We start from the raw sequence: 70,360 nt of genomic DNA on the forward strand, positions 1-70,360 counted from the left end.
CTTAAATCTTCATTTGCTTTGCTTAATCCCGAAGTATCTTGATCTCATCTTCGTGGGCTTGGTCCTTTAGGCTCTCTTGGAGGATGGATGTGCATGAATGGGCTTCGAATCAACATGGGCTTTGGTCCTTCCTTTGGGCTTTGGCCTTCGTCTTTCTTCGTGTTAGCGCTCGATCACGGGCCTCGTCATTTCATGCTCCAAAATAGGCCAAAAACCTGCAAAAACGAAGTTCCTCCAAAATATATGTGCAAATATGAAAATGACCAATAATTAGGCCGGGGTTAGGACGGTTAGTGATTTTGATATTAAATTCATGCCATTATCAAGGATAAACAAGGGATAAAATGGGTACTTAAGGAGCGCCAACAGAAACCTTAAGGTATACGAACTCTCCCGGGTTGAAGCTTATTTCTCGTATCTTCTTGTCTGCGTAGCTCTTCTGTCGAGACTGGGCGGCCTTCAGCTTTTCTCTAATCTCGGCCACTCTTTCTTCTGCTTCCTTTATGAGTGCGGGTTCGACTAGGGCACATTCTCCAACTTCTGACCACATCAGGGGAGTTCTGCATTTTCTTCCATAAAGTGCTTCGAATGGTGACATGCCCAAGCTTGCTTGATAACTATTGTTGTACGAAAATTTCGCATATGGCAAACTCTGCTCCCAATCCTTGCCATAGGTAAGGACACATGCTCTCAACATATCCTCCATAATATGATTTACCCTTTCTGTTTGGCCATCCGTTTGTGGGTGATAGGCGGAGCTGAAATTCAATTTGGTGTCCATTGCTTTATGCAAATTTTTCCAAAACCTAGAGGTGAATTGGGTCCCTCTATCTGAAACAATTCTGCTAGGCACACCATGTAACTTTATTATATTTTCTACATAAAGTTTTGCTAGCTTTTCTCCACCATAATTGGTCTGCACAGGCATGAAATGAACCACTTTAGTGAGTCGGTCCACTATTACCCATATGGAGTCATGTCCTTTCTGTGTTCTGGGCAAATCCACTACAAAGTCCATTCCTATCTCATCCCATTTCCAAATCGGGATGGGTAGGGGTTGCAGCAATCCTGTTGGCTTTTGATATTCGGCCCTAATCCTTTGACACGTATCGCAATGGGCGACAAACCGTGCAATATCCGCTTTCATTCCCTTCCACCAATATTTTTGTTTTAAATCCATATACATCTTGGTGGATCCTAGGTGGATGGAGTAGGCCGAGTTATGGGCTTCATCCATGATTATTTGCCGGAAGTCTCCTTCCTGGGGCACAAAATCCTGTTTTTATACCATAAGGTTCCCTCATTATCCACTCTAAAATCCAGTGCCTTATTTTCCCCAGGCTGCATTTGGATTTCCATCAATTCCATGTCCCAACTTTGGGCTTTTCTAATTTTGTCCTCCAGAGTGGGTTGAATGCTCATCTTGCGAATGGAACCTCGAGGGACAATGTGCACATTCAATCGTACTATTTCTTTCTGTAGATGGGCATCCTTGGGCTCATAAGATTTCCGGTTTAAAGCATCGGCTACCACATTAGCTTTGCCAGGGTGGTAATGAATTTCCACATTATAGTCCTTAACCAGTTCTAACCACCTTCTTTGCCTTAAGTTCAAAAAGAGAAGGATAGAGAGAAAGAGAGAGAAAGAGAGAGAGAGATTCGCGGCGGCGACCGCGGCCGGACGCGCACGCGCGCCGGTCGGGCGTGACGCGCGGGACGAGGGCGAATAGGGAGATGGGACAGCGATGGGTTCGGATGTCGGGACCGGTTTTTTGGGAGACCGGGGGATCGGGCGGGAAAGGTCTGAGCTCAACGATGAAAAATTTTGAGAATTATTTTTAGCACGTGCTTTATTTTGGTAGATTTTTCGGGATGTCACACATTCCAACTGAACGGCCCAGATGCGGCCCAGCCTCCAGGAAACGGCCCGAGACCCATTCGGAGTCTCCCGGAGGGGGGTCACACCCCGACCTCTCGCCCGACCCTCATTGGATAGATCCGCCTCGCCCGACCCCCACGGGAGAGGACCCATACCGCCATGTGGCGTCAACCAACCCCAAGGTAGGGGGGAGCGCTTCCGATCAAAAAGGGGCCCCAGCGTGCAGTCACATCAAGCAAGTGGAGGCCTGATCGCCCCACGCCTCGGTATGGGTCATGATGGATGTCAAGTTGACAAGTCCATCCGGGGGAGGACGCCGCTCAACCACTCCTCCAGAAAGTCAGCACCAAGGGATGTGCTGACCGTCATGACAAAGGACGCTACCGATCGCCCATCCCCAGCAAGAAATTACATCATCAACAGTGCGCCATCCCTATCCCTGTCCAGCACGATCGGCACAGGGCCAGGGATGGGAACTGTCACCCTCCATCGCCATCAGCGGGGCCAACACGACTCGCCAGGATCTGCAGACGGAAGAAAGCGGGCGGAGAGTGCCCGACCCCCTCGCTTTTCCCTTTTCACCTTTCCTCCCCCATGTATCCAGCCCTCTCTCCCTTGTACTATAAAAGGGAGGAGACGTGCCCCTGGGTGGGGGCGGAACTCTTTCGAACGACTTTCTACGCACTCACACCCACACAGCACAGAGACTTGGGAGCCCATTCCCTCTCTCACCTGTTTGTAACCCCTACGGCAAACCAGTGCAAGAACGCGAGAACACGAATTGGACATAGGGACATTCGGCACAAACCAGTATAAACCTTGTGTCTTTCCTTACATTACCATCCGGGCCCATGACACTCACACAAACTCACTCATCGGTGCTACGAAACACTGAAAGTTGGCATGCCAGGTAGGGGACTTTCGCGCGTCACACGACTTCACCAGGCTGCGGATGGCCAACCACGCCAGAGGATGGGCCCCGGGCGCGCTTGTGCTTCGGGAGCCTAGACTTCATCATCACCATCGATGGAGCACTAGAGCGGATCCAGGCTACGCCCCACCCCGATGGCCTTGATGCCATCAACAGGGCCCTACGGGGCCTGCAGCTGCACCTTCAGAAGGACGGCACCCTCTCGGATCCAAAGAATCGTGGCTTCAACAGCGTGCAGCTGGGATGCCAGCTACAGCTTCTCCTAGGTCCTCGATCGACCCAGGAGGATCTGTGCCGTGTCGTCTTCGTGTTCACCAACGTTGTGATGCAGCTCGCTGAAGGAGAGCCCCTCTCTCCGAACATCATGATGGAATGCACCTTGATGGCGTACCCGTTCGGCTTGAAGAACTCGGTAGTGCACGCTAGCCATCACGCGGCATCACGCTACGCCATGCACCCCACCAACGACGAGTTTGTGGGGATGGCAGATTACGTTTCTGAGTCAGTGTTCGACCTCATGGCGGAGAGGTCGACGCTGGGCTCCCGCTCATACTCCAGCGGCGAGAGCCATCACCTGTCACGGGAATGTTACATGGCTGACACCCTAGAGGGTCACATGGAAAACATTACGGATTCCCGCGGCTCCCCGCATAATCGCACGCCATCAGGCACCCCTGTGCCGAACCAGGGGGGACAAAACGTGCCAGCCGCATATTCAGATGGACCAGCTCCGCGCGTTGCAGAGGGAACTTGAGGAGATGCAGCTCCAGCTCGAGCAAGAGTGCACAGCTGCAGATGCAGATGGACCAGCTCCGCGTGTGCTAGAGGGAACTTGAGGAGATGCAGCTCCAGCTCGAGCAAGAGTGCGCGGAGCTCACCCGGGAGCTTGGGCGCCATGCCGATAGCAGCCCCGCTCGCGCTCGCGTGGGTGAGGTCAACCAGAAAATAGCCGAGGATGGGAAAGCCCCATCACTCTTTGTCCAGGCGAGCAAAAACGTAGCGGCGACAGCAGCCCTGCTTGATGGTCTCCCTGCGCCTGCGACACCTGTGGTCAACAAGCTCGCGAGAAGATGCGAAGACACCTCCAGCTCACGGCGGACTAGCAGGCGAAAAGCTCTGCCTTCCGGTGCCGTGCGCCCTAGGCAAACCAAGGGGCCAGTGGGATCCCCCTGATTCCATGCCAAGAGTGTGAAGATGAAGTTGTCGAATGGAAATCCCGAAAGAACCACTGGAAAATTTTCTTCAAATGTGTCAAGTATATTGAGTCTGTGAGTATATATTGCTCCATTGTTTACTGTCATTTACACTGAATTTTGATTCCATTGTTTACTGAATCATTGGTGAGTCTATTTGTAGCTGGGAGAGAAAAAATGTCCATTCTTTAGGTGGATGGAAGAGTACAAGCAAGGAGTGGCAAAGAATGTGAAAAAGGATTTGAAAGCTGCAGTTCGTGAGGCAAGCCATGGTGAAACTGAAGCTGTGGGAGAAATGAAGTGTCGCAACAAGATTTATGATGAAGACAAGGCAGTAATCAAGATGGACAAGTATGAACTCAAGATGGACAAGCTTATTGTTCTGGTGCAGCTGCTGGTGGTCCGCTGTTTAATCATGACTGTAATAGTTCTTTTAGGTGTGGTAGTGCTTATTTGCAAGTGATTGTACGTGTTGTAGAATTCTGGTGTAATGACAGTAGAAGCATGTGTAATGACATTGAATCCTATGGAATGAATATCTATTTTGTTCATTAAAAATGGTGAAGCATCATGTGTGATGATCACAATAGATGAATAACATTGCAGATAGCAAGGTTTGAACATAATTTCCACACAATGTGATGGTCACAAAAGGTGAATAACATTCCAGATAACATCCAAATAGGTTCAGATACAATAATATCCAAATAGGTCTAGGAAATAGGTGAATAACATAGCATCCAAACACTAGCATAAAGTCATTTAAGTTACAATAACTAATATGCAGATACATAAGTTCTTAATAGAATCAATTGAGTTTCATTTTCCTTGGCTTCAACTTTTTTGCTGGGATCCTCTTGTTGACTGTCTTCTCAGGGGAGGCACCAATGATAGAATCTTGACCTAACAAAGCTTTTACTTGGCTGCAGCAAAAAGCATCAATATATGTCATTTGAAGCACTTGGGTATAGCTGTAAAGAAAGAAAGAAAAATGTGTTGCTTATCCTCTTGTCACCCTGTTGGGGCTGTTTTGTATGATCTGCTCTTTTGTGAGCCTTGTGGGGCTTGAGAGTGCATTTGGGGCTGCTGAAATTTTTTAAAAATTGGAAGCATCTGGGACTGCTGGAATTTCTTGGTCATTGGAAGCATCTGGGGCTGCTGTAATTTCTTGGTCACTGGAAGCATTTGAATCAATTGGAGCAGTTGTAGGTGCAATTTCTTGGTCATTTGAAGCACTCAGAGCAGTTGCTCCCTTCTTTGCTCTCTTTGTTGGGATTTTTACATTTTTCACCATACGTGTGGTATTTTTTTTGGCTTCCTTTGTCTTTTCTTAGTCCCATTTAGATGGTATTTGTAGCTAGTCTGACCATGGCCCAATTCTCCACAACGCTGTCACCTCCTTTTACCTCTGATCATTGTTTTCTTTCCCTTTTGTGCTTCTATTTCAGCTTGTTTATCAGCTTCATTTGCTGCTTCCTTGGCTGCCTTCTTTCCTTTACTGTTACCACCTTCAAGGCAGCCTTTTATTCTGAGTTTTCTGTTGCTACCAGCTGTCCTCTTGGGAAGTGGTGCATGAACCCCAATAGGCAAATCAACATCTGGACATTAGCTCCTATCTGGCAATGGCTTTATAGTTCTCTTATATGATGCCTTGAACCTCTCAATAGAGCAACACATTAATCCTCCATGTGTACATTAGTGGATTGTACACTTGTTATCAAAGCCAAAGCATGCTGGCAAGGCTTACCAGTATGTTGCCACTCAAGACAGGTGCATTCATGCAAATCTAAGTTAACAACATGCCTGCTATGAGTATTTGTGGTGCCATAAACTTGAGTTGTGTTGTTATCAGAGTCTACAACAGATAGATGACCAAGACCTCTAGTTCTTGCCTTCAATTGTTGTATCACAGCTGGGAGGATCTTCCCCATCAACCTTTCTGAAATTTTTCTTCTTTTGGCCCACAACACCATAATCATCTCTCTGAGTTTGTCTGCAAGATCAACAACAGAAAGATCTTTCCAGTCTTTGATCCAATTGTTAAACACTTCAGCAAGGTTACTAGTGATATAATCACATTTAATGTCAGGATTGAAGGCACATCTCATCCATTTCTTGTAATGGTGGGCCTGCAGCCACACCAACACTTCAGGACTAGCTTCTATAACTGACTTGAAAAAATATTGGAAGACTGATTCTCCGTAAGCTCTAGCTACATGATACATCTTGGAGAATACATCACCACCAAACCTTTTAGCAAAGTTATTCATTAGGTGTCTAAAGTACTCCCTATGTTCAGCCAGTGGAAACACTACATTAATTGCATTTTCAAGACCTTTGCATGCATATGAGGAAATAGCTAAAACTGGAAGATCTCCTATGGCCTTATGCAACTGAGTCATAAACCAAGTCCAGTTGTCTGTTGTTTCACCATCTACGAATCCAAAAGCAACAAGATACATCCAGTTGTGACCATCTACAGCACAAGCTGCAGCTAAATGACCATTCCATCTACCATTAAGTGCAGTAGAGTCTACAGCAAGGTATGGCCTGCAATCCTCTAGAAAACCATCAATGCAAGGTTTCAGTGCACAAAAAAATCTATGAAAATAGAACTTGCCATCCACCTTCTGAAGGTCTATCTCAATGACACTACCTGGAGACCTTTTGAGGACCTCTGCCCCCCAATTGAATAGCATCTGAAAGCTCTCTTCCCAGTTGCCATACAACTCTGTCAAAGCAATTTTTCTACCCTTCCATACAGTGTCATAATGAATTTGACACTTGTGCTCATCTATAGTATCTCCCTCAGGTCCTTAGTGCCCATTGTTATATTCTTTCTAAGGTGATGTATTGCCTTTGAAGCAACCCAGGCACTGGTTGGTGTGGTAGTCTTCCTCCTAGCACTTGATGTACATGTGTGATTCCCAATAACCTTTGTCACCTGCAGGGAAAAAATATGCAATTAGTGAGGTACAAAATACATTGGTACCAATTGAATAAAGGGGCAACAAATAAAGGTTCACAACATCGAAGTTAGTACCATTACGGTGTGTCCACTAGGCTGTGTACGCCAAACAATATGCCAAGGACAACCTTCTGCTTTGAAATCGTAAATGCTCCTAGTTTTGTCAGTTTTCGCAGTGTGCAGTTCAAATTCCTCATTTATAGCAAAATTTCTCACAGCCAATCTAAACTCCTCCTGGTTAGGATACACGGTGCCAAGCCCCATACTAGGCCGATTTGGGTTATGAACCACAATTATCTCCCCTGGTAAGTAGTCATCAACAACAATGGCTGCCCCAGTTGTATCAACTTCCATACTATCAGGTGTCTGTTCACTGCTAGCTTTGATGGCTGCCTCCCTAGCCTTCTCAGCCACCTCATCCTCAGCCCTGAACCTGGGCAAATCATACATTACATCATCATCAATAATCTCTAATCTTCCCTCATCATCTCGATTGTCTTCAATCAGTAGCGTGTCCCAATCAATAGGTGCCTGCAGCTGTTGTGTAGGACATTCTACCACTTCTAAGCTAAGCGCAGTCTCTCCATCGAGCCTAGTACACAAAAAAATTATGGCACAGTTACATATCTACTAATCGTTCCTGATCTACGCCCAGATAAAGAATTTTTGCATCTGTAAATTAAGAACATCAAAATTCATACCCTTCCATGACATCTTCCTCCTCTCTCCATTCTCCTGCTGCTACTCCAAAGGCCGTGGGTACTGCAATATGAAAGGGATTAACCCTAGCAATAGCATGAGGTGGAGGAGCAGAGGAGGACGAGGAGGCGCACCTGCACCTGTCGGTCGACGGTCGTTGCGACGACGGAGAGCAGGCGGGTGCGTCGGGGGAAGCGCAGCCGAAGGAGGGCTTCAGGTGCGGCGCGTTAGGGGCAGCGCCGGGGCAGGTCGTCAGGAGAGGCGCGACCGGGGGAGGGAGGCAAGGCAGGGCGTCGGGGCCGGTGCGCCAGGGCGAGCGTCGTGGCTAGGGCTGCAGAGCCATCTCAGATGCAGAAGGAGAGGATGGGAAGGAGATGCTATGGGAGAGAGATGAGAATGGCCTGGATAAGGCTCATGAGGTTAGGGGCAAAATGGGGAAGAAAATATGGTCTGCAAAAAGACAAATCAAATTTGTATCCAAATATCTCCGGATGGCATTATAGCATGTTGGAATCGTTTGATAATGGCAGTCCAGCGAATCCCATTTGCGGGATGGCAAACGGGCGAAGTCCACTTTTGACGATGGCAAAATCCAAATTTTCTCGCCACCTGCGAACATCACCAAGTACGCCGAGAAAACGGACACCGGCCTTTGGCTCAACCACTATCGTCTGGCCTACCACACAGGCAGAGCGGAGGGCGACAGATTCATCATCAGGAACCTCCCGGTGTACCTGGCCGACTCGGCTCGTACTCGGCTTGAACACCTCCCGCCAAACAGGATCCACGATTGGGCGAATTTGAGGTAGATCTTCGTGTGGAACTTTTAGGGCACGTATGAACGCCCTGGGAACCCCTACAACCTAAAGAAGTGCCGGCAGAAGCCGGGAGAGTCCCTCCGCGAGTACATCCGGCGCTTCTCCAAGGAGTTCAATGTCGTTCCGAACATTGCGGACGCCGACGTCTTCGGAGCGTTCTTGTTCGGGATCACCTGCGAATCTTTGGTCCACAAGCTTGGCCGAAAGAGCCCTCGAACCACCAAGGAGCTCCTGCACATCGTCACTAACCATGCCTCGGATCGAGTTTTTTTTCAGAGGGGTTGGGTCGGGTTTATTGAGTCGGGTGGCCCGTGATCAGATCTAGCTGCATCCAAGGCTTCTACATCCTGGTACCTATAAGCACGGAATAGGGAGAGTAGACCTCCGAAATCGAGTTATCCTTGTGTTCACTTGCTCAGGTGAAGGGCGGCCATTAGATTTTTGGGAAGCGACTACGCAACTGCTCGATCATTTGACAACATCATCTTCTTCCTAACGATCCCGGCGGCAACAGATGAGATCAGCACTGGAACCTCTCTACACTATATCAAGCGGGACGACTACTTCAATAGACGCTACGTGCCTACATCGCCTTCTAGCGCAACCGGCATGTTGTATTACAACCCAATTTTCAGCAATTAAAATGATAATAATTAGTATCATCTTAGATCACATGTGCACAGTTTTGAGACTATAAACTTGTTTAGAATCTTTTCTTTGTTAAACTAATACTATTGCCTAAATTTCTAACAGCAAGCATGCTTCTCAAATAATGTTAAAAGCGTCTTCAAGAAACTCTCTATTTTTGAATTTTTATTTGACTCTATTTGCCTCTCCATAAAGATTCTACTCCATATTAAACATCTCACTCCAATAGATTTTTTATTTCCCACACTCCAAACCCTAACAGCTATATTCAACTCTCGCTCTGCATGTGGGGCCTATACTCGACCAGTCAATTTGGCTAGTCGGACTAGCTAGCCAAATTTAGCTACCAAGTGGACTAATTTGGAGAGTTGAATAGCTTGATGAATTAGATAGCGAGTCTATTGAAGAACTATTTTGATCTTAAGTAGTAAAAAATTTGGCTAGTCTGTTGAAGAACTATTTTGATTGATCTTAAGTAGTAAAAAATTTGGCTAGTCAAGAGATACTCAAAGAGTCGCGTTGGTGGAGCATTTTGCTATGAACTTTCGCTCCTGTAATATATAATGTCTCTCACTATTGTTATATATAGAATGAAATGGCTAGATATTACGAACGGAGAAAATTATAAAAACATAACAATGTACAAACTTTCAAAACGTTTATAACGTTTGCATAGCCATATAATCCACGGAAAAAATTCCAAATTAATTGACCATGTTCTGCTCTAGCACCAGCCAACAGTATTTTTCTCTCACACCACTCCAACAGCAGCCTCCAGGCACCAGCCAGCCAGCAGTGTTTTTTTCACACTACTCCAGCAGCAGCCTCCAGTTAGGGGTGGTAAAGAGTCCAACTTTTTAAACTAGAAAATCTAAGGACCGGGTTCTAAAAGGGCTGGGCTTTAATTTTATACAATTTTGAACTAAAAATTTTAAGAGTCTTATTAGGCTGTGAAGAAGCTATTAGAACCATGGCACATTATCACTCCTACCTTCAGCAGCAGCACAACGAACAGGGCCACATGAGAACCGTTATCTTCTCGAGAATCATGAACCTCTGGTTGGAGGAAAGAAAATTAGGAAGTTGAAGGGAAAATACACGTATAGGAGTATATGAAAAGACGATGCTATCCTCATCTTATCCACTAGCTTTTCTGCTGGAAACGAAACAAACCATCTTGTTTCCGTTATTCGTCTCTGCTCGCTCTTGTGCCATAAACATCAATGGATTGAAATTGTTGGGGGCATGAAATGGACTAGGGAGCAGCAAGCCGGAGCAGACTAGGCGACGACCGGGCGCCGCCCTTTGTCAGGTGTTCGTCGGGCCCTTCGCCGGCGACGGGCTTCCACAAGGTATGCCCGTCCCTCCCCTCCCCTTGCGTTCCTTCCGTGCGAAACAAAGCACCCCAAACCCTAGTGTTAACTATTTGTGTTCGGATCTGACCCAATTACATGTATATGCATGAAGTATACACATACTAACTTCGATTTTTTTTGTTTTTTTGCATAATTATCGGTTGTATATGCGTACCTATGTCCTATCTCCTTCCCTGTTTGCTTCTAAAAAAATTCAATCGGCTATGCCAGCAATTTTCTGACTGCTCGATTCATTTGGTTGTGCCCTCCCCTCGCCTCCTTCGCATTGCAGATAGAAGAATGCGCAGATAGTCTAAGCATCCGATCCAGACATCAAGGCAACAATGCTGCACCACCATAGTGCGCTTGTCTCTGCGCACCCAGCGATTCGTTCACCCACTAGGCTTGCTTGTTCTTCCATATTATGTAACAGAGAAAACAGCAGAGCCACCGTTTCACGGTCAACCAACCGTGCAAAGTTGCTCCTGCTGCGGGGGTGGCCTTCTACAAGGCGGCGGCGCACCATCCCTCTCGCCAGTGGCCAGTCACTGCCAGGATACAGCCCTGACGATGCTGATCAAAGCCTTCAACCAAGCGACAACATCTCTTTCGCTGCTGCAAAGGAGGCTGTCATGTAAGATCGTCTGTTCCATTATGTGTAAACGGAACCTGCGTCCATACTACTGCTTTGGTTTTCACATGTCTCTTGCTATTTAGGGGCTATAGGCCACATCTATGTTTCTCTATGTGCCAATTTCTATCTACTGGCGTACCATCATCATTCTCTTTTGAATCATCCATCTCCCGTTAAAGTAGCGTACAATTGCTAAGTTTGACCTGCTTTTGCCGTGTTGACTTTGATTTTGTACAACCATTCATTCTAGTCTTTACAGTTAATTGACATATTTGTGCCTTGTGTAACAATCAGAGGAATAAACAGTGGGCTGAATTCTGGGGGTGTCAGAAGTGAGCTAATTCTTCTAGCTCTACCGGCAGTCTTTGGTCAAGCTATTGATCCAATGGCGCAACTTATGGAGACTGCATACATTGGTAGATTAGGTAACTCCTTTTTGCTTCTATATTTTGTTTTCTTTCACTGTATGCCAGATTGTAGGTTCACTGCTTAAGTTTTATAGCCATAATCCATCCATTGTTGTCTATTCTTGGTACTTCTGTTTTTGGTAGAAGTAGATTTTGTCCTTATATAAAATAATATGGTAGTGACACCCAACTCAGTGGCACTAGTTTCCAAAAAAAAGGGTAAAATCTGAAAGAAATTTACTGCAACTACAACATTAGCTACAGTACAGTATGACTGAACTTGAATAATACTACTGTTTCACTCTCTAACAATAAGCAACTATTTGGAATATCACAGTAGTGATGTATATCAACCCATTTCATGCCTCTTTCTATTTTGATTTGACAGGAATAGGCATATTACTCCATTAACTCAACCATTGGGCATTGGCTAGCATACCACCTTACATGTCCTGCATGGCCACTACTCACTTGAAAAAACAGATTCTTCTGGCCCTAGTGTGGCAGTTACAGAAGCACATTATTCTGTAGGAGATTGTGCACTTTGTGAAATGCCATGCAGAACCTTATGCATGTTAGAGAATCACCTATGTACATTATATGCCTGGTCTTCTGGTGAAATGTATTGTACCTTTACTTTCTGCATGAAAGCATCTGTTAGTTTTTGCTCACCTTTAGCATATGTTCTGAAAGGTGCATTGGAATTGGCTTCGGCTGGTATTGGTGTATCGATTTTTAATATTGTGTCAAAGATCTTCAACATACCTTTGTTGAGCATTGCAACTTCATTTGTGGCAGAGGATATTTCTAAGAGTGCTATCAAGCATCCTAGTTCAGGTAGCTTAATCATCAGATAAATGCCAATTTTTCAACTTAACATATAGTTGTGTATATACTTGCTTTGTAATTCAGGTGTTAGATTTGATTTCTGATATCATTGCAGGAAAATTGGAGCTCACATCTGTATCATCTGCCTTGATATTGGCTGCTGGAATTGGTATAATTGAAGCATTAGCATTGTTCCTAGGATCAGGATTGTTTCTTAAACTAATGGGCGTGTCACCTGTATGTTTAGATTATGATCCTTATCACCGTATTTTTACTTTGTGTTACAGAGAATAGAATTTGCAATGACTCTTTGACTGGATACAGAACAAGTAATTTTGCACCTGTTGCAATTAGCTAGATATCTCAGACTAGTCTTTACACAGGTCTCTCCAATGTATAAGCCTGCAAAACTCTTTCTTTCATTGAGAGCTCTGGGAGCCCCTGCAAATGTGCTTATGTTGGCAGTCCAAGGTATCTTTCGGGGATTCAAGGATACCAAGACCCCGGTGTTTTATCTAGGTAACTACCGAGAAATACTATATTGCATTTCCTTTCCCCTTTTTTTCTATGGAAAATTGTAAAATCTATTCTATTGTCAATCTGATTTTGGGATCCCCGCACAAGTCGTTTTCTTGCAAAGGCCCACCCCTCTTCTTGGCTCCATTGCAAAAACCGCATCATAGCTGCACTCAGCCGATTCTGTCCGCGGTTTGAGTCAGGTAGCTTGGCCTGTACCCTTAGTAGCTCTGCATTGGTGAAAACGGCTGGAGATGGCTGAGTGTGTGCATGGTGGGGTGCTTTTTGCATTGTATACTTGTATAGTCACCTAGCCAGGTTTCTGTTTTTTGTTTACATTTCTTTTACCATTCTTACCTTATATTTATCTGTAGTAATTACATCTGTTGTGTTATGAAATATCACATAATTGTCCCTTCGTGCTTTAAGTTGTTCATAAGCAAGTTTCATTTGAACTACATTGTTTCAGACTATTTTCTGATGCCAGATCCGTCTATTCTTCCACTTCATGATGCCTGTATCATTTTAATAATCTTCAGGATTGGGCAATCTCTCTGCTGTAGTCCTTCTTCCTCTACTTATATATGGCTTTCAGCTTGGCATAACTGGAGCTGCAATTTCTACTGTTGCGTCCCAGTAAGTTCTTATTATTGGTACTTTGTACTCATAAGTTTGGGTCCCTGAGAGCTGTGGCTAGGTTCTTACAATTTGAGTCTATCTACGATCATTTCCAATCTTGATGCAGGTACATTATTACAGTTCTTCTTCTTCGGTCTCTTAGTAAAAGAGCAGTTCTACTTCCTCCGAGACTAGACCAGTTAGAGTTCGGTGGATATTTGAAATCTGGTAAACCTTTTATGCTGTTACTCCGCTAGTCAATTTGCTCGGCTTTGGTGCATTCTATATCAAACTTCTTCATAATGTGTCTTTACCAGCTTTGATAGTATCTTTTATTATACACATTGTGCTGTTTATCAGATTTTGGATTTTACTTCCATGGTGATTTGAACTATTTTGGTTAATTTAGAAATTGGAACCATTCGTAATTCTATTTCTGGCAGCACGATGCATTTAATTTGGTCCATCTCAAATCTATGAAACAAAAAAAGTAGCCGGCATGTTCTAGCTGAAGACTGTATTGGCCTTTATAAAGTCCTCATTCTCTGGCCACTTGTATATCTTCGCCATAACCCACAATCAATGAGCTAACACATTGAAATATGGAGTATGGACTATGGACATTGTGATAAAAGTATACATTTGTGCTCTTTGCATCTTTGAAACCATTTCAAATTAGTTATCTGTATATTAGGACTTAGGAGGAGTATTTACTGTGTGATTAATATTACTATAAATTAAAGCCAGTATTTGCAAGCACCATAAAGTATGCTGTCAGTGGTAAAATCCAGGCCTGCAGCATAATCTTTTCAGATCTCATGTCAACCTTCTGGGCACAAATATGCTCATGCTCTGTTTTCCTATTTTTCTTCTTGTTTTCTGTATTCTTTTGGCTTCTTTACCTTCATTATCTATGTATTCTTGGAATTTGTAGGTGGTATGCTGTTGGGGAGAACTCTCTCAATTCTATTAACTATGACCATTGGTACATCAATGGCTGCTCGACAAGGCCCAACAGCTATGGCTGCTCATCAGATTTGTTTGCAAGTATGGCTTGCTGTGTCTTTGCTTGCTGATGCTTTAGCTGTTTCTTCCCAGGTATGTTTTTTCAGTTTTAGAAATCACCCTCCCTTTTCTTTTGGTTTCCCTTAGGCCTACCGGCGGCCTACTATTCGATATACAGAGCCTGCAAACTTCTAGTATATACTTTTAGATACTGAGATTATTCTAGCTCGATGATCTGATCGTTAATGTAGATTTCATATCAGGGGTGCTGGTGTCCCCAATTGTGAATTTATCATGTTGTAGTCTTTCAAAAATCTGTCAAAACATCATGTATGCAGTACATAAAGTTATGTATAGCTGCAATAATTCATTTCCAATTCATCCTAGATGTCAAGAAACAAAACATTTAAGAAGTCAATCTGTCACTGTTCGTCATGTGCTGACTGTAACGTCTTGTTTCTTGAATCTCCACATCAAAGATGAATTTAAGATTGAACTTTTCAGGTTTCTGAAACTTTTTGTATACTAAACATATTATTTCTGATGTTTTGTTTTTGAAACATGGCAACATGTTGTGTTTACCTATATTTGTGCTAAAGGGGACACCCGAACCCCAACCCCAGGACACCAATGAATTTCTGTCAGATAATGATCTATCATTTGCAATAGTCCAAGTGACTCTGTTACATTTTTAGGCACTAATAGCAAGCTCTTATGCAATAATGGACTACAAAAGGGTTCAGAAGATAGCAATGTTTGCGTTGCAGGTGATTGTATTTTACTTACTTTTAATTTAATTTTAGTTTACAATATGGATGCGCGTTCTTACTATTCTTGCATATTTTTCTCTCTTGCAGGTAGGAGTAGTTAGTGGATTAGCCTTGGCTGTTGGTTTGTATGCCTCATTTGGCAATATAGCTAGACTGTTTAGCAGTGACCAAGAGGTTCTAATGGTTGTCAAATCATGTGCATTGGTAAACCTTCCGACATTACTGTTAGTTTCTATGTCATATGCATTTTTTCTAATGTTAACTTTCATTTCAGTTTGTCTGTGCCAGTCAACCAATTAATGCCCTGGCATTCATCTTTGATGGTCTACACTACGGTGTATCAGATTTTGACTATGTTGCTCAAGCAACTGTATGTGAACTATGGCTCTCTAGCTTTTGGTATCCTTTGGTTTTTCAATTGTTCACTTATTTCTTGAATTCTCTTACTATAGATTGCAGTCGGGGTCATGTCATCACTGGTCCTGTTATGGGCTCCATCTGTATTTGGCTTGTCTGGAGTATGGATTGGTTTGACAACACTCATGGGGTTGCGCATGGCTGCAGGCATCTTGAGGTGATAATGTTTATTATTTTATTTTCATTTATGATCCGGAAATTTATTTATTTATTCTACTCTATTTTATGATAAACTTATTGTGCTGTTATGTAATCATAGAAATGTAACTACCTCCCTTTTTTCGTGTTTGTGGTTTAACTAATTTCATTAAGATCGATGTTGGTTTAAAAGTGAAATCGATAATAATAGTCATTGAAGACTGCCTCCCATACTGGTCACCAGGAAGAGCTTACATCAATGCCAGGAAGCATTGTTTTTTCTTTGATGTTTCAGAGATCCTGCCTGTTTGTGAGACTTTTCAAACCATCAGCGTGGTAGGTGAATTTTATGTCATTTTCTGTGTATCAACTGGGACCTGGCTGCAGATGGTTATCTAACACTTCATTTCATGAACACAACCCTCTGGTTGTTAAAGGCACAGTTCTGTAGTTGCTTATTAGAAGGAACACCTTGACATGTTTTTTTCTTTTTTTATTGATGCAATGCATGCCCTTTTATACGCTGATATTAATTAGTGAACTCACTGCGCAAACCTCAGGTTGCTATGGAAACGGGGGCCGTGGTCGTTTTTGCATGAGGGAGCCATAAATTGAGGTTTGTCAGTTATCAGCCTTTGCAGTTCGGAATATGTGTTGGTTCTGCAGTATATTTCCAATAATGAACATTGTTAACTTATTACTGGAGATTTGCATAACTGCAAATACTATCTGCCATCAAGTGTAAGGACTCACTCAGCCCGTACTCTGGTCTCCGGTACGCCCCCGGCTCAAACAAGATCCACATTCATTGCAATTTTTGCTGGGAGAACTCTCAGCTACTGGACCCTTGGAGCTGCCACATGCTGCTGTCATGTACAAGCACAAGGAGCGATACGGAGTGTCTATGCAGCCAATTATCTCACTTGGCACAGGTGCTTCAGCAGAGGTAGATTTGGATCCGGTTGGAGGCCATCTGTATATTTTCTGTGGCGTGTTGTTTCCAGATCAATGTCAATAGAGACTAGTTAGTAGTTTCATAATATGAGAAGGTACCATTGTTCAACACCGTTTTGTAACATTTGCAACGATTTCTATTAATATAGTTGAAGCCGACGTCAATCACGTGCGCTCCTGAAAGATTAAATCTCGAATAGCTACCTAGGGAATAACAGGCTGGACCTCTCAGGTCGCAATGGCTGGGCAGCTGCGAGTGTTGGTGCAGAGAAATCTTTTTCTACCACAGTGGTTAAGGTACAGACTCCTGATTTTACTAATACTCCTATAGTGAACCAGAAAACGGATAGCAACGATCCAAATTATTGATGTTCGTATATGCTTAACCATAAATACGGACATTTGTATCCGCATCATTTTTAAAGTGGACACTAGAATGGATGTACCTGAATTCAAATTTTTTGTATGCAAATTTGAATTTATATTCGATGGAAATATGGATATGGATGGATTTGTAAATAACAAAGTACATGTTAAGGCAATGTTTTAGCTTCTACACCTGACTCTTGACCGTGGATCCAAATAGTATTTCCACCACTCATACATTCATTCTTAAGTATGTAACTATATTATTTTAAAACTATTGAAATATAGCTTATATTCAGTTTTAGCAATTGAAAGTTTGTCTCTGTGACTCATGGCTAATAATCTGATTTTGATAGGGTTATTAATATGCAGTATTGATTTAGTAGATCTAATTTACTAACTTTAGTATATGACTAATTATTTTGTTTTAGTTAACATGGCCAATAACATTTAATTTAAATTTTGAATAGACTAGATTCAACTTTTTCAAGTACAAATTATTTAAAAGTTTTATAAGTAGACTAATTATGTTGAAATATTCTTAATTTGTCTATATGACTAATTTCAACTTGTGACATACTGTAATGTTACTAATATATAGCACACGCTGTATTTTATTAACTAATGATGTATTCATAGCCAAAAATCACTCCTATGTAAATTATACAATTATAATACTACTGATTATGTATAATTACTATTATACTAGCAGTTGAAATATCTATGTACCGATTTTGACTCTACCAATATAGTTCTATTTACCTGAAACCATCGGTAAGCATATAAACTAGATATACTAATCGAATCGTGTTTGTATTTAGGAATATTTGGATCTGTATCTGTACTCAAATCGAAGTATGAAAATTAAAACTATCCGAATTGGAATTTTGGTCGAATTGGACCGTAGTGTAGTCTAGTATAGTTGCGACGTCATGTCCGACACGACAGATTAGGGCAATCTCAGTGCACAGTTTCTGGCACAGTTATTTAGATTGAGAACTAGGTAACTGTGTCAGATGAGTTTTATGGTGGTGAAACTCTCCTCACATCTCGTGAAACTTTATCCTTCTCTACTCTTGTCATATTAGCAAAATTAATTATATTTAATGTTATAAAATTCTACATAAAACCTCTATTGAGACTGAGTTTTGGGGCCGTTTAGTTCCAAACAAAAAATTTTTTGGATGTCACGTCAATAGTTTGACTAGATGTCGGGAGGACTTTTCGGACACTAATTAAAAAACTAATTTCAGAACTCACTTGGAAACCACGAGACGAGTCTTTTGAGGCCTTTGACCGCATCATTAGCACATGTGGGTTACTGTAGCACTTATGGCTAATCATTCACTAATTAGGCTTAAAAGATTCGTCTCATCATGTACATCCAAACTGTGTAATTAGTTTTGTTATTTAATTATATTTAGTGCTTCATACATGTGTTTAAAGGAGAGTTGAAAATTTTTGGGTAAAAATTTTTGATAACTAAACGGCCCCTTTGTATCACAAAATACGTCTCCTCATTCTCGGGATCGGGAGTAGCTGGCCCTGCCTTCCAAGGAAAAGCGGAAGGACCATTGCCTGGTAATCTGATATCACAACTTCGCAAGGGCTTTCACGGAAAAACGGAAACTCCATTCCATTCCGACCGGCGGTTCCTCTTGCCGCCGCTCCGTTTCAAAAGCCTAAAAACCTCTGAGAAGATCCACGGCGGCCATGCGGCGCGGCGGCGGCGACCGGCGGCTCCCCAGGTCCTCCCTGGCGCCCTCCGCGGCCGAGGCCACCCCGGCGCTACACTCCAGCGCTATCCCCATCCGCAACCTCAACTCCGCCTTCTCCTGCCGCGACTCCGACGCCGCCAGCCTCTGCAGCAGCCACCGCGCTTCCTCCGTCGGCGCCGCCCCCAACTTCTCCGACCGCGCCACGCAGGCCGCCGCGCTCCGCGTCGTCAACGCCTACCTCGCCCCCTCTGTCACGCTCCGCGGGCCGCTCCCTTCCGCGCGCGACATCCAGGCCGCGCTCCGCATCCTCCTCGAGCGCATCGACATCCCCCCCAACGAGCCCACCTTCGAGGATGACCTCATCCAGGCCCTTCGCGTGCTCGGATGCCCCTACAAGATCACCCGCTCCGCGCTCAAGGCCCCCGGCACCCCGCACTCGTGGCCGCCGCTCCTCTCCGTACTCCACTGGCTCACCATCTTCGCCCAATATTGCGATGCGGAGGCCTCTTCCGCCGCCCAAGCCCCATCCAATGATTTCATGCTCTATACCACTCAGGGGTACCGCTACTTCTTGGAGGGGGACGACGACGCCGTTGAAGCCCTCGACGAGGAGTACCTCTCCAAAGCCCGGATGAACGGTGAGGCTGCCGTGGCAACACTCCGTGCTGTGGAGAAGGAGGCACAGGAGTTGGAGGCCGAGGTGAATAAGCTCACCTCTTGTCCCTCGCGGCTGGAGGCACTAGAGGTAGAGAAGGAGGCCTTCACTGCAGACGTTCACAAGTTTGAGGCGGTGATGAAGACCTGGCAAACTAAGATAGACGAAAGGGAAGAGGAAGTGGTGGATTTGGAGAAGGAGTTGGAGTCGAAAGTGTTGGATGCCCGTCGCATTGCTGCAGAAAATGAAGAGCTGTTGACGAAAGTGGAAACTCAGGCGGTCAATGTTAGGGATGTCGAGAGGATGCATAGGGAGATGCAGGCAATTGAATGTGACATTGCCCATGCCGAGAATGGGAAAGCAGCACTGGAGGATAAGGGCTGGGAGCTTGATGCTAAGCTTGTTACCAAGCTCGAGGAGCTCGAGGTGCTTGCCGAGCGATGCAACCAGGCCCTCAAAAGGTATGAATGTCCGCAATGTCTACTGTAGTTTCTTCATTCTTTGATTCTGTTGCTCTCCATTCTTCTCGAACCAATTAACCAATTTTACACTGCTGGGCCGCTTTTTAGGTTGAAACCTGGTATTGATTTTCAGTACATGATAAATTCAAAAGGGTCCTCACCTGCTGAGATGCTAGGTCCTGGTTACAAAACAGTGCTGAAACCTGCACTTTTGGCTCATTCTGAGGAGAACAAAAGGATCGCCATCTCAAATCTTGCAGAGTCTGTTGATCTACAAAAGGAGCTGCAAGGAAGTGCTAAAATCCTGGAGGAGGAAAGGAGTCATATTTCCTTTCTCCAGGCTAAACATGACAAGGTAAGTCTATCGACCGGACTATAATCTAGGTACACAGTTTGGTGATCAATATTTTCTCTTAGTATGTTATGATGATACAACAACACATAAAATAATTGGTCAGATCTTGATGTAGACCAGTTCCTGGAGTCATACAGTCACTTCAACTTGCTAAAAGCTTTCCTGCTGATCCTTGTAGTATTTAATTGGCAGTATTTACCAGTAATAAATCCTTTTTAAGCTGTAAGTCACTAAAATCACAAATCAGGAAGAATAGTGCTTCCTATAAATGGGAGTGGGCACCGAGCATATTTACGCATCAACTTTGTGGTGAAGAAGCCCTTAGTGTTTGAACTTGACCAATCATAATTCATTGAGGCTGTTATTGGAAATTGAAGTTTGGATTTATGTCATGATTATACTTAGATGTGTTGTGATTTGACTTGAGTGTTACGTAATCAATGCCTTTTCTAATGATCTACCTTTTCACTTTGTTAAGAATTAGGCAGATCCTTTTATCTTAATATATATTTACTCATGAAATTTATGGTGAAAAAACATGAAGAATGGATTTGACTTATGAATTTTTTTATTGTTATTGTAAATCGGATTTTGGATTTGTCCCATGGACTATATTGATGTGCCGTAAATTAGGTTTTAGGGCTATCTAATCTGTCTTTAGATCCTGAAAGAGATGTAATTTGTGTGGAATAATTGCTTGATTAATTGGGAGATACACAGGTTACATATATAGGGCTGAGAATAGCTTGGGGCTCAAGAAAACCCCGAAACCAAATCTACTTAGGACTCTATTTAACTATATCTCTAGCTTGGGGCTAAAGGAAACCCCGAAACCAAATCTACTCAGGACTTTAACTAACCATATCTCTCTAACCAAACACAGGGCCGGCCGGCTTATACATGCCTAGCGCAGGACCCACACACAAGTATATACAGAATCTGTCTAACACGCCCCCGCAGTCAAATCGTCGGGTGACCGAACATTAAGACTGGACCTAAACTCCGTGAAGACGGATGAAGTCAACCCCTTGGTGAAGATGTCGGCGAACTGAGATGTCGTCGGGACATGAAGAACACGCACATCACCAAGTGCAACACGCTCCCGAACGAAATGAAGATCGATCTCCACATGTTTGGTGCGCTGATGCTGAACGGGATTGGAGGACATATAGACAGCACTGATGTTGTCGCAGTACATCAAGGTTGTCTTGCGCAAAGGAGTGTGCAGCTCAGACAGGAGTTGGCGTAACCAGGTGGCTTCAGCAACTGCATTAGCGACAGCTCGATAGCTCGATACTCAGCCTCTGCACTGGAGCGAGAAATAGTGTTCTGACGCTTGGACGACCAGGAGATCAGATTATCACCAAGGAAAACCGCATAGCCTGAGGTAGACTTGCGTGTATCTGGACAGCCAGCCCAATCAGCATCAGAGTAGACCACCAAATCTGACTGAGAAGAGGGGCGCAGGAACAAACCCATATGTAATGTGCCACGGACGTAACACAGAATGCGCTTCAGAGCAGTGAGATGAGGCTCCCGGGGATCATGCATGTGAAGACAGACTTGCTGAACTGCATAAGAGATATCTGGCCTGGTGAAAGTAAGATACTGGAGGGCACCAGCAAGACTGCGAAAATCCGTGGGATCTGAAACAGGAGCACCATCAGCTGACAACTTGGGATTCAGGTCTACAGGAGTCGCACATGGCTTGCAATCTGCCATGCCAGCCCGCTCAAGGATCTAAATCATGTGTTGCCGTTGAGATAGAAAGAGATCTGAACCCACTCGTTGAACCTGCATGCCAAGGAACTGATGAAGGGTGCCAAGGTCCTTCAGTGAGAATTCCTGTTGGAGAGGTGATGGTGCGCCTCAGAAGATCAGCGGAGGAAGCCGTCAAGACAATATCATCAACATACAACAAAAGATAGACCACATCTTCGCCACGATGGTAGATGAACAAAGAAGTGTCTGACTTAGTTTCGACAAAACCAAGCTGCAGAAGATGTGAAGCAAACCGGCTGTACCATGCACGAGGCGCCTGCTTAAGACCATAAAGTGAGCGATTAAGCCGGCACACATAATCTGGATGTGCGGAGTCCTCGAATCCAGAAGGCTGAGCGCAATAGACCGTCTCAGACAGATTGTCTTGCAAGAAAGCATTGTTGACATCAAGCTGATGAACAGGCCAGGAGCGTGACAGAGCCAGAGATAGAACCGTCCGAACTGTAGCAGGCTTGACCACCGGACTGAAGGTTTCAGCAAAATCAATTCCAGGACGCTGAGTGAATCCACGAAGTACCCAACGAGCTTTATAGTGCTCAAAAGATCCATCAGTCTTGAATTTATGTTTGAAAATCTACTTGCCGGTGACAACATTACACTGAGATGGTCGAGGAAGAAGATCCCATGTATTATTAGACAGGAGGGCAGAGTACTCAGCTTCCATTGCAGCACGCCAATTGGGATCAGCGAGGGCGGCACGATACGTCCGAGGAATCGGCGATAAGGGCGCCGCATGATACAGAGCCGACAGGCGAATACCACGCTTGGCCCTAGTGACCATGGCATGCTGGTTGGTCACAGGGTTGACTCGGACGGCGCCACGAGGGAGGGGAGCAGCAGGTGTAGCCGTGACGGGCGCTGGAGCAGCAGGCTGAACCGCGGGGCGCCGAGAGCACACCAAGCCAAAGCGTCCCAGTGGCTGTGCAGCATCAGGACCACTGGGGGAGGATGAAGCCGTGGGTGACGACGGTGCCGCGCATGGCGCAGCTGAAGTCGGTGAAGAAGTTGCTCATGGCGCAGCAGAGGGCGTCGTGGCCGCGCGTGGCGCAGCAGGGGGGTCGAGGCCGCGCGTGGCGCAGCAAAGGGCGTCGAGGCCGCGCGTGGCGCAGCGGGGGACGTCGGGGCCGCGCGTGGCGCGGCTGGTGCAGGGACCGCATGTGGCGTAGGAGGTACATCGCTGGGAATGGTAGCAACCATGCGGGACTGCATGTTGCTTACGGTAGTACCTGCAGGCAACAAATGCGGTGATGGTGGAAAAGGAACAACCACCGGATTAGTGAACTCGTCCAAAAAATTGAAATCCGCACGTGAGGGAGTGGGAGATGTTTCCGCAAAGGGAAAGGAAGTCTCCTAAAAAATCACATGGCGAGAGATGATGATCCGATTAGTATGACGGTCAAGACAGAGATAGCCCTTGTGGTGAGGAGAATAGCCAAGGAATACACACAAGGCGGAACGAGGAGCGAGTTTATTTGTGGCGGTGGCAGAAAGGTTAGGGTAGCACTTACACCCAAAGACGCGCAGGTGGTCATATGACGGTGGTGTCCCAAAGAGGGAGAGATGTGGAGTAGAAAAATCGAGCGTCTTGGTGGGTAGAATATTCAGGAGATATGTAGCAGTGTTAAGTGCGGCAGCCAAAACCTAGGGGGGATGCTAGCCTGAAACAGAAGGGAGCGAACGCCATTATTAATGGAACGAATAATGCGTTCAGCCTTACTATTCTGTGGTGAAGTATGGGGGCAGGACATGCGCAGACGAACACCATTGGCGAGGAAGAAGATGCGCGAGCTGGAGTTATCAAACTCCCTGCCATTGTCACACTGAAGGCCCTGCACACTGGTGTTAAATTGTGTGCGCACATAGGAAAAGAAATCAGACAAGGTGGAGAAGGTGTCAGACTTAAGGCGGAGAGGGAAGGTCCATAAATAGTGAGAAAAATCATCAAGAATAACGAGGTAATATTTATGACCCGAGACGCTAGCAACTGGCGATGTCCAGAGATCACAATGTATTAACTCAAAGGGGCGCGAGGCGCGGGATGATGACATATGAAAGGGAAGACGAACATGACGACCAAGTTGACACGCATGACAAATAGAGTTGCTAGCACTTTTATTACAACGAATGGCGGAAGAGTGTGTTAATCTAGACAAAACTTCATGACCAGGGTGCCTGAGACGCTGATGCCAAAGCGAGGAGGTGCTAGATGCTAGGAGGGCGGATGCCGGAAGCTGCAACGGATAGAGAGGTCCGGAGCTGTTACATCTGACGATCTCGTTCCGAGTGGGAAGATCCTTCACAGAGCAACCAAAGGGGTCAAATTCCACAGTGCAGTTATTGTCGATAGTGAATTGACGAACGGAAATAAGATTCTTAATAAGGTTAGGAGAAACCAAAACTTTATTAAGATGGAGGTTATGTGGAAGGACAGTACTGCCGGTGGAGACCACGGGAAGGAGATTCCCATTGCCAACAATGATAGATGAAGGAGAGTGACTAGAAGGAATAGTGGAGGTCGAGAGTATACCAGCATCGGAAGCCATATGAGTGGTAGCACCGGTATCAAAATACCAATCTTGTTGCGGCGGCTGTTGGAGCGACATGGTCTGGAATTGGGCCGCTAGGGCCTGCTGATCCCAGCCCGGAGACAGAGGCGCAGCAGGGGAGGGAACACCCCACTGGCCAGCCCATTGGCCAGGTGGGCCGGCGACGTAGGTCTGGTGTTGAGCTGGAGGAGCGGCCCGCGGAGGCATCGGGGCCCGTGGAACCAGCCACATGTAGATCGCGCCGGTCCACGGGTTGTAGAAGCTGGTGCCGGTCGGTGGAGCCGTCGCAGGGGAGGAGGAGCCGCCGCCAGATGCGTTGCCGGAGGCGCCGCCGCCAGATGCGTTGTCGGAGGCGCCGCCAGCGGAGGAACCCCCGCCGCCGCCGCCTTTGTTGAAGCGCTTGCCGTGCTGGAAGCCGCCGCCCCCGGAGTTGGACGCCGACTGCTGTGGCGTCTTCGGGGCGGAGTCCTACTGCTGGGGTGGTCGAGGCGGCGCCGGGGTGGGTGGCTTGGATCCGCCAGAGCCGCCGGTGCTGGAGCTGGAGAGGGCGGTGAGGGCAGCGGCGGGGGGAGCTTTGGCCATGGTCAGCTCCTCGAGACGAAGGTCGTCGCGCACCTGGAGGAAGGAAGGGAGCGGGGTGCTGCGGCGAAGATGAAGACCAAGGGCGCTGAAGCGCTCATTGAGCTCACGGATGATGTTGAGGACGAGCGTCTCCTCGGAGATCGGTTGGCCGAGGTACCGAAGATCTTCCGCCATGTGTTTGAAGCGGCGGCAGTAGTTGACGACGGAGAGATCGCCTTGGGAAAAGGCCCGGAAGTCTTGGTGGCGTAGAGAGCTCGGGTGGTACGGTTCCCAAGGAATTGGGACTCGATGGCGAGCCAGATCGCACGGGCGGAGGCGCCGCGCTCGGAGACAGAGTCGGCGAGATCATCGGAGATGGCGCTGAGCAGCCAAGTGCGGACGACACAATTCATCCGCACCCAGGAAGGAGAAGCAGGGGCGACGGCGTCGGAGAGAACATGGCGTTCCAGCGAGTACTTTCCGAGGACGTCAAGGAAGGACTCCTTCCAGCGGGCGTAGAAGGTGGAGTTGACATCCAGGAGCAGCGGGACGAGAGTCCGGATGTTCTGGACAGACAGCTTGCGCATGGAGATTGAGGAGGACGGCGGCCTCCTGTTGGAGAAGAGCGGCCTGGAGGTCGATGTCGTCTTCGCCATGGTGGAAGGCGTCGGCGTCATCTTCCTTGGAGGGCGCGGCCGCGGCACGTTCGGCAGCAGCGCACTCCTGCGCGGCACGGAGACGAGCGGCGGCGGCGTCGAGATTGGCCTGAGTGGAGGCGGCCTCCCGCTCAGCTTCCTCGGCGCGGGCCAGAGCAGCAGCTCGGGCAGCCTCGGCTGTGCGTGCTTCCTCGTCGCGTGCAGCGTCGGCGGCAGGCTTGGCGGCGTCATCGTCGCTAGAAGTCATGGCGCTAGGCCGGGCGGGCGCGCAAAGTGCAGCGCCGGCGGGTAGCGCAGAGGCGCGCTAGGAGCAGCGCCGGTGAGGTGGGGCGCGCGTACAACGGCGCCAGCAGCGGAAGGAGAAAACCTAGTCTCGTGATACCATGAAAGAGATGTAATTTGTGTGGAATAATTGCTTGATTAATTGGGAGATACACATGTTACATATATAGGGCTGAGAATAGCTTGGGCTCAAGGAAACCCCAAAACCAAATCTACTTAGGACTCTAACTAACCATATCTCTAGCTTGGGGCTAAAGGAAAGCCCGAAACCAAATCTACTCAGGACTCTAACTAACCATATCTCCCTAACCAAACACAGGGCCGGCCGGCTTATACATGCCTAGCGCAGGACCCACACACAAGTATATACAGAATCTGTCTAACAGATCCCCCTTTTACTTTTTCATGTAAATTAATGCCTTTTCTAATGCTCTGCCTTTTACTGATGTGTTGTAAATTAGATTATGGGATCTCCCTGATTTGGTTCTATTCTATAAACCACTCCTAGGACCTCCTTGCTTATATATGTACATGTGCTTTGCACCCCATAATCAATCTACTATTCCCAAGCCATATTCTCTTTCAGTAAGAGCAGCAGGCATGATTTATTTGTTAACACATATATGGATGTCCTGCCACCTTTTATCTGAATTTAATTTGTACTTCCGGCAAAATAAAAGGAGCCACCGCAGTGTCTGAAAGAACTTCATTACAACTTTTATGTATGAAAGGTTAATGAGCATCTTGGAGACTATCTAATTCACAGAGTTGGAGAAATAAAATGATGAATAATCAGTGAAGTGTTGGAGCAGTTGTCAAACATTTCTAAATGGATTTGTTTTTTGTACCCTGTGTAGGAGCATTTCATCTATATGATGTTACTCTGGCTTGCAGCCTTTTTTGGGTGTTCTTGAATTCCCTATCCTAGTCTCTTTTCATGGCGATCCTAAACAATTATCAATATGGACAAGTGCTTGGCCCTGGCTTTTACCATACAGCTCAAGTTGTTCTGGACTCTTACAGAATAATTATTGCAAAATAATAAAGTCAAACCTCTTGTATTTTCTGTTGTCTAGATGGTTGATCGTTTGAAGCTTCTGAATCGTGAAATCACAAATGATGACTCAAGATGCATAGCTGATGCGAGACGAATGAAAGATGAGTTGGAGAAAAAGTACAATGATTTGAGTTCTTTTGAAAAGGAGGCAGACGAATTTTTGAAGGTACTTTTCGTATTTGTTTTGTTCAATACTTAAGATGTATAGTACATTCACAATCAGATAATTTAAATGAAATTCTATTTGATTTGGTAGAATTCAGAGAAGAGGCTCCAAGATGCAATACTCAAAGATGATGAAGAAACTCAGGCAGCTGCAAGAGAGCTGCTGGAACTTGTTGATTCCATTGCTGAGCATAAAGAGTTCATGGAAGCAAGAATTGCTCAGAGGAGGAAGGAACTGTATGAAGCTGCAGATTATATAGCCTCTTTGGCATCCAAGACATCATCTCCCAATCCTTAGATCTGAATGATTATAAAGTCTGATGATAAGTTGCTGATTCCCCTTCTGATCAGCTGCGCTTCCTTGAGGTCTTACGATTATCCCTATGGCCTATGTTAAGTTCATTCAACCTGGAGCTAAGTACTACCTAAATGTTTAGCTGTTGGCAATGACTCTTTGACTGGATACATAACAAGTAATCTTGCACCTGTTGCAATTAGCTAGATATCTCAGATTACTCTTTACACCTGTCTCTCCAATGTATAAGCCTGCAAAACTCTCTTTCATTGAGAACTCTGGGAGCCCCTGCAAATGTGCTTATGTTGGCGGTCCAAGGTATCTTTCGGGGATTCAAGGATACCAAGGCCCTGGTGTTTTATATAGGTAACTACCGAGAAATACTATATGTTGCATTTCCTTCCCCCTTTTTTTTCTATGGAAAATTGTAAAATCCATTCCATTGTCAATCTGATTTGGGGCTCCATTGCAAAAACCCCATCATAGGTGCATGGCTTGTCAGCCAATCAGTCAGCAGTGTTTTTCTCTCATACCAAATCAGCATTAGCCACCAGTCACTAACTAGCTAGTAGTACTTTTTTTTATAACAAATTAGCATCAGCTATCAGCCGCAACCAAGCTAACAAAGTGAGGTAGCTTGGCATGTACCCGTAGACCGTAGTAGCTCCGTATCCTTATTCAAACTGAAGTATTATGAGACTCAAAACTGTTCGAATTCAAATTCTCGTCGGACTGGATTGGACCATAGTGTACTCTAGTAGTTGCGACGCCATGTCCGAGACGGCAGAAAAGTATCACAAAATGCATCTCCCGGTTTTCGGGAGTTGCCTAGCCTGCTACTGCTAGTGCTTCCTCGTCGTCGGCAACCGACTCGTTACCCTAGCAAGACTCGCAGCCGCATCCCAACTCCGAGCCCGACGCGGCAGGCACCCCCGCGCGCGCCCGTTTAATCCTTCCGTTCCGGGCGCCCGCCCCACCCACCTTCACAAACAAACCGGACCAGACGCGAGCGCTCTCTCGGCTCTTCCTCTTCTCGTCTCACGCGCGCGCGCCTAGCTCACAGGCACCCGCGGCGCAGCAAGCTCTTCTCCTTGTCGGCGGCGGCCGTGGAGCGGGCATGGAGGTCGAGTACCACGAGGTGAGAAGCTAAGAGGACCCCGCCCCGCGCATTGCGGTCGCCGGCCGGCCGGCCGCTTGCTCGTCGATTTCCTTGTTCTTTTCGTTCTCGCCCGGGGATTTCCTTGCTGATTTCCTTTTGCGCCGTGTCTGGCTGTCTGCTCGTGGGCCGCCGTGGATCGGATCGGATCGGAGCAGGAGTACGTGCGGAGCTCGAGGGGCGTGCAGCTCTTCACCTGCGGCTGGCTGCCCGCCGCGGCGGCGCCCAAGGCGCTCGTCTTCCTCTGCCACGGTGAGTCTTAACTATAATCACCTTAGCTGTATGTTTTAATAAGAATTTAAGTTACCTCAGCGGCACTGGAATACAGCTAGAAGACGCCTCAATTAGCTAGCTTCTTCAGTTACCTGCCGTTGTTCATTGTGTTCGTGGTGCTGTTGCTCGTTGAATTGCAGGCTACGGCATGGAGTGCAGTGGCTTCATGAGAGGTAACTAACGACGCCTCTTCCCACGCTTCACCATCTACTTCTAGTAGTTTCTTGTGTGCTCTTGCTTGCTTTAGTTTCTGTGGTTCTTTCTTTCGGTTGGTCTCTTTCTCTTTTCTCGTTTTCCTTTTTTTTTATAAAAAAAGTGAAAGATGACAGGAAGGAAAACTAGTGCTGTTTCTGAAGAGGTTGTGAACATCTTGCTTTGCTTTGTCAATCCCTCCCAATCGAACCCCTTGTCGAAGGAGATAAAAATCTTCGTGTCCTGCTAGTGTACACATGCCGCATTGTATTCTATGCTTTTACAGCCATTGATGAGTTCACCTGCACCGCTAGCTATTTGCTCGTGCATCCAGTAGCATATCTATTCAATGCTCTGCCCTCTGCCTTTGCAAATCTTGACCTCCCTGCCTGTTACCAGCAAAGCTTCAGTTTTAGCAGCTGGAGCCTGGAGCAAAACAGTAGCTCGTTCTTATCTTCTCGTCAAAAAAAAAAACCGTCCATTTTTCGACCTGGCTGTGCCGATTAGCACGTCATCTTTCCGCTGCCGTGTTCAGTAGCTGTTCCTTGGTCGCCTGACAGTTTCAGAGAATCGACGACCCTTTACCCGTTTGGTTTCGTCAGCACCATGTACCTGCGCCTAACAACGGACGCAAGCGTGTAACTGCTTAATCAGGTCGTCGTCGTAGCTCGAAAGCAGCGTCCAGCTTAATCTAGCGGTAGCACAGCCAGGATGCGTCACGGTCCGGTGATGCTGACGGTCGCATTAGAATAGCTTAGAGCCTGCATGCGATGCACGGCTAGCTAGTAGGAGTTTTACATCAGGCAAGGAGGACTCCTGCTGCCTACTGAAAGGGAAGAACAGGGGAGCAGTTCCTCACTCCTTTGCTAGGGCTTCGGGCTTCCTTCCCTGACTCTGCCTGCCCCTTCCTCCGCTCCGCATTCAAACGCCGTCCCGGGTAGGTCGATCGGCCCGATTCAAGACACCTGCCGGCACCGCTGCGCTCCCGTTCGTCGTCCTAACTTAACACTCAACAGCCTGCATAAGCAATTAATCATTATCATATTTTTGGTAGCTGCCCAGCTAGCTTGTCTCCTCTGACCAAAGGCTGTAGCCTTCTCTAAATTTGCATCTGGTTGCTAACAGTGGTTTCGGTGGTGGTTAGTCTTTGGACAACGCCTCGCACGTGCTTGTTGTGCTGGGGTCGTTCTGATCCTAATTAAGCTGCAGTATAGTAGTGTTGGTCAGAGTAACCTGACATTGTTAAATAAAACTGAAAGTAACCTGTGGAAAGACTGACATGATCAACACGCACATCGATCGTGTCCTCATCTTTGTCTTAGATATATAGTCGTTAGATCCTTGCTTCTCGCCATCGCTTTCCCCTCTTTCCCCATCTAGTATAGTAGGCGTTGTTGATGAGCCACCACCAACCTATAAACATCTGCAGCCCCTCAAATCATCTTCAGCTCAGGGCAGTCAGTCCCTGTCAAGATCCAGACCCCAAACCAAACACCACATGTTTTCCTTGTTCACGCCGCGGTTGGAACACGAGTGCCTTTGATGCCGCCGGGGATCGGAGGTGGGCATTTTGGACGGGTGAGCTGCCCCCGACCAACCGCCGGCCGGCCGGGCTACCATCGCCGCCTCCGATCCCTTCCTTGATCACGCGGCGGCAATAGCCAGCGCATCGCGTCTAGAAGGTCGTCATCCATGGTGGCCCAGCCTCACAGTCACAGCTCAGGGCGACCACCACCACCGGCCGGCCGGCCGGCCCCAAGCGTCCTGCAGGTCGGCTTGATGGCGTCGAGCCTTAACTGCGTGGAGGTTGCAGGGATGGCGGGTGCACAGCAATGGCGGGAATGGCCAAACATGTGGAGTGGAGTCCTTGTGGGGTGGACAGGCCTCATTTACAGTGGATTGAAGGCCTTGCCAAGAATTTAGGCCGTATATACCACTATTCCTCCCTCTTTCGGCTGCTTGATTTCTATGGGATTAAAAAGGCTGTTGTAACTATTTTTTATACTACTATAAAATGATGAGCTATATGTTTCAGAAAAGCGCAGTACAAACAAGCTAAGTTAGAAACTGTGCTAAAAAACATTGAAGAAAAAGTTCTTTCCGTCAAATTAATAATCTTCCCAATGCTTATGCAACCCATGATTCTGAAACGCAATTTGGATCAGAATTAGATGATCTTCAGAGATGTTTTTTTTCTTCTTTTTTTGATGGCCTGTCTCTGATTCTGATACTAATGCAAATGCATGGACGATCGTTGAATGCAGAATGCGGCGTGCGGCTGGCGGCGGCCGGTTACGGCGTGTTCGGGATCGACTACGAGGGCCACGGCAAGTCGATGGGCGCCCGCTGCTACATCCGCAGCTTCCGCCGCCTCGTCGACGACTGCCACAACTTCTTCAAGTCCATCTGCGGTGAGTGAGGTTGCTTTGCCATCTCGAATTATCGATGCGCCATTCCTGTTGCCTGATCACATTCTGAAATCTCTGAACTTTTTCTGCATGCAGAGCTTGAGGAGTACCGGAGCAAGAGCCGGTTCCTGTACGGCGAGTCCATGGGCGGCGCGGTGGCGCTGCTGCTGCACATGAAGGACCCGGCCTTCTGGGACGGCGCCGTCCTCGTCGCGCCCATGTGCAAGGTCAGTACTCCTCCTCGAGTGGCTGAATCTTCGTTCGCTTCAGGATGAGTTCGCATTGCCTGAACTGAAAACTGACGCAATCTGATTCATTCAGATATCGGAGAAGGTGAAGCCGCACCCGCTGGTGATCACGCTCCTGACGCAGGTGGAGGACGTGATCCCCAAGTGGAAGATCGTGCCCACCAAGGACGTCATCGATGCCGCCTTCAAGGACCCCGTCAAGCGCGAAAAGGTCAGCCGCCCGGCCTGTCAAACTACAGAATCAGCAGCATGACCGAGCGCTGCATTTGCCAACTCTTTTTCGTTTTACAAACTTTTTGCTATGTTGTAAAATCATGATGTCTGACTGTGGAACGCTCTGGTGCTTCTGCAATGCCTAGCAGATCAGGAAGAACAAGCTCATCTACCAGGACAAGCCGCGGCTCAAGACCGCGCTGGAGATGCTCAGAACCAGCATGCACATAGAAGACAGCTTGTCACAGGTAAATTACTATGCTGATGACGTTGTTCAGAGCCAAAAAGAAAAATGCTACGGTGACTGACGCTAAATGCTGGCTCTGAACTCTTCTGCGGATTTGTTTGGCCAGGTGAAGCTGCCGTTCTTCGTCCTGCACGGCGAGGCCGACACGGTGACGGACCCGGAGATCAGCCGCGCGCTGTACGAGCGCGCTGCCAGCGCGGACAAGACCATCAAGCTCTACCCGGAGATGTGGCACGGCCTCACCGCCGGCGAGCCTGACGAGAACGTGGAGGCCATCTTCTCCGACATCGTCGCCTGGCTCAACGAGCGCAGCCGCAGCTGGACCATGGAGGACCGCCTCACGAAGATGACGCCAGCTCCCGGCAAGTTCGTTGATAGCGAGAACCGCGGTGAGGCGCCGGTTCGAGCGCGACCTCAGGGACAGCGCCGAGGCTTCCTCTGCGGGCTTGCCGGCAGGACGCATCACCACGCTGAGATGTGAAAGATAGAACTGCCAGCACTGATCAGACGTGCACTTGGTTGAACAATGGCGAATAAGGAAGTGGTGATGGGCATTTTGTTATGTATAGGTCTCGATATTTTTGTCAGGGTTCTGTATGACCAACCATTCCCTTACTTCCATTGCAGTAAACATTTGCTCAATAATGATCAAAGCTTTTGCCCCATATCAGTTTGACACTCATGCTGAAACATGTGCAATGTGCTTATAACCTTAATGTATTATTAGCAACTCATATTATCTGTTAACGACACCATTACAAATTGTATGTTGTTACATATAGAATTATTACAGGCAAAAGAACCAAAAAAAGAAAAGAACAGCATTACAGCAGTACCAAGATATTTGGTAGTATCCAACATCTTCTAAGAACTACGTATGCAGCCATGACCTTTTGTCCGTGTTGTACAGAGCAGCCAAAGGGCATATACCACCAAAACTGTCCAGATCGTTTGCTCCCGTCTTCCAATTTCGTGTCATGTGATCATAGACTGAACAAATGCGTCACTTTGACATGGTGAGGATTAAGAAAGGCCACCAGCTGCCTCAGTGGATTCTTCCTGGTCCCCGAAGATACGTTTGCGGAAGTCGGTGACCATGAGGGGAAGGCCCTCATGTAGGGGAACCTTGGGCTCCCAGCCAAGAAGCTCTTTGGCACGGCTGATGTCAGGCTTGCGCTTATGTGGATCATCTGCAGTGTTTGGACGGAACTCAATGCGTGCTTCTGGGTCAATGGTGTCCTGGACCACCTTAGCCAGCTCCAGCATCGTGAATTCACCAGGGTTTCCCAGGTTGAATGGTCCAATGTGGTCCCCTTCCATTAGCTTCATCAGCCCTTCCACCTGCAGAAATTGCCATATTAGTATAGGATTCAGTAGTTTATACTGCCTACAGAATCAGAGAAATTGGATAGAACTAAATGATTGATCCTCATCATCAAGCACAGTTTCTGGATAATTGGATATTTTAGAAAGAAACCTCTAACATACAGAACTTTAGTGGATCATAAGTATGCACTAAATATCTCAGAGCAACAAGCATGGGATATATTGAATCATTTCAGGGATGTTATTGACATTGAGATATCAACTATGCAGATAGTTTCTCTAGTATGCCAAATGAGATATCAAATATGCAGATAGTTTCTCTAGTATGCCATGGATACTGTGCAAATAAGTCAAGATACTCATATGACACGTGTACTTTTTTAGGGAATTTTGTTTTGACAGGTTTGTTCAAACATATCTTTTGGGGTAATAGAGGGACCGACCAAATCCGAGACGTACTGAAAGCTCCTAGTCTGCTTGCCATCACCATAGACAGTCAAAGGCTCCTTCCTCAGCGCCTGAAAACCATAATTCCGCGAGGAGCATTTCAATATACAAAAATGAAGTGCATAGGCATCAAGGTGCCAAAAGAGGGCCTGCAACTGCTGGCTACCTGAGCAACGAAATTGCTGACAACGCGGCCATCATCGATGCACATGCGAGGACCATATGTGTTAAAGATCCGGGCGATCCTTACCTAAATCAAAAACAAGTAACCTATTGTATTACCTCCCACAAAAATTAATCTGAATGCTATTGATTCCAAGCATTTAAATAGCACGAGAACCTCAAGGTTGGCACCACGATGATAGTCCATGGTTAATGTTTCAGCAGTGCGCTTACCCTCATCATAGCAGCTCCTGACACCTATAAGTAAAAAAAAGAAGTATTTGCATTAGTAAGTGCCTTCAAAACAAGTAAAAACTTAGAATAAATGAAATCAAACAGTATATGGCGTAATATGAAAAGGGCTTCTCTTAGGATAGGATTAGCTGTTCCTATCAAGATCATTAATCTCTTTTCAGGTGCTTGATTCCTCTTTCATCCTTATTGGTCGCACTAGTTTGGTTAAACTAAGCGGACCTAGTGTGGACTCATATTCTTGTTTTATTAGGCAGGGATCCACATAGTGGATGTCCTCCTTGGGAACCAATTCTACCAACCAAAAGTGCCTACTTTCACATCAAAGATCCAAAACATGTATGTCAACCAAATTAGGATACCATGACCACATTTTTCAAGCATTTCTAATTACAGCCAAGGCCAAACATCCCTTTGCCAAACAGAGCAGTAGCTTCACAGCCAATGCACACACTATCTATTAATGGATTCATTGGGAAGGAACAGCTTTTTTTTGAAAAAAAACATAATTATCTTGATCCAACCTAACTATTGTGTCACAGTTGGGTGCCCAGAAATCAATCCAACATTGAGGATATTCCTGTTCTTTCTACTGTTCTTTCTACTAATCTCCCATGTCAACCCAATAAGTCTGTTTGAGGAAACTGTTGCATCAAAGAATTCGCAAAACAGAATAATATTATAAAGAGAGTTGTTACCAATAGGATTGACATTGCCCCAGTAAGTTTCCACCTGAGGGTGCTGGAGGGGATCGCCATAGACCTCACTGGTGCTGGTGAGTAGAAACCTTGCCCCAATCCTCTTTGCCAATCCAAGCATATTCAGTGTCCCAACTACATTTGTCTTGTGCCATCTCAAAGGTTAAAGTTCACAACAACATTTCAGAAAGATAGAGCAAGCACTAGCATGTCAAACAGCTTTCTTATTTGATGTTTTGACTATTTCAGGTTCTAGTCTGGTAGCTAGGCACTTAGGCTTTGCCTTCAGTAAGCACCAGCACTAGTAGTTGGAAAAAGAAAGACATGACAATGAAGTTAAGTGATAGATACGCAACATTGATTAGAAAGAAAAGGGTGGCGATATCGATGTACGATTTTTGCAACTACAATCCAAACTTTGTCAAAAGTGGGGAAAACTATAAAACTCGACTAGGTCCAAAGTCCGAGCGCAGCTTTGACCTTTAGTCCTTTAGTCCAATTACAAGTTACAACAATACAAAGCAATCATTTTCATCAAAATTAGAATTAGCAGGCAACCCAGTCCGAGATCACCAGATCCAAGAAGCTTTCTTCAAAGCAATCCAATCACAGAATTTCGTATGCCTGAGAGTAAACACCAATTTGAAGTATACAAAAACAATAAAAAAGAAAACAACACACAACACACTTCCTATAAAAAAATCAACATCTCCGAAATTGTACACGATCCGTTCAAATACTGTAGTTTTACTGAGCCTTACCATCCAGAAATTAATCGAACCCATAAAATCTATCCAGAATAAATAAAACTATACCAGAAAGAAAGGGCCACACCAAGCACCTTAGCAATCAATTGTCCACAGCCATCAATCATCAAAATGTTAATAATTAAAGGCAACCAAATTTGTAATAGCATTCAGATTCAGAGGAAGCAAGTGAGCAAGGATATGATGGTCTTGATTGGGTTGTACTTGTAGTGCACGGGGCTGGCCGGGCAGGCAAGGTGGTAGATCTGGTCGACCTCGAGCAGTATGGGCTCGACGACGTCGTGGCGGATCACCTCGAACCTGGGGTTCCGGAGGTGGTGCGCGACGTTCCCCTTGCGCCCCGTGAAGAAGTTGTCCACGACGATGACGCTGTCGCCGCGCTCCACCAGCCGGTCCACCAGGTGGCTCCCCACGAAGCCGGCGCCGCCCGTCACGAGCACCCGCAGCGCGCGCCGCCGCAGGCCCAGGGGCACCTTGCCGCCGACGGAGGACTCGCGGAAGGACGGGTGCCCGCCGATGGCGAGGTGGCCGAATCCGGCCGACGCGGCGGGGTAGGACGAGGTGGATGTGGAGGAGGAGGAGGAGAAGGTGAAGAGGGCGGCGGCGAAGAGCATGCCGGCGAGGGCGAAGACGGGGCGGTGCTCGGCGGCGGCGTAGCGGGCGGCGCGGGAGAGCCAGGAGAGCGGCTTGGAGGGCTTCGGGGAGTACTCCCCGCCGTTGGAGGCGGAGCCGTGCGCCGCGGCGCCGCGCCGGTTCGTCAGCTCCGACGCCATCTCCGGCGAAGGGCCCGGGCGCAAATTTCAGTTGGGGATTTGGATCGGTCTGCGAAGTAGGACGACGGAAGGAGTCGGCAGGGAGCGAAGAAAAGGTTTATATGTGCGAGACGAGAGGTGAACCAGAGCTGCGCGTTGAAACGATACGGGACGTCGGATCGGCGGTGGACGGCAGATATGGTAGTTTTGCCGGTGCGGCACGCCACCTCGCCAACGCTCACCGCTTTCCCCGCTTCTTGCTCCACGACCTCACCAACGCTAAAACAGATCTCCTAAAAAAGGATAAAGTAGGTTTTAACAACGTACTCTCAGCGTTCCAAATTATAAATCATTTTAAAAATCTTAGAGAGTCAAAATTATATAAATTTGATCAAATTTATATAACAAAATAATAACATTTACGATACCAATTAAGTATCATTAGATTCTTTGTTAGTTATATTTTCATAGTATACCTATTTGATGTCATAAATTTTTGTGTTTCTCTCTATAATTTTGGTCAAACTTTGAGATGGTGACTCTCCAGGATTCTTGGAATGACTTATAATTTAGAACGGAGGGAGTATATCAAGCAAATTTCAATGAAGATTCAAAGAGGTTAACCCAAGTTTTAGCTAAAAATGAATTATGAATACATTTCCAACTTCCAACTGACCAAATGGGAATTTAAACAAAACTACATTAAATATTTTGGAACCACTATACTATACATGTTCCAAACTTGTTTAGCATGTTAAGTGTTTAGCACACTCACTCACACCAATCGCTCTGTTCAGCTAGCTTGTTAGTTAGCCAGCCAGTAGTATTTTTTTATAACATCAAATTAGAATTAGCCACCAATCAACAATATTTTTCTCTTATAACAAATCAGCACCAGCTACCGGCCACAGCCAATCGAAGAATCATTAATATCTAGTCACCCGTCCCTCTATTACGCATATCCGGAAGCAACTGCACATTGAGGACTGCACACACTCACACACACACAATTTGGACCCCTGATTTTCTCAGATGAACGGCCAGATTGAATGCTAAAGTAGTAGTGATCTGCACCTGGTAATGAGAAATGCTACAGTACCGCATAGTGATGAGCAGTGATTCACCTCTCCATTGACGACTGCTTAATTAAGTTGCAACTGCTACTACAAGTGCACACAATCTGTGTCCCCACCTTGACCTGTTCCCGATCGGGATGGATCCTTGACAGTTGACACGGGAAAGGTATAGCGGCACCGGCTAGTTACAGACTTAGACTGAGTCCAACAGCCGAGGCATCAGTCAAGGCAAAAGCAAAATGCATCTCCCATCGGCACTGCGCGCGCGGCACCTTCTCCAACAGGCGAGGCAACACGCGAGGCAAACTGCCGTCGCTGGAGAGAGAAGGTGCAAATATACACTCCTCTCTCCTCAAATGCAAACTACCGTCGCTCGAGGCGCCGCCGCCGGTGGGAGGGGAGCGGAGGAGAGGGGTCCGGGGAACTCCAGCGGAGGAGAGCGCTGGAGGACGGGACTCCGCCGCCGTCTCCCGCACCCGCCGCTCCTCCCGCCGCACCTGCCATGGCCTCCGCCGCACGCCTTGCCGCGCGACTGCCCCCTGGAGCTCCCCCGCCCGCGTCCGCGCCGTTCCGCTCGCCACGCTGCGGTCCGCACCGCTCCCTCCCCGGCGGGCGAGAGCTCCGCCCCGCCGCAGCCTTGGGCGGGCGAGCTCCGCGCGCGAGCAGCTCCGCCTCGCGGGCAGGCGAGCTCCGCGCCGCCACACAACGTGCAGGAGCAGAGGACGCCGAGGAGCAGGGGAGGTTGGGTCTTCCTCCTCTCCGGCGGATCCCGGCGACCGCGAGCCTCCTTCCCCTTCTCTCCCTCCTCTCCGACGGATCCCCCTTGGCCCGCGGTCCCGGCGTGCATCCGGGCGGTGCGCTCCACTACGCCGCCGCCGTGCGCGCGGCCCACGGCGAGAGCAGCCCGGAGGACCGCCTTGCCGCGGCGGCGACGCATCCCCGCTTCTCCCTTACTCCCTTGTTCCCCATTGCAGCCGCCACCTCCATTGCCGCCGCCGGTCGTCATCGATTTGCCCCGTCCGGTGAGCCCCTTCTCGATTGCTCACGCCTACGGCGCCCCCTCATCATCATCGACCAATTCCGGTCCTCACCCGGCCGATTCCCCTTCTGCAGGTCCTCCCCGGCGGAGCTCCACCACCGGCACCGCCTGTCCTCGCTGCGCCGCCCCTTCCGCCGCCTCTCTCCACGCGCGCTGCCGTCGGTGAGGCTCGCCGCCTCTTCCTCTCCGCCATGCGCACGCGAGCTCGACCCCGCCTACTTTGCTCCGCTGGCGCCGCTGTCCGCCGTTGCTGCAGCGTCGCGCGTGTTGTGTCGCACGCGCGCAGGGGCCGCGCCGTGGGCGCGCTCTCGCCCTGGGTCAAGGCAAGTGCACAGCCTTGACCCGGCACGGGGAAGCTGCTGGGTGCGTTGTTGGAGGTTTTGGCTCGCGTTGTTGGAGACAGCCACTTTTGCTTGAGCGATGTATCCACTGTGCGCGATGCAAATGAAGGAATGCATCCCGTATTTTGCAACGCGTTGTTGGAGTCAGTCTTACAACATGCATATGAGCTCATCTGCAATATCGACCACTATGACCTAATGCCTATTAGGGTTAGTTTAGGGTTGTTCTCGTACAAAGTCTAAAAACTTACTCTCTCCATTTCTAAATGTTAATATATATATTTTTGTATAAATTTGATTAAAATTGGACTAGTTTAACTTACAACAAACCTAACACGATACGTAAAGAAAAATTATAGCGTAGAAAAAGAAGATGCGTAAATTTGGGACTCTACATGTGGTAAATTTGATTTGGAACTTTACATGTGGTAAATGACGGTTTCACCATGGAATCAGTGAACGTTTAAAAATGCGCGCCGTCAGTTGGATCCATGCCACTCCAACTTCTTGAAATTGGATTTCATGTTGAAATCCATGCCATTGAGTGGCATGATTTTGAACATGAAACCCAATTTCACGGAGTTGTGGTGGCATGAATCGAATTTTCCCTAGTTGATAACATATTAATACTCTAGCTCTGTACGACACTGAAAATACTAGAGGTAAACTCATCCTGGCTTTCATAAATTTGTCCTTGTATTTGCTCCTACGTTAAGTAGATTGGTTTCTATGTCCAAGAAAAAAGCAAATAGAATCGGACACATGTAGTGGATGAAACATAGACCATTTGTGTCGTGGTTCAAGTAGGAGGGTCACAGCCGGGTGGCGTAGTGCACCCGCCTAATCCCAGAGGATGTTTACTCGGGAAAGTGCAAGCTATTTCTCAGATCTACTCATGAAGCAAGAACACAAGAACACACGAGGATTTAGAGTGGTTCGGGCCGCCGGAGAGTAATACCCTACGTCCACTGAGAGTTCTATTGTACTAGAGTTCGTGGATGAGTCTATCCTCTGCCTCTAGAGCCCCCTTCTCGGACTTGAGTGATTCTCTAGCGGGCGTCCCCCTTTTATAGCGCAAGGACGATGCATACACAAGCATTGGACCCCGACAGGTGGGCCCAACAAGGATGTATATTTCACTATTAAAAAGACACTAATGGTGCTACAGTGGTTGAGAACCTCTTCCCGGATATGCTTCATTGCATTGTAGACCCTCTGACTGAAGGGAGTCTTCACTTGTCCCATCGGCGAGGCGCCCGTTGAGGCAGTGTAGATTGCGGCGTAGACTATTGGGTCTACCGCGTAGGTGTTATGATATTCCGTTGCCGAGCTGTCGTGTCTAACTGGCGTAGCAGACTAACGCGCGTGGCGTGGGTGGCGCCAGCGGCTGTACTGCGCGCCTTGGTAATGTGCAATCAGCAGTACAGCCTGGCAAAAGTCTCCTCGGGCTCTGCTGTGGCAGAGCGCACTTAACGTCTCCCGTATTGAATGCGGTAGGTGGGCGAGTCTTCCCGAGGAAGCTAGGTGGCCGCGCGCGTGCCTGTACCTACGGACATGTGGCGGCTCCGGACCCCCTTAGGCGGGGTGTCTGCTCCCTCCCCGCTGAGGGGTCCGGATAGTATATGGGGGTCCGGGACCCGGTGGGAGGTCCGGGGCCCCCGGTTGTTTTGGCTCAGCGCTCCCCTCTTCGGGACACGTGGTGACACCGGACCCGTCCCCGAGCGGGGAGCGGGTCCGGGACTGTTGGTCTGGTGTGGTGGAGGCGGACCCCAGGGGTCCTGTTGTTCAGCTCATTAGGGCGTAGTTGCAGATAACTACGCGAGTCTTGACATAGCAAGAGGGGGTACCCTATTCCAGAGGTACCGACAGTGGCCCCCGGGCCCACCTTGGGGGAGGTACGAACCTGCAGGTGGGGCCATTATCGTGACGCAATCCTGATTGCGTTGTCGTGCTTATGTTGAGAGCGGGTGCTCCGGACCCCTTCAAGGCCGTAGCACTTGTTGCCAGGTTCTGGTACTAGAGCGCTCTCCGCAGGGTAGCGAAGGTGCAGGATTAGGGTACGGAACCAAGCTAAGTGGCTGCACGGACCTCGATCCGCCCAGGGAGCGAGCACCACTTCCCCGGACCCGGCTCCAGGCGACCATGGCGAGTGGTCTCCGCCGATGCGGGCCACCGGAGTGGACCTGGGCGACCGTGGCGAGCGGTCTCCGCCGGAGCGGGCCACCGGAGTGGACTTGGGCGACCGTGGCGAGCGGTCTCCGCTAGAGCGGGCCACCGGAGTGGACTTGGAAGACCGTGGCGAGCGGTCTCCGCCGAAGCGGGCCACTGGAGTGGATTTGGGCGACTGTGGCGAGCGGTCTTCTCCGGAGCGGGCCACCGGAGTGGACTTGGGCGACCATGGCGAGCGGTCTCCGCCGGAGCGGGCCACCGGAGTGGACTTGGATTGTCGCCAACGATCAACGAGATACATCACCGGTCCTCGTGGCAAGGCATAGGGAACCATGCCTTATACTAGAAAGGAGTCCGGACCCCTAGGTACAGCAGCCTCGGATACTAGGGCACTCGTAACAGGGTAGTGAAGTGCGTAGGCTTAGGGTACATTACCAGGCTAAGCGGCTACGCAGAACTTCTTCACCCCAGGGTACAAGCATTACTTCTCCGGTGCAGGTCCCTAGGAGTTTGGACCTCCTTCCAGCTAGAAGGGGTGTCCCAACCTGTCCATAAGCCAGCAACTCAACTTGGATTATTAACGACAATAAAAGACTCCGTATGGAAGAAGGAAACGTGCAAGCTGAATGGACAAGTGCCATTTAAGTTAATGTAAAGATAGGACTGAGACAACAAATCTCCTTCATTACTTGATTCGTGGTGTACATCAGAGGTCGGGATTACGAGGGCGGACCTCTACCACTTTGGACCACTTGCTGGTGTCCCCTGTTTGTGTGATGAAGCCAGAGGTCGGGTTTACAAGGGCGGACATTTACCGCACTGGACCACACGTAGGCACCATATCATTACAAAAGGAGAAACACACTCAATCCTATCTAGTGGTAACCTACAGCTGTCATTCGTAAGGCATGCACTTTCCAGCCGGAGTGGAACTGCCATCTTGGAGATTCCTTAGTTGTTGGGGGCAGGGGCGCCATGGACGTGCTTATACAGCATTATCTAGCATCACCTCGGGAGCTTGTAGGGCCCTCCTTTGCTCAAGCGCTGTTTCATGCTTAGTTTGCATGAGAACAACTTCTTTGGCTTTGAATGGGAGTGGCCCTGCCGTTGCCACTGCCGTCGGAAGCCAGCCCGATGGCCGCTCATAGTGAGCTGAAGCCAACTTGACACCCTGGCACAGCGGATGGACGGGTGCTCGTTTGGACGAGCACGAAGCGTGGAGAAGGGGGGTCGTTCGCTGGCTCCACTTTGGTGCTGGCACAGGGCCCCCGCGCCTTGCGGTGGAGGTCGATGCCTGTCTGCAGCAGCTCCAAGGAAGGCTTGAGCCAGGCGAGGGAGAAGGCGACAGACATCCTTCCCGAGCCACAGCCGTTGGCTCCAGCTCCATCTTGAGAGGAAACCTTGAGCCGACGTCGTGCCGATGGAGGGGGCTCCCGGTGGTTGCTTGAGAGAAAACCTTGGGCTGACGCTGGGGTGTTGCAGGGGGACACGCAGCAGGTGTCGCCCCTGCGCGCCACCGTGCCGGCTCTGAGGTGTCATAGTGGCGACGCACAGCAGGCGCCGCTGCCGTGCGCCACCGCTCCGAGGACACTGCTGCCTCGGTGTCAGGGCATGCGGCGTAGGCGACGCCGTTCCACTCTTCATCTTCTCGTCGTCGTTGCAGAGGATGAGCTCAACCCCAGAAACCAGGAGGTGAGCGAAGATCTGGCCAACGCTTGCGCGATCCCCACGGACGGCGCTAGATGTCGTGGCTCAAGGAGGAGGGCCACAACCGGGTGGCGTAGTGCACCCACCTAATCCCAGAGGGTGGTTACTCGGGAAAGTGCAAGTTATTCCTCAGATCTACTCATGAAGCAAGAACACAAGAACACACGAGGATTTAGAGTGGTTCGGGCCGCCGGAGCGCAATACCCTACGTCCACTGAGAGTTCTATTGTACTAGAGTTCGTGGATGAGTCTATCCTCTGCCTCTAGAGCCCCCTTCTCAGACTTAAGTGATTCTCTAGCGGGCGTCCCCCTTTTATAGCGCAAGGACGACGCGTACACAAGCATTGGACCCCGACAGGTGGGCCCAACAAGGATGTATATTTCACTATTAAAAAGACACTAATGGTGCTACAGTGGTTGAGAACCTCTTCCCGGATATGCTTCATTGCATTGTAGACCCTCTGACTGAAGGGAGTCTTCACTTGTCCCATCGGCGAGGCGCCCGTTGAGGCAGTGTAGGTTGTGGCGTAGACTGTTGGGTCTACCGCGTAGGTGTTATGATACTCCGTTGCTGAGCTGTCGTGTCTAACTGGCGTAGCAGACTGACGCGCGTGGCGTGGGTGGTGCTAGCGGCTGTACTGCGTGCCTTGGTAACGCGCAATCAGCAGTACAGCCTGGCAAAAGTCTCCTCGGGCTCTGCTGTGGCAGAGCGCACTTAACGTCTCCCGCATTGAATGCGGTAGGTGGGCGAGTCTTCCCGAGGAAGCTAGGTGGCCGCACGCGTGCCTGCGTCTGCGGACATGTGGCGGCTTTGGACCCCCTTAGGCGGGGGTGTCTGCTCGCTCCCCGCTGAGGGGTCCGGATAGTATGTGGGGGTCCGGGACCCGGTGGGAGGTCCGGGCCCCCCGACTGTTTTGGCTTAGCGCTCCCCTCTTCGGGACACGTGGTGACACCGGACCCGTCCCCGAGAGGGGAGCGGGTCCGGGACTGTTGGTCTGGTGTGGCGGAGGCGGACCCAGGGGTCCGGTTGTTTAGCTCCTTAGGGCGTAGTTACAGATAACTACGCGAGTCTTGACATAGCAAGAGGGAGTACCCTAGTCCAGAGGTACCGACATTTTGGTTCATGGGACTAATGCATTCCTGCACTTTAGTCCCTAAATATTCAAATAGGAGAGACTAACACTACTACAAAAATCTTTTCAAAGGTGGTTGTTTTTTTATTTTTTCAAAGGCGGACAGAGCCAACCGCATCTGCGCAAACATCACTGTTAATGACACATTTTCAGAGGCGATTTTCAGGCCGCCTCTGTTTATAGAGTAGAAAAACAAAAAAAACCATCGGGCCCGCCGAGTCCATCGGGCAGTGTGCTGCCGCGTCCGCCGCCGCCGCCGGCGCGTCTGCGCCGCCCGCCCGTGTCTGCACCGCCGCGGCGGCCTGCCGCCCCATGCCCTCCGCAGCCAACCTGAGCGCGGCTGCGCCGCTCCCACCACCGCCGCTGAGGGTGGCCTGCCCGCGCACCTCACCGCTGGTCGCCCGAGCACGAGATACGAGTTGCCGCCACCGGGGAAGGCCGGATCCGGCCCTGCTCGGTGGATCCGAGCGGCCGCTGAGCGGGGCCGCTAAGCGAGAGAGGGCCGCTGCGAAGGGAGAGGGAGAACGGAGAGAGAGGGGTGGCGGCGGAGGAGAGGGAGAGGGAGAAGGGAGAGAGAAGCGAGAGAGAGAGTGAGAGAGAGAGAGTGCGGGAGAACCGCGGGAGGGAGAGAGAGGATGGAAGGGTTAGAGTTAGGGTTTATTATATACTCCTCTCAGCAACCGGGCTCAATTGGGTCCGTCTCTGAAAATTGGAGTATTAACAGAGGCGGACACTTTTACGCTGATCGCCTTTGTTAATAGATTTTGCCGCGGTTTTCTATAACCGCCTCAGTTAATAAGAAATAATAGAGGCGGATTTTTTCTGTGCCCGTCTTAGAGCTAATGAAAAGATCGCTGTTAATCAGTTTTTGTAGAAGTGTAAAAGAGTCTAGAAGATGTTAAGACTAAAATCTATTATACCGTTTTGGAGGTACTTATTGGGACTACAGATCTACCGAAGCCCTACTTTTCCGGCGGCTACCCCCAAGTTTTCCAACCACTACCTGTGCATGCAGGAATAATGTGGTCTTTCGTACAATTCATTTAATGACTTGTAATCTTCTTTAGTCTCTAGTTTAAAACATGGAGGGACTAAAATTTTTATTTAAGAAGATTAAAATAAATTCTAGTACGATAGGAACCAAACAGGGCGATTTTTTTTTTGAAACCAACAGGGCGATAGTTAGGAAGAATGACTTGCCGAAATCCGTGCGTGATTGGCCCATGATTACCATGAACGAGACCAAGATGATAGCAGTAGCTTCAGCTAAAATCGTTATAGATTTGTAGCCCAGGCCGAAGAACGACACAGACGCTACTTCTGTCAGTTCTGTGCACGAAAATAAAAATCTGAGTCTCAGTCATTGCATACAGTACTAGCACGTTTGTTGCAACGATTGATGGGCAGCATAGCATCTTCCTCTAGTTTTCATCTGCCCAAGAGACATCTTTTATGGTGTTCCCTTTTACAAATTTGTCCCAGCTGCCTTTCAGGCTTTCACCTGATCTACTGCCTTCCAGGAGTGAACTGCAGAGCTCGATGGGCATACACTGCACGCAGGCACGTACCCCATAGAACTGCCAGAAGAGCACACAGCTCCATTTGGTCCATCATCATCCCATCCGTGGCCCATGGTTGTTCATTTCATCATTTTTGTGGCAATCGATCAGCTGGATCCTAGGGTTGGGGGTCCTCCATCGATCCTTTCACAAGATGTGCTAGTACCACTAGCATGCCAGAATTGTAAAAGGGTTCTAATTAAGAAAAGAGTACAAAGGTAGGGTGGCAAACCAATATGTTTCTGTCCTTGGTTTGGAAACTTTATTTATGCTGTTGTTCAATCACAAATTACTCATTTAGGGCAATGCTTTGCTGCTAAGAGTTGCCATTTCGAGCAAGAGAAAGGATGAGCAAGAAATTTGGTATTCAGCTCGGATTTATTTGTCTTGTCATTTAGAGTTGCCTGTTAGGGTAGCGCTTTGCTAATTAGTGTTATCTTTTCAAGTGAAAATAAAGAAGAATGGGAAAGAAACTGTTAGTGTTCCATTTTCCCTTGGTTGAAATGGATTCATTGCTACTGATCGCTCCAGTCCTTCAAAAGTTTTTTTTTTTAAGACGTAAGGTCCCAAAGTTTGAAAAGAAGGGTGACTTTGGAGAAGAGCTGAAAAAATTGTAGTCCTAGATTGGCAATGTTAAGGGGCTGACTTTGGGAGGCTATAAAATAAGTTTTTGTGAATAAATTTTGGGTACAAAGTACACCATTTTAAAGTAGAAAGTTTGGAGAATCCATTGGTGCCATTTGTGTTGGAATATTCGGTGAGGAAAACGGGAAAGGAGAAGAAGTCCAAAAGAAACCCATTAAGCGCCCTGATCGGGGGCCCAACCAGCCCATGGTTGTGACCCCAGGTCACCTAGCGCCATATAAAATAGGGGTGGGGGCCGGCACTTTTGACTGCAGAAAAAACTAGTCAAGAGCCAAAACCCTAACCCTACAGCCGCCCGATCTACGGCGGCGCTGGAGTTACCTGAAGGTCACCGTGTCGCAGAGGGGACATTGTCGCTAGATTAGATGCCAGAAGGACGCCGGTACCCGCCGCGGACTTCCACGACTCCGACGAGTACGACGACGTCGACTCCGGTGAGTACTACTGCGCTGACGACTACGCCGGCCGAGATGGCCAGCGCATCCGCTACGAACTGGATGCCACTACTCGCTGGTCTAGATCTATCTTTCTCATGTTTTACTTAAAGGTTGTGCTTACTTGAGTATATGTAGGTCCTGTAAGTTTAAGTTTTAAGTTCTAAGCCATGTTTAGATCCTACATTTGGTATCAGTCGCCTAAACATCTACTCCGTGAGCCATTAGAACCCTAGATCTAGATCCAATTTTTAGATCTTAGTTGGTTTACCATCTCGGTTCAAGTTTTAATTCATGATTAGTATAGATCTATTAGTTCTAAGTATAGATCTTGCATGAACACCGTCAGATCCAAGAATATAAAAGGAGAAATGAATAAACATTAGATCCATAAGTTGCCATCTTCAGAAACTCCAAAACCCCCTCAGATCCGAAAGTTTCGCCATAAGATACACGCATAAGACTTCGCCATTAGGCCGCACGGGGCTTAAAAGCTCCCGCGGTGGCGCGCGCATAAGAAATCGTGGGGCCTTGAGCCACCACGGCGCGCAACAAAAAAAAAAGCGGCACGAAGACCGGCCATGAGCAGGCCGCGCGGGGCTAAGCAACTCCCGCAGCGGCAAAGGAAACAAAAAAAAAAGGCCGGCCACACACACGCACAGAGGCGGCGGGGCTTTGAAACGCGCCATGAGAGTGGCGCGACACCGGCCACCGTAGGAGCAGCCCAGCTCCATGGCAGCCGGTAAGGGCGCCGGAGCTGGCGCTGCCGCCGCGGCAGCTTGGGCCGCACCTAAAGACCGCCAGATGAGCCATACTCTAGAGACTTGGGCGCACACCCCTAAGACCGCTGGATGAGCTGCTCCGGCGGGCCGCGCCATGCGTGCACGTGGCGCTAGGGCCGCGGCGGCGGCGCTACGGCCGGAGCGGCTCAGGCCGGCGGTGGCGCCATGGGAACATCGGCGCAGAGAGAGCCGCCGGCGGCAGTGAGTGGAGAGAGGGAGGAAAGAAATCAAATGAGCTAGGATTTCGCGTGAGTTCCGGCCGTTCCCTTTTATACCCGCGAAAATCACTCTCGGCCGTTGGATTTAGGTTTCCTGAGATCAACGGCTCAAATCGTCTTCCCATTTGGGGGCGAGCCGCGCCGGGCCGAATGGCCGGCCCAGCCATTGGCTGTTGGGCCGCCGGCCCAGGCAGACGGGGGAGGGGGCGCGCGCGGCTGGGCCACTTCGCCGGCCCGCCCGTCTGTTTTTGGGCTATAAGCCCAGTAAGCTTTAGGCCCTTCTGATTTTTCGCATTTACTTTAGTTTATTCATTTCTAAATTACTTTTTTCAGTGTATAATTAGTTTAAATTCATATTAGCACTTAACAAATTTAATTTTGAGCACGTTTACTCTGAAAATTATGAGAAATTTTATGAGTTACTATTCTGAGTAAATGAAACCAATGCGAATTTTATTCGGAATTATTTAAATTTTTTTTGGGTATTGATTTAATTTCTGACCAATGTTGTTATTAAATAATTACCATAAGTTGTTAAGTTTAATTTAAGTTTATTTTGCTTCTGCCCAACGGTGATGCAAAATTAAGTTTCCGTTGCGTTCATTACGCTAAGTTTATTTTGTTTCAGCCCAACGGTGATGCAGAATATTATTCATGAATTAATTAAGTATTTAATTTGTTTCTGCCCAACAGTGATGCAAATTACTTTGTTTATGTTTTAATCTGGCCAACGCTGATTAATACATTTATTTATATTTGTCATTACTGATTAAATTCTTGTTTATTTGTTCATACTTAGATCCCACTCCCGCCAGCATCATAGCTTATGTCAATGGTGTGGAGAAGCTGTCTGGCGATAACTTCGCCAGATGGAGCCGTGAGATCCATCTCATTTTGGTGATGATGGATAAGGACGACTCCATTAGAGCCCAGCTCTTGTAGCACTAGTTGCACAAGGGACTGATGATACATCCCTTGCTGAGCGCACTCCTGCTTATAAGAAGGAGAAAGAGCGTTGGGAGCGCTCCGATAGAGTGGCGCTCATGGTCGTGGACTTGACCATCAGCCCCACAATCAGGGGAGCTCTTGAGAAGGAGCCTAAGAATGCTAAGAACTTCCTGACTAACATTGAGATGTACTTAAGGACTCTGCAAAGGCCACATCCAGTACTCTCCTATCTCAGCTCATGAATGCTAAGTACAACAGGCAAGGTAATGTTAGAGAGCACATTATGGGGATGGTCAACATGAGGGATAAGCTTCAGGACCTCGATTGCCCCCTTAATGATGCTACATTGCTTCACCATGTTATGATCTCACTCCCACCAGCCTTTGAGACCTTCAAGGTAAACTACAATGGTAGTGATCAGAAGTGGGACATAACCACTCTCGTGGCTAAGTGTGCCCAGGAGGAAGAAAGGCTTCACGCTCAGAACCCTGATTTTGTTAACCACATTAGACAAGGTGGTCGCAGAAACAACAACAACAACAACAACAACAACAACAACAACAACAACAACAACAACAACAACAACAACAACAACAACAACAACAACAACAACAACAACAACAACAACAACAACAACAACAACAACAACAACAACAACAACAACAACAACAACAACAACAACAACAACAACAACAACAACAACAACAACAACAACAACAACAACAACAACAACAACAACAACAACAACAACAACAACAACAACAACAACAACAACAACAACAACAACAACAACAACAACAACAACAACAACAACAACAACAACAACAACAGGGTCTCTCACTCCAAGAAAGATAAGAATGGTAAGAAACCCTATGATGGTCCTAAGCAAGATGGCTCCTCCTCCTCTAAGACATTCAAGTGCTGCCACTGTGGTAAAGAAGGCCACATCACTAAGGACTGTGAGGAGTTTAAGAAGTGGTGCGTTAAGAAAGGTAATGACGACATTAATTCTTTAGTCGATGAGTCCTTTTATGCATATTTTCCCATAAGTACTTGGTGGATTGACTCAGGTGCCACTGTTCATGTTACTAATTCCCCACAAGGATTGTCTGGTGTGCGAACTATAAGAAGGGGGACCCGAAGTCTCAGGGTCGCTAATGGAGTTGAAGCAGAAGTGGAGGCCATTGTGACTCTTCAGTTAGAGCTTCACGGCGGCTTCACACTTCGCCTATTAGATGTCCTTTATGTTCCGTCCATTCAGAGAAACTTAATTTCTATTTCTAAATTAGATCGTGATGGATTTTCATGCACGTTTGGGAACAATAGATGTGTAATAAGATGTGATGGTGACTTAATTTGTTATGCACCTTTGCATGATGAGCTTTATTTATTGTCCTTAAGTAATATCTCTGTGATGAATGTAAGCGATGTCAACCATAAGCGCAAGAGAAGTAATGAGACTTCATCGAAATTATGGCACACGTTTAGGCCATATTTCGAAGGGGAGAATGGAGCGTCTCATTAGAGAAGAGATACTCCCAAAATTAGACTTCTCTGACTTAGATCAATGCGTTGATTGTATTAAGGGAAAATTTGCAAAACAAATTTAAAAGGATGGAGCTAAGCACAGTTTAGGATTATTAGAATTAATTCATACTAATATCTGCGGTCTATTTAATGTAAGATCAGTGGATGGATTTAGTTACTTTATTACATTCACTGATGATTTCTCCCGTTATGGTTATATTTACCCTATAAGAGAAAAGTCAGATGCACTTGATAAGTTTAAAATCTTCAAAGCTGAAGTAGAAAATTAGCATGAGTTAAAGATTAAAGTGGTAAGATCAGACAGAGGGGGCGAATATTATGGGAGACATGCCATGTATGGACAAATCCCCGGCCCCTTTGCTAAGTTCCTTCAAGAAAATGGAATAGTAGCTCAGTATTCCACTCCTGGTGAACCTCAGCAAAATGGTGTTGCTGAGAGAAGAAACCACACTCTAATGAACATGGTGCGCAGTATGCTCAGCAACTCTAATTTGCCAGTGAGTCTGTGGATGGAAGCACTAAAGACTGCCACACACATAAGTAATCGTGTTCCTAGTAAATCAGTCCCTAAGACTCCTTATGAACTTTGGACTAGTAAGAAACCCAGCATGAATTATATGCATGTCTGGGGTTGTACAGCAGAGGCGAAATTATTTAACCCATCTCTTGGAAAATTAGATCCTAAGACAGAAAGCTGCTACTTCATTGGCTATCCGGAAAAATCAAAGGGATATAAATTTTATTGTCCTAAGGGTACCACTAAGTTTGTTGAGACAAGGCATGCTGTCTTCTTAGAGGAAAACGGATGCGCTGAGCCTAGGCAAATTAATCTTGAGGAAATGCGGACTCATGACCCCACTCCGATGACTCAAAATTATTATGTGCCTATGACTCAATTTACAAAGCACCTCAGGTAGTTGTTCCTCTATAAGTTAATGCGGAGAGAACACCCGCCGTTAGTGAGCATGAGAATATGCCTGTAAATAATGAGCATCAAAATGAAATTGTGGCAGAACCTGTTGAGCAACCATAGGATCAGACTGCTAATGGGACATAGGAGGCACAACAAGAGCACATAGCTGAGCCTGTTCCTATAGCAGAACCACAACCTCTAAGAAGATCGACACGAGAAAGGAAATCAACTATCTCAGAAGATTTCGTGTACATGAGTGAAGGACACGATATGGGAAAAGTTGATGATCCTAACTCGTTTAAGGAAGCGATGAGTAGTGAATACTCCCACAAGTGGATTGAGGCCATGGAAGAAGAGCTAAAATCCATGAGCACAAATAAGGTATGGGACTTAGTAGAAATTCCTGAAGGAGCTAAGAAAGCAGGCTGTAAGTGGGTCTACAAAACCAAGTATGCCTCCAAAGGGAAAATCGAACGGTTCAAAGCAAGACTTGTGCCTAAGGGGTTCACACAGAGAGAAGGAATCGATTATACAGAAACCTTCTTGCCTGTCTCAAAGAAAGACTCGTTCAGGATCGTTATGGCTCTAGTAGCTCATTTCGATCTCGAGTTACCTCAGATGGATGTTAAGACTGTGTTCCTTAACGGTGACTTGCATGAGAATGTATACATGGCGCAACCGGAAGGTTTCGAGATGGAAGGCAAAGAACAGTTAGGATGCAAACTAAAGAAATCCATTTATGGATTAAAATAGGCGTCCAGACAATGGTACATTAAGTTTGATGAAGTAATTAAGAAATCAGGCTTCGTCGAAAATGTAGTGGACAACTGCATATATATTAAGATCAAGGGGGGCTCTTTTATTATCCTCGTACTTTATGTGGATGATATCCTATTAGCTAGCAGTGATAAGAACTTGATGTATGAGACAAAAGGATTTCTCTCATCGAACTTTAACATGAAGGATCTTGGTGATGCCTCTTATGTTCTATGCATTGAGATACACCGACACAGGTCCAAGGGTGCATTAGGACTATCTCAAAAGGCTTATATAGAGAAAGTTCTTAAAAGATATAATATGCACAAATGTTCAGGCACAACTGCTCCAGTTGTTAAGGACGATAAGTTTGGGCAATTTCAAAGTCCCAGGAATCAACTAGAAATTGATCAAATGAGAACGATTCCATATGCTTCAGCTGTTGGAAGCCTTATGTATGCACAAGTGTGCACACGCCCTGACTTAGCATTTATCACCGGGATGCTTGGCAGATTTCAGTCTAATCCAAGAATGGACCACTGGAAGGCGGTTAAGAAAGTTCTGCGTTATTTGCAGAGCACTGTTGGCATTTCTTACGCTCAATAGAATATGGATTCCGCAAGCGCTCAGAATCACCGCTGTAGCACTTCACCTTGGAGTATTCTAGGGTATCGTATATTTCCTCAGGGAAGCACTATGGTTAAAGAGTATCGAAGAATCGAATGACAAACTTTACTAGAGATATCAACCGACTAACTTAGTGGGGGTAAGCCTGATATGATAGGATAAGATAATGGCCAACGATGACCGTCTGACACAGGATACTCTAATCCTTAGAGAGGTAAGCAGCTGGGAGGACAACGAGTGAGAAAGACTCCTAAAACACTTCTAAACTATCGAGCTAAGCTCCCTAGACTAAACCTTGCTTCTAACTAGTTCGGGAACCTAGAGCTTACTTCGGCGGCTGGAAGAGGAAGGACTTCAGAAAGGGATGAGAGGGGAGTCCAATAGCAGCCTGCAACTACTACTATGAAAACACCCGAACGTGGTGGACTACGAGGGACGAGCAGGGCTGTCACCACCTGCTGCCTACCACAACGGTTCCGTGGGGTGGAACACACTTTCTAGCTAACACTAAGCCCAGACACCACATCCGTACTCGGTGTTAGGATTTATCTTGACGCGTTCAAGAGAAATCCCCCTCAACCTAGAGAACTAACTTGAGTTACTTTAGTCCGGGCGAGAAAACCGTAAGGTAAGATCCCGATAAACAAGATAGGTACAAAGCCTAAGCTAGAGGAATGAACTTCCGCACACAAGCAAGATAACTTGGAAAGGTAAATGAATGCGGAAAGTAAAGCTGACTCGAAAAGATAAAGAAGATAACTATATTGATAAATGTCAAAGGAAAAGATACAAGAGCTATACCCGACTTCCGATGACGACTCCGGAATCCCGAGACAAGCTCGACTCGACTCTAACTCCCAGAATACCTAACCTACTCTAGAAACTAAAAATGATAGAAGAGAGCTCCTTTGGTGTGTGTTACAAGTGAGGGATGAGGGTCCTATTTATAGCACTCCAAGGTTGGTTATTGGCCGGTACAGCAGGTAGCGTCAGTGGTAAGCAGTTGTAGTCGGTGCGCTTAACTTCCACGCAAAAGCTGAGGCCGAGACGCTGCAAAGTGGGGCCAGCCAGCCTCTCCTAGGCCGGCCGGCCTGGGATTCTTGCCATTTGTCACCGACCTTCTCATGGACGCTCCTTGAAGCATCTCCTCATATGAGAAGACTTAAATGTGATACAATATCAGTCCCACGAGGCTGATAACATATTTATTACATCATATGGTACATCACCGTACAACTCTACGCGGTAATGGGCAGTGAAGCGCCACTATCGCGAGGACAACAACTACAACCCAAACAAGAACGTGAAGCACGAAGAAGTCATCAGAGTCTTGCGCCATACGGAGCTCCTGCGGGTGACCCTATCCACAAGCAAGGTTGGGTGCAGAACGGAACCCCTACTCAACGTTCTCAGGAGCAAAGTCTGGATCTTCCTCTGTAAAAATAAGGAAAGGGGTGAGTACATACGTACTTAGCAAGTCCAACCACACCCACGGAGGGGGTATAAACAGAATACATGCACATGATAGATCAAGGATAAGGCTAGGGTTTAATTTGCGGAAAGCCAATTTTTATGCATGGGTTTATTTTGAAAAAAAGATTTTTCGTAAAGGAATTCTTTTGTAACCGAGTGGGGTTGATCCACACAGGATCCAAGTTTTAAATTGCTATCAGACTTCTCGTCCGCCGTAGCACACGGCACAGCTGCCGGACACTTTTCCAAAACAACTCACGCCAACCCATCCATTCCCAGAAGAAACACTAGTTGTGTGACCAAACCATAACTCACCCAGTACCGTGGGCACGGCTATTCGAATAGATTTTAACTCTGCAGAGGTGTGCAACTTTACCCACTAAGTGGGGTACCACAACACGATCACCTTAGTGTCGGTGCAGATCCCAACAAAGCCATTACCCACCTTAGCTAGACCTGACTAGCCAACACGGAATCCACCAAGGGGCCATTGACCTATCACCGAGGTTTAACCGGGGCATAAGTCACACATACTTATCCCTTCTCCTTGGTCACCCGTTGCTCTCAGCACCTTGATGACTATCAGACTAACTAGTGGGGCTTATGCTAAGCCGTTGCCACATACAACGGTCGAGTGGTTTGCACGATAGTTGAGTTAGGAAAAATGACACATCAACTCAGTCCTTAACTGTGACAAGATGGATATCTCCCAACCTTGCTCAACCACACAGGTACGAGCACACCTTTCGGCAATTCACATAGAAGTGCCATCCATCTCATCTTTCTTTTTTTTCAAAAAATTCCACATTCTCCCTTCCCACACACTCACACATTTTCCTTTTGTAAAACAAGTTGTATCATATTCAAGGTCCTAAGCGTTCTAGCAGCGATTAACATCCAAATAGAATAAATCATATTCAGGCATTAATCTAGGTGGTCAAGGAATGGTTATAACAAATCAAGGGGTGACTATCCAACGGGTTTTAGCAGCAAAACAACATGCAGTTTTGAAAACAAGCAATAGGTTGTGTTTATAAAACTAGGACAAAATATGCATCAAAGGATGGGATTGAACTTGCCGTTCTCAAAGCCTTCCGGGAAGTCCTGATCGAGGTACTGTCCTTCGGGTTCGGGGTCGCAGTACTGGTCTCGCACACTTGCTCGCGGTACTGCTCGTCGACGGGTTCTCTCTCGTTCACACCGTGATCTACGATGCACACAATCAAGCACACAATAAAGAAAAAGAAATAAAGATTTTATCGTTGAGCTCAAATCAGAAACAATTAATATATGGAGATAGGAGTATATTTTTGGGTGGTTTTCTAATGGCATGGTCAAAATTATGTTAGGAATGGCATGGTAAAGTTTCAGGTCATTCGGGGAATGTTTGACGCATGAAATAATAGATTAAAGAGGGGTTTAGGGGCTAAATAAGGATCCAGGGCTTATTTGTAATTATTTTTTTAGAGTGAAAGGACTTGCTTATAATTTTTGGAAAGGTCAGGGAGGCTATAGAAAATAGGTAAGGGTCTATTTATAAATTGGTTACATGGTGGAAGGGTTTGTTTTGGAATATAATAAAGGAGAGGGTTTCTTTTGAAAAAAGGGCTAGAGAGAGTGGGAGGGCTCTTTAAAGAATAGGAGAGAGGGGAGGGGGTTTTGGGCCAAATGCCCTTCTTCTTCCTCCCTCCCGTGGGAAATAGAGGAGGGGCGCCTGGGCGCCGGCGGTGGCTCCTGCCGGCGGCCCTGGGCATGGCGGCGGCCGAGACCAGGGGGAAAACAGAGAGGGGTCCACGGGGAGTCGATTCCCCCCCTTAATTTGGGCGATGGCTGTGACACCCCGGCCCAGGGCTTAATAGGATTAATAGGATACTCATACCAACAAGTTGCAACTTCTTTTCCGGAAGTCGGTCTCCAAAGAACTCCGAGGTTAAGCGTGCTTGGCCCGGAGAAATTTGGGGATGGGTGACCGACCCGGAAGTTCTTCCCGGGTGCGCACGAGTGAGGACAAAGTGTGCAGAAAAGACTGGTGTTGGTCTATGAGGACAGTCTATGTCCTAGAAAGCAGCCAAATGTAAGCAGGCCCGGCCTCGGGGAGGCGGGACGTTATAGTGGCGGCGGCACGACGGGGCTCGGCGGCGGCCCGGAGCTGGGGGAAAAGGGAGAGGGAGGGGAGGAGATTCTATCCCCCTCCTTACCTCGAGCAGGGACGACGTGAGGAGGTGGCTCCGCGGTGGCCGGCGAGAGGTGACGGCTATGGTGGTGGTGGCAGCGCAGTGGGCAGTGGGAAGAGGCTAGCGGTGGCTGAGGTGGTTGTGGTGGTGAGAGGCTACGCGAGGGGCCTATTTATAGGCTAGGCAAGGTGGTGGAGCGGGCGGGGCACGGTGGAGGATGGTGAGCTCGGCGGGGCGGCCTTAATGGTACTCGGTGTCGCGGCGTGCGGAGCGGCGGCGGGAGGCTGGTGGTGGTGCTGTGCCAATCGACGGGCGGCGCGGCGAGCGTCGCGGCCGCGTGGTGCGCGTCGGCGCATAGGCGCGCGCGTGCAGCGCGTGGGGGGGGGGGGGCGGCGCCGAGCTGAGCAGCGCGCGGGAGAGCGCGGCAGTGAGGAGAGGGAGGAAGGAGAGAGAGAGAAGGAGGGAAAAGGAAAAAGAAAAGGGAAAAAGAAAAAGAAAAATAAAGGGAGAGAGAGAGAAAGAGAGAGAGAGAGTCGCGGCGGGATTCACGACGGCGACCACGGGGTTGGACGAGCACGCGCGCCGGTCGGCGACACGCAGCGCGTTGCGCGGAACGAGGGAAAGAAAGAGATGGGACGGTGATTGAATTCGGGTGTCGGGACGGCGAAAATTTCCGAGAAGGATTTTTCGGGAGATTGGGAGCACGGGCGGGGAACGAATTTTGAACGGATTGAGCTCAACGATGAAAAAGATTTTGAAATGAAATTTTTAACGAGCGATTTATTTTGGATGAATTTTTTGGGTGTTACACTCCTGATCTTGTCTAGATGACGGTGGGGGGTTGCGTCGGTTTGAAGCTGACAGTTAGTAGGCCGGCCGGCCTGGGTTTGGCACATCTCGGCCTCCCGTTTCACCGACATCTTGATCCAAGGGTGCATGAAGTTCATAGTGGTGTTCCGGGCTAAAAGATTTCGGTAAGTGCTGCAGGTGGGTCCTTCAATCCATGTGCTAGGCCTTTCGGTCCATTTGATCAAACCAACTTGCAATCCATGGTTTAGAGGAAATGTGAGCATGTCACTTCACTCCTGGATCAAAGACATAGCACAATGTGTAGAGGTGCCAGGCCGGCCAGCCTAGGGGAGGCCGGTCGGCTTGGGATTTGGCCCATTTTTCCTAACTTTTGGTACATTAGTTTCTGCAACCATAACTCATCTAAAACTTGTTGCACTTGTTAGAAATAAGTAAAATATATATGGAACATGGTGTAAAGCTCATTTTATTCCCGAGAAGTTGACGGTCAAAATGGGAAATAATGGTCGTCAACAAGCACTAAGGAATACATGCTCACATATAAGAAAACTGAGAATTTAGAAGTAGTTGGCTATTCAGACGCCGACTTTGCAGGTTGTGTTGACACTAAGAAGTCGACATCAGGTTGTGTCTTCATGCTTGCAAATGGAGCGATTTCATGGAAAAGCTCTAAGCAATCGCTTACAGCAGCATCTACGATGCAAGCTGAGTTCGTGGCATGTTATGAGGCCGTCAGGCAAGCTGTGTGGCTTAAGGGTTTTATTCCCGGACTAAGAGTGGTAGACAGCATAAGCAAACCACTAAGATTATATTGCGATAATAAATCCGTAGTTTTCTATGCTAACAATAACAAATCGAGTGGCGCTGCCAAGCACATCGATATTAAGTATTTTGTTGTAAAGGATAGAATCCAAGATCATACTATTGAGTTAGAGCATATAAGTACTAAGGAAATGCTCGCGGATCCATTAACGAAAGGCTTACCTCCTAATAATTTTCATGAACTTATTGCCGGCATGGGATTATCGGATAGCCTGTGATCATGGAACAAGAGGGTCATGATGAGTAGTTTGTTTACTGTGGATAACTGTGTAACAATGAGATTAATTCACTATTGTTACACATTGTCTCTTTATACAACTCTACTTTAAGTATGGCTTTAGTTATCGGCTTTTAGACCAAAGGGGAGAATGTTGGAATATTCGGTGGTCAGAAACGCCGATAAGAAAGGAAAACAGGAAAGGAGAAGAAGTCCAAAAGAAACCCGTTAAGCACCCTGATCGGGGCCCAACCAGCTCATGATTGTGACCCCAGGTCACCCAGCATCATATAAACTAGGGGTGGGGGCCAGCACTTTTGACTGCAGAAAAAACTAGTCAAGAGCCAAAACCCTAACCCTACAGCCGCCCGATCTACGGCGGCGCTGGAGTTACCTGAAGGTCACCGTCGCGCCGCCTTCGTCCTCCCTTCGCAGAGGGGACAGTGTCGCTGGAGGCCAGAAGGACGCCGGTACCCGCCGCGGACTTCCACGACTCTGGCGAGTACGATGACGTCGACTCCGGCGAGTACTACTGCGCCGACGACTACGCCAACGAGATGGCCAGCGCATCCGCTACGAACCCGATGCCACTACTCACTGGTCTAGATCTATCTTTCTCATGTTTTACTTAAACGTTGTGCTTACTTGAGTAGATGTAGGTCCTGTAAGTATAAGTTTTAAGTTCTAAGTCATGTTTAGATCCTACAATTTGTTGCCCTGAACAGTGTCAACAAGGTATTTAACTTAGTGCTCAAAGTTGGCAAGTTCAACTCCTAAGTTGTAGCTCTAAATATGAATAGCATATAAAACGTCCCTGAACATCTAATGTTCTGGAGGGTTTTAAATAAAAATGGTTGAGAATTTGGAGAAGAGTTAAATATAAGAAATGTAGACAGGGCGTTGAGAAAAATTAGCTCAAAATTTTGGGTTCATAGGAATGGTTGAGAAAAATTAGCTCAAAATTTTGGGTTCATAGGAATGCTGAGAAGCGGGGTGAGTCATTTAGAGCCGACCGGAGCTTATCATCCGCCGCCCCACTGCCGATCGCCGGCGGTAAAAATTTGATGTTGCCATGCGCTGACCTGCAACGAGGACAGCAACAAGCACACAAGCAGGAAATTGAGATCGATGGGAGGGAAATTATTCAAATAAAAGTTACACCTCAGCCTTCGTTTTCTTCTTCCTCCCGCTCTTTTTCCCTCCACCAGCCGAAGCTCGTCGCCGACCAAATTCTCCACCATAGTTAAACCATCAGCCGATTCCTTGCACCCAGAGCACCATCGCCACCCCGTAGACCCGTTCGAGCCATTTCGAGATCAAGCCGACCATCCCCAGCACGCCCTGTCTATCGACGTCTTCAACCTCGAGTCACTATCATGAAGTATTGGGTAGGTCGCCGGTGAGCCATCTCTTTCCTAGCCTTCTTTGTCCGTTCTTGTTGCTCAGCTGGGGTTAGTAGAGCGCGTAGATGCTCTAGGAACCATGTGTTGGCTAGCTAGGACCGTGCCGGAGTTGGCCAGTCCTAGAATCTCTCACGTAGAATGGTAGCATCGTGCTAGTATCTATATAGGGTAATTGGTCGGTGGGACATCCTCAAATGATGATTTTGTGCCACGCACACTCCATACTTCGAATTTGTGCACAGCACACTGTGATTCTATATTTTTGTCTCCAACACACCACAGCACATAAAAAGACTTCTTTGCCCTTGAAAAACCGGGCCCACCCGTCAACTCTCCCCGGCTCGCCTCGACGCCGCGCCCGCATCGGCCTTGCTCGCCACGCGCCGCGGCCCGGCGAGGTGAGGAGAGGCAGAGGGCGGGCGAGCCGCCGCGCGGAGGGAGCTCCACGGCTGGCGCCCCTGCTTGCCGGAGCAGGACGGGCGTCGCTGCTCCGTCCCACCGCCTCGACGCGTCGCCGCCGCCGCTGCCCGAGGGCGCAACGCCGGAGGCCGCCTGCCGCACCGCGACGGAGGGATGGCGCCCCTGCTCCTCCTCCCCCCTCCCGCACATGCGCCGCCGCTGTTCCGGCCCGCAAGGACGAGGAAGGCCGGCACGGGGAGGGCCGCTGGAGAGGAAGGTCGGAGGAGGGACGTCGGGGTTCGGGGGCGACCGCGCCGGGGAGGAGGGCCGCGGGCCATGGCCGCTGCGGCGCCCGCCGTCGAGCTCGAGCCGGGCTGTCCGCGCGCACCGTCCTCCGCAGTGGAGAGGGCGAGCTCCCGGCGGCGCCCGGCGAACGGAGCAGGGGAGGCGCCGGCCCCGCGGAGAGCCAAAGAGAGGGAGGGCCGGGGAGGAAGTGAGGGGGACCAGGGAGGGAGGGAGGAGCGGCGTCGGGGGAGGGAGCGAGCGCCGCTGCCGGTGCGTGCGCGGAGGAGGCAGGCAGAGGGAGGACAGGGAGAGAGAGGTACGGGGAGGGAAAGGAGGAAGGAGGAGAGGGAGAGAGCTGATGGTGGGCCCGATTTTTGCAAGGGCAAAGAAGTCTTTTTATGTGCTGCGGTGTGTTGGAGACAAAAATATAGAATCACAGTGTGATGTGCACAAATTCGAAGTATGGAGTGTGCGCGGCACAAAATCACCATTTGAGGATGTCCCACAGACCAATTACCCATCTATATATTACCTAGTATGGAGGTCACTATTAGGAAGTCAGACCAGAGGTGGTGATGTTTTATACGCTAGCTATTCGTATTTTTAGAGCTACAACTTATGAATAGTCTAGGGCGTTGATAGTTTAGGGCATAAATGTTTAACTTAAGACTTTGTATGGATAAATAGAAGAGATAAATCCCCAATTAAAGGGAAAATTGGGCCAAATGACATAGTTTAGGGTGTAACTGAACTATGAATTAGTTTAAGAAGTTATCTAGACTCTAATGATACTTGAGAGGAGTACCTAGATAATTCTCAACCTTTGATGTACTTGCTATAAATGTTTAGCCAACCCGATCATGCCAATTATAGTTTAGTTTGATCGATTACCTACGTATAGAAAGTTTGATATACCAAATTGATTGAAATTAATAGTGAAAATGAAACCGAACAAAGTGAGCAAAACTAAAATACCTATATAATAGCTGTTATATATCAGCATTCAGCACAAAATCTGACTTTAAATAAAGAGTTTTTGTCGGTTCCATTACATGATTGGCTGCAATGTTTCAACATCACAGTGGGCTCATTTTGCAAGATTGAAAATGCATACAATAGTTCAGTTGTTACTATAGTAAAAAAATATCCCACCTCACCAAAAAGAACTCATTGTGTGAAATAGCTGATATATACACCTGCGCTTACCCCTGGCATCCTGCTGGTATTGCCAGCACACGTGAAGTAGCTGGCGTGTCCTGCAAACTGCAATTGCAGCACCCTGAAACGGCCAATCTTAGGGTGTGTTTATATCACTTTGCATTTTGTATTTTTGCGTTTTTATCAGAGAATCTTCAATATTTAAAGTATTAAATATAAACTAATCACAAAACTAATTACAGATCTCGTCTGTAAACTACGAGACGAATCTAATGAGCCTAATTAATTCATTATTAGAGCATGTTTACTGTAGTATTACTATAGCAATTTAGTGTCTAATCACGTCCTAATTAGGCTCATTAGATTCGTTTCGTGATTTACAGTCTATTTGTATAATGCGATTTATTTTTCGACTACATTTAGTACACCATGCAACCGATTTACAAAAATTTTGCGTTTTGCCTTTACGGCATCTAAACACGGCCTTACTTCTGGTGGAATGGTGCGCCACTCGAAGTTCACATGATTTTACTTCAAAAAAAAGAAGTTCACATGATGGCCAAGGACAAGGTTAGGTGTATCAATTCTCATGCTCGGAATGGTATAATAACCACCCACCCGTGCATAAACCGCTCACAACCTCAGCCTACCACTAGGGGTGGTAACGGGCCATGGCCCTAGTAGACTCTTCACAGCCCAACAAAATCCTTAAATTTTTTAACTCAAAATTAAATAAGATTAGAGCCCGGCCCTTATATTTTCTAATTCAAAATGTTGGCCCTTTACCACCCCTACCTACCACATTACGACCTATACCATGGCCACTCTGAGTCTCTGACCATTGGTGCAATCTTCCTTTCAAGATTAATATATAGCACAAGCTGTTTAGTAGCTAGAGAGATGAACAACCATATATACTCTATGTTTAGTAGTAGTAGCTGTACTAAATAAAACGTTTTTGAAAAGACCAAGTGGCCGGACAAATTTTGCAAGGTAGGTTTACAGCAAGCCAAGTTGCAGTTACATATTTATTTCTATCTACCTCAAGTCCGGTAGCCCTCGCCCGACATGACACGGTGTGCCCTAGTCTGGTTTCTTACCATGTTTTTTGGTTAAGGGAAAGCTCCCTTGTCACTGTGAATTAGTTTCACCACCATCACAAACTGAGGCTGAAAAAATGACGTCACGTCATCCTCTTCCTCCGAGACGTTCCCTTGGTGACACCGTGAGCCTCCCCATCGACACCTCATCACACGCATTCCAAAGAATGCACTCCGAGCCGCGCTTCCCTTTCGAGCGGACTGACAAGAGTTCAGTGCTGATTAAGGAGATCCCGATCTGCCTCCAATGGAGGTCAGCAAGGGATGTTGCAGGGCGGGTGCCAGAAATGGAGGGAAGGACCACGTCGCCGCGATCGGCTCCTGGGGGGGATCCTATCAGGAACATGGTTGGGCCACCATTTTCGGTGTCCGGTGAGGTCCATGACCCGCATCGGATGGGTTTTGGACGGATCCCGCCAAAACCTACCCGGGTGCGCTCACCACCACTGTGTAAACTTATTGATGGGATCCTTGGCGTTCACCCATCTACAAAGACACGTGTGGAAGATCTGGAGGTTGAAGATGATGAGGTAAGAGGGGCTTCAGGTGGAGGGAATCCGTCAATCGAGTCAGCTCATCTAGGGTTTGGCTGTTCGAGAGCCTGACCCCATCCTCACATTCCTTCCTCCTCCTTCAAAAGGTGCATTGATCGGTTTGTTGGCTACTTCCGTGCGTCACACAATCCCATCCCTCCCCGCAAATCTTATGTGCAAGCTGTGAGAGAAGGCATGGTGTATCCTGGCCGCTGCAAATCGCGGAGGGTTTCGGCGCGATGGATTTGGAGCGGGTCGCTCAAGCCAGGGTGTCGGGCGAACGGGAAGAAACAATGTTTGGCAGCGCATGGGGAGACGTGAGGACGACAACTTTGAGGAAGGTGAGCTTGTTCTTCTTAGGAGGAGAAAGAACCCAATCTGAATCAAGCTGATAGGTGGGGGGCTGATTCTGATACTTGGGTTAATGAGTTTGGTGATTTGCTGAAAGGAGGCTCTTCTTCTTCCAACTGGGATAGAGTTGCGGGTCTGAATTCTGATGGGAAAGAAGCTTCTCACAAATTTGGGTTGGGAATGGACAGTGATTCCAAGGACAAGAATGTTCTTGACGAGGGCGACCTCAGAACAAAGCTACAACAGAAATCTGGGGTCCCAAATCCAAATATTCCACCACCAAAGCTTGGTTGTAATTTTTGCAGGTTGAAAAATCACAAGACTGAGGAGTGCAAGAGGAGGAATGCCTATGAGTTATGTGGCTTCAACAATCACAACTCCTTTGACTGTTGTAGAGAGCCTCTTTGGAACTATGGTCCTGAACTATGTGCTGCTCAAGTGCCGAATCAGAGCTTCTTCTTCATTGAGGAACAAATCGATCAGAAGATGATGAGGGATAAAGCGAGCACTGCCATCATAACTGTGGTCAATGGATCTATCTCTTCTAAGCAGATTGAGGGTGAATTCAGGCACATAGTGGGTGCTGAGGTGTGGAATTGGAATGCCAAACAAGTTTACATTGCGATTTCCCACCGCAAAAATGGTTTTGGATTTCAGTCAGTTTAACCTCGGCATGCTAAATGATGAGGCTCAGATGATCATTGAATCATGGGCTTCATCTTTGGGGGCTAAAGGTCAACTCCAAATGCGTCTTCTAGTTAGGACATCCCCCTACTCTTTTTTAGGGAAAGGGCTATGTATCATATTTATACTTAATGCTCTCCAATTCTACCAGAAATCATATAAGAATTTGTTAGGAGTAAATTCCTTTAACGGATTCATCCATAGTCTTAGGGCAGAATAGAATGGCCTTTTGACTCTGTACCCTTGATTCCACTATGATTATTTATCAATAGTAGAAGAATTCCTTCATAGAAATAGGAGACATAATTTGCATGGATATAGTAAGTCTCGCTTGGTCTGCTTTAATGGTAGTCTTTACATTTTCTCTTTCGCTAGTAGTATGGGGGAGAAGTGGACTCTAGGGATACTACCAATTGAGTCAGAGGGATTCCAGTGGATCAGAGAGGCATCAGAACTGTTGCTAGAGTTGGTGGTCTAGTGGGAAAAGTTGTGGCAATTGATGAAAAATCCAGATATAACCATGACTATGTGAGAATGAAGATTGCTTGTAGGGATGTGTTGGCTATTCCAAAAACTACTGAAAGTACTCTTGGCATGTTTATTTATGACTTCCACTTCGAGCTTGAGGATCAATTGACATCTGGTGGGGCCAAGCATATGAGTGGTGTGAAAATTATTGAGCATGATGGGCAGCCAAGCCCAAAAAAGCAGAAAATGGATCAATCTAAGATGGGGCCTAGGGCACCCAAAGAGGGCCCTTCAGTGTTTGATGGAAAGGTTTCAGAGGCTAAACATACACAAAAGAAGGGGGATGCAGATGAGCTCTTGGAGAGACTGGTTAGGTCTGCTCCAGATAAAGTGATGGCCTGTGGAGGGGACATGAATGACGAAATTTCTAGCACAAGAGACATGGAAATGGAGGAAGCTATTCCAGCTGCTACATATGAACCTAGTCATAGTAGTGAGAAATACTTCCAAATACAAGTCAAGAAGATTTGGGATGATGAGGGTGAATCCTCCCAAAGGAGAGACAATGTCCGGCTATCTAGATGTGAGTTATCTGGCTTGCAGAAGGATGTTATCTTTAATGTTGGTTACAATCAAATCCTCAAGTCAAAAGTTAAGATATCTGAAATCCCCAAAAAAGGAGGATTGGTGTCTAAGGATACTCAGTATATGGATGATTCTATCCCTGCTGATCTGGATGTTTCCAAAATCAAGAACCCTTGTGATGATCTGAGAAAGGCAAGGGAAGAAAGGAGGTGGAGTGAGAGACTGCATAAGCAAGTGGAGGACAATGTGGTTATCCCTGAAGTGGTGGTGGGCCAGAAGCAATCTTCTGAAGGTAACAACACAAATCAAAACTCTTTCTCTATCTTATCTGAAAATGGCATTATTGCTAGATCCAATATCATGGGTGTTAAATTGCTGATAATGATTTTGCCTCTATAAACTTGCTTTCTAAGCTAGAGAATGCTAGAGCTCTTTTACATAAAAAAGTTTCTCCCAAACTACTGCGAACAACCATAGTGCAACTTCAAACATGGATGATAATGACAGTGTGATTGCTGTTACAGAAGAGAACCAAGATGAATTATCTGTCATTGATGATTTCAGTTTGGTTTCTCGTAAAAGATGCAGGAAACCAAATAAGAAATATGGTTATTCTTCTCCAACAAGAAAAAAGACATCAAATCTAACAGAGAAGTTCTCCGTAAAGGTAAGGGTGGGGGCTCTCAGAGAATCTCTGAGATCTCTAAGAAACCCCTTTCCACCAAAAACAAAAAAAAGCATCATGAAAGGCCTTATTTGGAATTATAGGGGCATCAAGAAAAAAGGTGTCTCCTCCTTTCTTAGAAGCCTAATTCTAGAACATAAATTTCATTTTATTGGTATTCATTAGACTTTGCAAAAAAAAATTTGGAAATCAAATTCTTAGGCAGATTGACCCTCAACAATCTTACTTGTGGAAGTGGATACCATCATGTGGCAGGTCAGGTGGTATCCCGTCTGGAATAAATTTGGATCACTTTGATGTGGGATCCTTTAGGGAAGGCCAATACATCCTTCAGATGCAATTGTGGGATAAATAATTAAATAAAAAATGGTGTTTTTTGAATGTTTATGGTGCTGCACAAGAAGAAAATAAGAAAACTTTCTTGGCCGAATTGGCTGACTTTTGTGGAAAGAACAAGGACCCAATTCTAATTGGGGGTGATTTTAACCTAATAAGGTTCTCTTCTGAAAAAAACAAGGGAGGCACTCATAGGTGCTCCAATCTGTTCAATTCTATTATTGATTGTTATGAATTAGTGGTTGTTCACATGGTAGGAGGGAAATTTATTTGGTCAAACAATCAGTATCCCCCTACCTTGGAAAGGTTAGATAGATGCCTAATTAATAAAGATTGGGAAAACATGTCCCCCATGGTTTTCATCCAAAAGCTCTCGAGAGATTTATCAGATCATAATCCTCTCATTGTTTCTTCTGCAATTACTCCCCAGCTGAGAAATTTCTCATTTAAATTTGAAACCTCTTGGCTGAAACACCGTGAGTTTTTAGGCAAAGTAAGAGATGTATGGGCTAGACCTTGCAGAGCTGAATCAGCCTTAGACAGAATTCAGATTAAGTTAAAAAGATTCAAGCAATATTTCAAAGGGTGGGGCTTTAATGTCCAAGGTGAAAATAGGAAAATCAGAAAGTCTTTACATGAAGAAATAGTGGAGTTAGAACTAGAGGAAGAGGAAACTCCCCTACCTCTGCATAAGATTCAAAGGAAAGTGGAAATTTAGAGTCATATTATGAAACTCCTAGAAAAAGAGGAGCTTTACTGGTACAAAAGATCTCATGAAAAATGGTTACATGAGGGTGACAATAATACTGAGTATTTTCACATAATTGCAAATGGAAGGAAAAGAAAGAGTAATATTGTTTCATTCAAAGATGGTGATGAGATAATTGAGGGAACCCCTAATCTTTTGAAACATGCTATTGATTTCTACAAAAATCTGTTTGGTCCTGAAAGTGGTAATCCTTTTCCACTAGCTGAGGATCTCTGGGACAGGGGTGAATTAGTGTCTGAGAGTGATAATGAACTTCTCACTGGACCTTTCTCTGAAAAAGAAATCAAAGATGCCCTCTTCCAAATGGAGAAAAATAAGGCTGCTGGCCCTGATAGTATTCCTGTGGAATTCTTGTAAGGGTGCTGGGAAGTTGTGAAACATGATATTTTGGAATTGTTCCAAGATTTCTATAATGGCAACTTGAGTGTTAGCAGATTGAATTATGGAATAATAACTCTTTTGCCAAAAGGATGCTGAAAAAATACAGCAATACAGGCCAATTTGCCTCCTAAATTGTCTTTATAAATGGATAACCAAAGTGCTTACTCTAATATTGGACCAGTTGCTGAGAAGCTTATTCTGCATTCAGAAACAACCTTTATGAAAGGAAGGAATACCTTGACTGGAGTAATGGCCCTTCATGAGGTCCTGCATGAAACTAAAAGAAAAAAAAACAAAACTGGAGTTGTGCTTAATCTGGATTTTGAGAAAGTTGTATATGAGAAAGCGTAAAGTTGATAGCTAAAATTAGTTTTTTTTATCCATTGCTCGAATGGAAAAACGGATACTGTGGTTGTGTAGAGCTCGTCGAGTACATTCTGTTTGACTATTTACATGTCGCATTTGGAGTTTGGATCAAAAAGTTATTGTTTTTCTTAAGCTGCTAAGAGGGCGGGCCCACACTACAGTAACGACGTGCTACAGTAACAACCCCCCTAATAAACCTAAACCACACGCCCCTCCCCTGCCTGTGCCGCCACTAAACCTTTTGCCGTGAGAACAAAGAAGGGAAGAGGAAGAAGAAGAGGAGAAGAGAGGGGATCAAGGCATGCCGCCGTCCGTCGTCGTTGTTCCCCTCCAAAAACCGGTAGGATTTCCTCTCCTCTTTCCATTTTTTCCCCATCTCCATGGCTTCTCCTCGCTGTTCGTGGTGGTCCCCCCATGTGTGCTGCAGTTTGGGGGCAATCGAAGGGTTACCGTGACCCTCGCCGCCAAGAAAACGGTGGGGAATCGTTGTTTGGATGGTCGCCGTCGCCGTCGCCTTTGATCTTTTCAAGGGGAAACCCTAGGTGAGACATTTCCCTGCTGTAGAACTTGTTTTCCCTCTAGTTTTAGAGATTTTTAGTTCATAGGAGTAGCGGTATTAGTCGCCGTTCGGACTAGGGTTAAGGGTTTACCCTCGTCGATGTTCTCAGCACGCTGTCAATCTGCACAGTTTCTTTTCGTGGCAGTTTTTCGTGCTCTTATTGATCTCAAAAAAATATTAAACCTTTATATGAGTTGGAGACGACTTCGAGATCTTTTCGTGGCCGCAGAGAACACCTCAATTGGATTTAAGATGAGGGAGAAACTAAGGTTGGAATCTGACAGTTTTTCAGACTCGAAATTCTGGGCAGTGTCTGTTAACATGAAGTTTAGCATAACATAATGGAAAAATCGGACTTTCTGGTAGTTACAACAGTTGTATATAATTTCACAATCTTTCCATATTGGTAAATTTCATATTCATAGGAGTTTTGGATCTTCAGTTATGACTGTTTTAGTAGGACTGTTCTGCAGGATCTGTCTGATTGTCAGATTAAGATTCACCTCAAATTTACTCAATGAGGATGATTTTTTATATACTTTTGGATAACTAAAAAGTTGTAGATTATTAAATTATATTTCATCTGGAAAAATATGAGATTTTTTTTCCATCAGGATTTAAGCATACAAAAAGAATAATCTGCAGTGCTGCTGTTATGTCTAGATTAGAGTGTTTTGTGTGAGGACGTTGGGTTCGAAAGTATGAATGCTTTTCTCGATGTATTTAATTTGAAGTGTGATTGTTTTGGTGCTGAGATATATTTGTGAACAGGTGGTGCACCTTTGGATCATGCTTAGCTCACGTTCTTGATCTTCGGTGAAGGCAAGTAAACGTGGCACTGTGGTCCACACGTTTTGGCTTTGTTATTTGAATTGGCTCCACTAAATTTTAAGATTCTCACACTAGTCATATAATCTGAAATTGGAAGTTATTTGCTTTACTTTGCTCTACTTTGAAGTATATGATGTTATATCTTGTGGATTATTGTTGAACTATGAAGTACATGAAGTGCATACATTGCAATATGTGCATTTGCACTCTTCCCATTGATATGCATTTGAAGAAACCGTAGCCGAATTGGTGCGGTGAGTACCGGTACAATAACACACGTTGATGAGCAATGTAGTTGCAACTCTCACTCCCTCTCTTTGGGATGTGTGGGTAGAAGTGAAGTCATGCATGCATTGCATCATTTGCATATGCATTGCACCATTTGCATGTGCATTGAAGTATTGATATGAAGTTTTCATATATTTTTCTCTACCTGAAGTTATTCATTGTCGTAGTATGATGCTTCTTTTTATCTAATTATTAATATGATGTTTAATCAAATTGCGATTTAAATAGCTTGGTTAAAGCAGTTGGCTTGTTGAGGTTTTTCCATAAACCTCACACATTGATTTTCCCCCTCACAGGTGCTTGAGCTTGGACATTGCATGCTTGGGATGGGAGTAGCAGCATGTGTGCACACACTTAACAATATATATTGAATAAATGTTGTATAATAAAATGTTTGGATGTGGAGACTTCGTTGTTGTTGTTTTAAATTCTCTCGTGTGGTTCAGTTTGTGAAATGTTTAAGTCTTTGTTAATCTATCTGAACAATTTATGTTGCTTCCGCGTACTCTGTTTTATGTTTGTGCTGTCGTGTGGTAATTCCCCAGAGGATTATTCTGTTTTCTTCTGGGGTGTTACACTATGACAAAGTCTGCTGGAATTTTTTTATTTAAAACACTTGAGATGTGAGGTTTTGCTCAACTTTGGTGTGACTGGATAAAACAATTTGTCACTGTAGGAACCATTTGTGTAAAAATAAACAATACCCTGGGCCCCTACTTTGTGAGCTTCAAGGGTGTAAGGCAGGGAGATCCCCTATCCCCCATTCTAATCAATTTTGTTGCTGACTGTCTCTCCAAAATGGTTAGGAAAGCACAGTGATGAGATCTCATTTGTGGTTTGGCTAACAATTTAATTGACAAAGGTGTTGCTATCCTCCAATACGCTGATGTCACCATTATATGTCTCAAAGATGACTTAGAGGTGGCTAGAAATATGAAACTCCTATATCTCTATGAAGTCATGTCTGGCCT

General features: G+C 47.0%; 4 protein-coding genes and 1 long non-coding RNA gene across 5 annotated transcripts; 4 read left to right on the plus strand and 1 right to left on the minus strand.

Moving 5' to 3' along the window:
• The first annotated feature begins 10,301 nt into the window (after positions 1 to 10,301).
• On the plus strand, positions 10,302 to 16,945 carry LOC120672410 (protein DETOXIFICATION 45, chloroplastic-like). Its single transcript, XM_039952795.1, has 15 exons — positions 10,302 to 10,487; positions 10,783 to 11,124; positions 11,419 to 11,549; positions 12,225 to 12,368; positions 12,475 to 12,596; positions 12,743 to 12,878; positions 13,415 to 13,511; positions 13,621 to 13,721; positions 14,428 to 14,591; positions 15,194 to 15,265; positions 15,356 to 15,472; positions 15,543 to 15,638; positions 15,721 to 15,842; positions 16,384 to 16,439; positions 16,564 to 16,945. Exons 2-14 carry the CDS (start codon positions 10,835 to 10,837, stop codon positions 16,436 to 16,438), a joined length of 1,647 nt encoding a protein of 548 aa, XP_039808729.1. The 5' UTR covers positions 10,302 to 10,487; positions 10,783 to 10,834; the 3' UTR covers position 16,439; positions 16,564 to 16,945.
• Positions 16,946 to 18,700: 1,755 nt separating this feature from the next.
• LOC120672409 (kinetochore protein NDC80 homolog) lies at positions 18,701 to 28,079 on the plus strand. The gene is made up of 4 exons (XM_039952794.1): positions 18,701 to 19,977; positions 20,086 to 20,332; positions 27,236 to 27,382; positions 27,473 to 28,079. Exons 1-4 carry the CDS (start codon positions 18,857 to 18,859, stop codon positions 27,677 to 27,679), a joined length of 1,722 nt encoding a protein of 573 aa, XP_039808728.1. The 5' UTR covers positions 18,701 to 18,856; the 3' UTR covers positions 27,680 to 28,079.
• A 441-nt stretch (positions 28,080 to 28,520) lies between these two features.
• Positions 28,521 to 33,087, plus strand: LOC120672412 (caffeoylshikimate esterase-like). The gene is made up of 8 exons (XM_039952797.1): positions 28,521 to 28,814; positions 28,991 to 29,084; positions 29,246 to 29,278; positions 31,562 to 31,708; positions 31,802 to 31,932; positions 32,027 to 32,164; positions 32,316 to 32,414; positions 32,520 to 33,087. The coding sequence occupies exons 1-8, from the start codon at positions 28,794 to 28,796 to the stop codon at positions 32,892 to 32,894; spliced, it is 1,038 nt and encodes a 345-aa protein (XP_039808731.1). The 5' UTR covers positions 28,521 to 28,793; the 3' UTR covers positions 32,895 to 33,087.
• A 25-nt stretch (positions 33,088 to 33,112) lies between these two features.
• LOC120672411 (UDP-glucuronic acid decarboxylase 2-like) lies at positions 33,113 to 36,906 on the minus strand. The gene is made up of 6 exons (XM_039952796.1): positions 36,248 to 36,906; positions 35,299 to 35,446; positions 34,527 to 34,606; positions 34,353 to 34,436; positions 34,183 to 34,257; positions 33,113 to 33,754 (listed from the first exon to the last, which is right to left on the minus strand). The coding sequence occupies exons 1-6, from the start codon at positions 36,836 to 36,838 to the stop codon at positions 33,437 to 33,439; spliced, it is 1,296 nt and encodes a 431-aa protein (XP_039808730.1). The 5' UTR covers positions 36,839 to 36,906; the 3' UTR covers positions 33,113 to 33,436.
• A 31,045-nt stretch (positions 36,907 to 67,951) lies between these two features.
• Positions 67,952 to 69,894, plus strand: LOC120676710. The gene is made up of 2 exons (XR_005675965.1): positions 67,952 to 68,253; positions 69,042 to 69,894. It is a non-coding gene; the product is annotated as an uncharacterized LOC120676710 (long non-coding RNA).
• Positions 69,895 to 70,360: the final 466 nt, after the last annotated feature.

Source organism: Panicum virgatum, chromosome 5N, assembly GCF_016808335.1.
Source record: "Panicum virgatum strain AP13 chromosome 5N, P.virgatum_v5, whole genome shotgun sequence".
Lineage (NCBI taxonomy): Eukaryota > Viridiplantae > Streptophyta > Magnoliopsida > Poales > Poaceae > Panicum > Panicum virgatum.

Coding starts and splice junctions, on each gene's coding strand:
- LOC120672411 (XM_039952796.1), bottom strand. CDS start 36,838: ATGGCGTCGGAGCTGACGAACCGGCGCGGCGCCGCGGCGCACGGCTCC. Junction 34,437..34,526: donor ATCGTGGTGCCAACCTTGAG/GTTCTCGTGCTA, acceptor TTTTTGATTTAG/GTAAGGATCGCCCGGATCTT. Junction 34,258..34,352: donor TCAGCAATTTCGTTGCTCAG/GTAGCCAGCAGT, acceptor TATGGTTTTCAG/GCGCTGAGGAAGGAGCCTTT.
- LOC120672410 (XM_039952795.1), top strand. CDS start 10,835: ATGCTGCACCACCATAGTGCGCTTGTCTCTGCGCACCCAGCGATTCGT. Junction 13,512..13,620: donor ATTTCTACTGTTGCGTCCCA/GTAAGTTCTTAT, acceptor ATCTTGATGCAG/GTACATTATTACAGTTCTTC. Junction 14,592..15,193: donor CTTTAGCTGTTTCTTCCCAG/GTATGTTTTTTC, acceptor TTACATTTTTAG/GCACTAATAGCAAGCTCTTA.
- LOC120672409 (XM_039952794.1), top strand. CDS start 18,857: ATGCGGCGCGGCGGCGGCGACCGGCGGCTCCCCAGGTCCTCCCTGGCG. Junction 19,978..20,085: donor TGCAACCAGGCCCTCAAAAG/GTATGAATGTCC, acceptor GCCGCTTTTTAG/GTTGAAACCTGGTATTGATT. Junction 20,333..27,235: donor TCCAGGCTAAACATGACAAG/GTAAGTCTATCG, acceptor TCTGTTGTCTAG/ATGGTTGATCGTTTGAAGCT.
- LOC120672412 (XM_039952797.1), top strand. CDS start 28,794: ATGGAGGTCGAGTACCACGAG. Junction 28,815..28,990: donor TGGAGGTCGAGTACCACGAG/GTGAGAAGCTAA, acceptor GGATCGGAGCAG/GAGTACGTGCGGAGCTCGAG. Junction 32,165..32,315: donor ACCCCGTCAAGCGCGAAAAG/GTCAGCCGCCCG, acceptor AATGCCTAGCAG/ATCAGGAAGAACAAGCTCAT.